This window comes from Lactuca saligna, chromosome 1, assembly GCF_052625555.1.
Source record: "Lactuca saligna cultivar CGN05327 chromosome 1, ASM5262555v1, whole genome shotgun sequence".
NCBI lineage: Eukaryota > Viridiplantae > Streptophyta > Magnoliopsida > Asterales > Asteraceae > Lactuca > Lactuca saligna.
Genome location: NC_136417.1, coordinates 42,835,931 through 42,908,019, shown reverse-complemented (window position 1 = coordinate 42,908,019; position 72,089 = coordinate 42,835,931). Strand labels below are relative to the sequence as shown.

The 72,089-nt window shown below is 38.5% G+C and overlaps 5 protein-coding genes and 1 non-coding gene across 8 annotated transcripts in view; 3 read left to right on the top strand and 3 right to left on the bottom strand.

Moving 5' to 3' along the window:
• LOC145005421 (uncharacterized) overlaps window positions 1-7,297 on the top strand; it is a 17,042-nt gene extending 9,745 nt beyond the window's left edge. Inside the window, exons 3-4 of the mRNA XM_078964507.1 lie at window positions 6,381-6,538; window positions 7,131-7,297. Of these exons, the coding sequence (XP_078820633.1) occupies window positions 6,381-6,538; window positions 7,131-7,297 (325 nt within the window). The remainder of the gene's footprint in view (window positions 1-6,380; window positions 6,539-7,130) is intronic.
• A 21,243-nt stretch (window positions 7,298-28,540) lies between these two features.
• Window positions 28,541-28,647, bottom strand: LOC145027973 (small nucleolar RNA R71). Its single transcript, XR_013675734.1, has one exon. It is a non-coding gene; the product is annotated as a small nucleolar RNA R71 (small nucleolar RNA).
• A 7,483-nt stretch (window positions 28,648-36,130) lies between these two features.
• Window positions 36,131-37,738, top strand: LOC145005407 (uncharacterized). The gene is made up of 2 exons (XM_078964490.1): window positions 36,131-36,455; window positions 37,590-37,738. Exons 1-2 carry the CDS (start codon window positions 36,131-36,133, stop codon window positions 37,736-37,738), a joined length of 474 nt encoding a protein of 157 aa, XP_078820616.1.
• Window positions 37,739-40,865: 3,127 nt separating this feature from the next.
• LOC145034290 (S-adenosylmethionine synthase 2-like) lies at window positions 40,866-43,050 on the top strand. 2 transcript variants are annotated; one of them, XM_078982670.1, is made up of 2 exons: window positions 40,866-41,000; window positions 41,567-43,050. In XM_078982670.1, the coding sequence occupies exon 2, from the start codon at window positions 41,569-41,571 to the stop codon at window positions 42,739-42,741; it is 1,173 nt and encodes a 390-aa protein (XP_078838796.1). In that variant the 5' UTR covers window positions 40,866-41,000; window positions 41,567-41,568; the 3' UTR covers window positions 42,742-43,050. The 2 variants fall into 2 exon arrangements, with proteins under 2 accessions (XP_078838796.1, XP_078838794.1); XM_078982668.1 differs by lacking the exon at window positions 40,866-41,000 and adding an exon at window positions 41,067-41,445.
• A 150-nt stretch (window positions 43,051-43,200) lies between these two features.
• On the bottom strand, window positions 43,201-44,149 carry LOC145034298 (thioredoxin-like 3-3). Its single transcript, XM_078982681.1, has 3 exons — window positions 43,983-44,149; window positions 43,863-43,888; window positions 43,201-43,630 (listed from the first exon to the last, which is right to left on the bottom strand). Exons 1-3 carry the CDS (start codon window positions 44,094-44,096, stop codon window positions 43,411-43,413), a joined length of 360 nt encoding a protein of 119 aa, XP_078838807.1. The 5' UTR covers window positions 44,097-44,149; the 3' UTR covers window positions 43,201-43,410.
• A 343-nt stretch (window positions 44,150-44,492) lies between these two features.
• On the bottom strand, window positions 44,493-47,873 carry LOC145034281 (phosphoadenosine phosphosulfate (PAPS) reductase family protein). Of its 2 annotated transcripts, XM_078982666.1 has the most exons (17): window positions 47,680-47,873; window positions 47,469-47,596; window positions 47,299-47,344; window positions 47,044-47,213; window positions 46,847-46,964; window positions 46,658-46,740; window positions 46,520-46,579; window positions 46,200-46,430; window positions 46,026-46,122; window positions 45,890-45,940; window positions 45,708-45,788; window positions 45,540-45,611; window positions 45,376-45,438; window positions 45,155-45,295; window positions 44,991-45,048; window positions 44,839-44,891; window positions 44,493-44,719 (listed from the first exon to the last, which is right to left on the bottom strand). In XM_078982666.1, exons 2-17 carry the CDS (start codon window positions 47,567-47,569, stop codon window positions 44,660-44,662), a joined length of 1,485 nt encoding a protein of 494 aa, XP_078838792.1. In that variant the 5' UTR covers window positions 47,570-47,596; window positions 47,680-47,873; the 3' UTR covers window positions 44,493-44,659. The 2 variants fall into 2 exon arrangements, with proteins under 2 accessions (XP_078838792.1, XP_078838787.1); XM_078982661.1 differs by having other exon boundaries at window positions 47,469-47,872.
• Window positions 47,874-72,089: the final 24,216 nt, after the last annotated feature.

The following is a 72,089-nucleotide window of genomic DNA, read 5'->3' as shown; positions in this document are numbered from 1 at the left end:
CTTAGTTTCTCGTTATAGTATATTCGTTATGTTTCTCATAATAGTATATTCTCCTAGTTTCTCATCATAGTTTATTCGTTCCGTTTCTCATAATAGTATATTATCTTAGTTTCTCAGCATAGTAAGTTTGTATTGACTCATGAATGAACTGACTCTTGTATGTTTCATTGGACTAGAAATAGTGAGTGGTGACTTCCTAAACTATACCTATTATAGTTTACTTGTAGAGTTGTTTGTATAAATGAACATGTTTGTACACCTTTGCTACCCAAAGGGATTGAACTCAGATAAAAGCTTTTATGTATATACATATATACAAAATATATAACTAAGGATCAAACGACACTCGGACAAACAACAGGGTACTCTAAGTCCACAACCAAACAAGGTACAAGAAATAAAGTGAGTTATTAGTCCTAAGTCTTTCCAACCTTGCTTATATAACTATATGTGCATTAGACATGGTTTTGATAATATATAAGTTTGAAAGAGTTAAAAGAAACGGTTTGGCATATAAGAACAAGTTTGATAAAGAGTTTAGTATGTAAAAGAGTTTGATAAACATTTTGAAGTAGTTTGTTTGATAAAACAGTTAAAAGTATAGTAAATCCATTTGTTTGATAGTTATTAATCACATGTGATTGATATAATATGTATATTGTTTCAACTTGTATCCCCCCCTAAAAGCATTTAAAATCATTTAAAAGGTAGATTATGGGGTATGAACTCACCTGTAGTGAGTGGTTTGGATGAACGAGTGGTATAGGATGCTAAGTGCCAAGTGAAGACTTGAGCACACACACGGATCCTATTTATCATATAATGATACATATATGTATACAATTAGTGTTTAAACAAATAATTATGCAAGGAAAGACACCCTATGTCATAGAAAACACTTAGATTGAATGGTATGAATCACATATGATTTCATACTAAGGGTGTATGGCCACACTAAGGAGTTTACGGACCAAATGGCATGACCAAGGGAGTTCACGGCCATGAGTTTATGGCCTTATAATATTTCGGCCAATGAGTTTACGACCACTAGAGTTTACGACTGTAAACTCATGCTATTTTCTGCATATGGGTGTTTTAAAGGGCTTTCAAGCATTGATGAAAGTTTCTAGGTTCATGTCCAAGCCTTAGGATGACGTTATGGTCCATATGCACCACTAATTAGGGTTTACGGCCAAGAGATATGCTCTTGGCCGTAAACACCTCATGTTCTTGGGAAATGCTTGATTTCAAGGAGTAATTCAAGGGTCTTTACAAGGTAGTAAGTAAAATAGAGGATACTTACAAAGTAGAAGCTTGAAAGAGTAGTTTTCGGCCCAAAGAACTAATGTGTTCTTGATGTTCTTGAGGATCTTGAAGATCTAGACCCAAAAGATGGAATTCATGGATGAATTCAAAGGTGATTCAAGAATAAGGGATGTATTAACACATAGATGGAAGGAATCACTTACATTTTTGAAGAAAAGTGAAGAATCCTTGATGATAGTTGAGAGCAAAACCGAGTTCTTGGCTTGGAAGTGGTAAAAGGGTTGACAAATGGCCAAGAAACACACACACACACACACACACACACACACACACACACATATATATATATATATATATAGCCAAGAGTTTACGGCCAACCATGAGTTTACAGTTGTAAACTCATGTGCCTTGGCCGTAAACTCCTTATTAAGGGGTATATGGCTTGATTTTTGGTTTTGAACTTTAGTTGACACATCCCAACACTCATTCCTTGGATGTACTAGGCTTAGAATGCTCAAACAGACTCTAAACAGTTCTAAAAGTTAGTCGAAACAAGTCTGACTTTGACTGAGTTGAATGGTTGTACAAGATATAAATTTCGGGTTGTCACAAAACCGTTCGTCGGAGTTCAAATCTATCTCGCCGCCATCTTCCTCGACAATCCCTAGTCGCCGCCACCTTCATTTCTCTTCTTCTTTGTCGATTTTTGACCATCATCTTCACGTCACCTTCTCAGGCGAATAGATCTAAACTGAGAACGACGATGAGGGGGAACAAGTCTGAACCCTAGTTGCCGCCACCTTTTTCCCCTTGCTAGATCTCGTCGTGGATTTAAAAAACCATAGCTTCCTCGTGACCTTCGACCCACTGCTAGATCTATGACGTTGCCACTGCCACCTCTATAGAACTCCATTGGTGATAGGGCAATGAAGGTGTTGCTTTTGGGTTGTTTACAGATCTTCAACAGTGATTGTTTCGGTAGTCATAGGGCAGTCAAGGAAGAACAAACCTAAAATCTACAGTAAAGAGAAATGATTTTGTTGATGGGTTCAAAGGGTTTCCATTTTAAGTTCATTGATGTTCCACACACACACAGAGAGAGAGAGAGAGTGTGTGTGTGTGTGTGTGTGTGTGTGTTTTTTCTTTTCTTTTTTGATTTATATAAATAAAAAAACTGAAAAAAGAATACAAATGGAAAAATCATCATTTTATAAAAAATCAAACCATATTGACCAAACTCGCAAAAAAATGAAACTTTTGCATCAGTGCTGCTAATCCAAACCTTTTTGATCCAAACATATAAGTTTTTACATACCACATAGACCATTCTTGCAATTTTGGCTTGTGTTAATTTTGATATTAAATTACAGATTTTTTTCACCTTTGAAAAATATACAAACTATTTTTTTTTTCTCATTTCTTCCGCTTTTATATTTTAATACCTTTGAAGAATCGTATATAATCTTTTATCGCTCTACATTAATCCATTTCATAATTTTTATTTCTTCATAAAATACAATAAAGATAAACGTTTTCTATTTCATTGAATAATAAAACATTCTCAAAATACTTCATTGTACAAAACTTATTATGTAATCAGATTGAAAATCAATCTCAACTTAAGCCTTTTAATTATTATGTTTCATATTTAAAATGTTTACAAAATAGTTTAAAATTCGGTATTATTAACACTCAATAAGCAACCTCAGAATGCATATTTAATTGTTATAGAATTACGTAAATGACCCTATATTACTAGTGGATTGTTTGTTTTTTCGAACCGAAAATTCATTAAGTGTTTGTACCACCTCTACAGTATAAGAGGTAAATTAAATGGCTACAGCCTGTAATAAGAAGCATTTTGTTTTTTAACATTGCAGACTGCTGTAGTAAACTGAAATTTAAATAAACTAATTTTATAAACTGAAAATAATTCTCAAAACCGAAATTTTATTAATTCTAGTCTAAAAACATTGAAATAATACTAAAAAAACATGTTAAAAAACAAAATATAAAAATTATATAAAAATCTAAAAAATGTAAAAGAAGCTATCGGTTTTATTCAAGAAAAAAAAAATTTAAAAACATTAAAAATAAAATAAAAAATAAGAAAATATTGCAAACAATATCTATAAAGTTCGTAAAAGAATTACACATGTTAAAAAGATACCATCGAAACTGAATATTAACAGAAACAGTAAAAATTTTAAAAAATCAAAGTTTTTTTTTTTTTTTTTAAATCAAGTTATAAAAAATTGTAGAAACATATAAAACTTGTATCAAATCCTTAAATCAAACTTTCAAAAAAAAAATCAATCTTTGACAAAAAAAATTTATACCAAATTTCTAAAAAATATCACTTGGAAAAAATGAAAGCTAAAAATGTTTGAAGAGGTAAGTCAAGTGTTGCGTCACGCAGAACACGTACATAGGTTTTGTAGTCTGAAATCTTCCAAAAAATAAATTGATGCGAGAGAGCAAGTGTTACCCGTGTGCTGCATCGCGCAACAAAAAGTGATCTAAGAGATTTTTTTAAACAAACAACACCTAAGATAGGCGAAAGAATTGAAGATAATATATGTGACATCCTCTATTTTTCAAAACCAATTAAAAATTTTATTTATGTTTTTAAAATCATTTATTTATTTTTTAAAAAAAATCTTATGGAAAGGAAGTTAAGATAAAACCATTAAGGTTAGAATCAGATAAAATGCATTTTGGAATCTTGGATTTTGTTCCTATTTTGAAACATAGTTTGGAGATGGATCCTAACCGAACAAAAGAAGTGTCAGACAAAAAAAAAAAAAAAAAACGATAAAACGACGTCGTGCCTTCGTACTTGGACCAATATATACTTAATCATTTTTAATATTGTAACACCCGTTTATTTATTAGATAAATAAATATATTAATGAACGAATAGTAGCCCTAAAATTAATAATTATATACCAAGGTGTTGGTTTTGGGAAGCCAAATGCCTTAAGTTGGATATTTTGGGTGCTAAAGTATAAGTTCGGGATTTATTTTGTAAAGATTTTAGAAGACAGGGGATATTTGGTAGGTACTAGACCTAATATGAAAGGATTTATGAAATCGGGGGCTACATAGTAAATTCTGGACTTCCTTTGAAAATAAATGTAAAGATAGGGGTTAATTGGTAAAATGTTGACTTGATTTGAAAGGGTTTTTCGAGGTCAGAGTTTAAATGGTAATTATGGGGGTTTATTTCAAAATAATTTATTGAAGGAGGGGCTGAACTTGTTGTTATGGAAACAAGTTTGGGGATCGGGGTATATAAACCCGTCACCCCCGGTTCTAAGCCCTAACCCTAACGGGTGAAGACAACCGCCACTTTCCTCTCTACCTTAAGGCACCGGTACTGACTCCGACCACCTAGCACCATCGATAGCTCTTATCATCGGCTACAACGAAGACCGATGGAAACCGGGAATGGGACGCTGCATCAATTGAAGACTGGAAGAGGAGTGGACGTTGTGGGTGCTGCCGATTCGTGATTTTCTAGCCGCCGGTTACCGTCCTGCAGTTGCATCACCGCTACCACTTCAATGGCGGTTCCATCTTCGGCCGTTGTTGGTCATTGTTGTTGCCCGTTCTCTTGTTGTTACGCTCTTGTCTGAGTGTTATCGCCACCATGGACGACCGACCATCGCAGTGAAGTATCTTTCTCCTAACGATGTGCTAAGTGGGCTGTCGGGAGGAATCCGTCAAGATGAAGGAAGGACGCTGCCAAACCCTAGCCGCCACCTCTTCCGCCTTCCCGTGTCGCTACTGCCACTAGTTTCTTTTCTACCACCCTTAACCGTCGTGTATGGGTGGCTGTAGGTGTGTTATAGTGTTTGTGTGTGTGTGTGTTTCACTTGTAAGAGGGGCTACAAGTGCGTTTTTGGCCGCAGTTCACAGAAAAGCCACCACCACCACCGTAAGGTGGTGGCTGCCACCATGCACCACCGTGTGTGTGTGTGTGTTTATTTGAGATTTAGCTATGTAAAATGTAATTAGAAATGGATTAATGAAAAGAAAACTAAAACCACCACCGTCGGGTGGTGGCTGCCGCCACCGGCCGCCATGTCGGGTGGCGGTGTGTTTTGCCTTGTTGTGATCGATTCGTTTGGGGTGCTTAAAACCCTAATGGGCCTAATAGGCCCAATAAAGCCTAATTGACCTAAAAGCCCAACAAATTAATAATGGGCTAGTATTTGAGTTGGAAAATCCTAATGCCAATAAAACCTTAATTTGGGGAATTAATCGGGACACACGGAAATTATTTAATAACTGGAGATATTAAATAATGATCATTGCCAAAAATTAATCTAAGCAATATTGGACTTAATGGATTAAGTCCTTAGTGGATTAAGTCCTTAATGGGTTAAGTGAGAAACACTTAACCCTAATCATCATTTTATGTGAAGCCCTAATTTCACTTGGGCCATAGTTAGGCCTAGATGATTATGAGACATTAGGCCATTAAAATGCCAATTGTTTGGACTAGAATTAATGGTTGGGCCTTAGGGTAAGATCTTTTAAAAGGTTGGGCCCAATTTGAAAATTTTAGCCATATGTTGGGCCTTGATTCCTAGTTTGACTTTAGGCCTATGGATTAGGCCTTGGGCTTAAATAAATCCAAGCAATGGGCAATGTAGTAATTACCCAAAGTATGTACTTATAGCTATGTAGTAGAACCCAATTATTAATTGGGTGTTATTTTGGTGTTGATAGTTCGGGAATCTGTCATCCAACAGCTGGGGTTGAGTCAGCGGGACTTCAGCAGTGTGGGGTTGTGTCTACGGAACTTCAGCAGTGTGAGTTGAGTTACCTTCCAGTATGGGTGGGTCTAAGGTCATAATGTTGGCCCACCAACAGGGGTAGTTGGTAGATAATTGTCTTTGTGATAATTATCTTGGTGTGTTTATGTGATATGCTCATGAGGTATGCTTATGTGATATGCTTATGAGATATGCTTATATGATATGTTATATGTGTTAGTGGTAGTAGCAGGGAATAGTTTTTCCCTGACTCGGTCGTTAGGACCGAAGGGTAGGTCAGTACCCTAGATATGCCAGATTGTATGATTATATCCTATTATTTTATGATAGTGGTAGGGGTGAAATAGTCCCCGGTTACCGTTTGAAAGATACTAATGGCGAATACCGGTTGGAAGATATTGATGGCGGATACCGGTTGGAAGATACCGATGGCAGTTACCGGTTGAAAGATATTGAAGGGGTATACAGAACTCATGCAATGCATATATGTTTGTTTATGATATGTTAGTATGTGATCAGCATGTTTATGATGTTAGTATGTGATCAGTATGTTTATGATATATTATTATGTAATAGTGGTAGGGGTGAAATAGTTACCAGTTATCGGTTGAAAGATACCGATGGCAGTTACCGGTTGAAAGATATCGATGGTATTATGTGGTATGTGGTATGATGGGGGAACTCACTAAGCTTCGTGCTTACGGTTTACATATTTGGTTTCAGGTGCTTTGTTTTCAAAGGAAAAGAGTCGGCTTGATCGCAGCGCATCACACTATGTTTTCTGCGCACGGGATCCTTGGGATTACACTCTGATATGGTTTTATGATATTATGTTTTGATTATTGACACTTTGGTTTTGACATCAGATATTATGATGAAAGTTTTTATATTGATCAGGTTTATACAATAACTTAATCAAAACGAAAATTTTGCCCTTAAATTTTGGGATGTTACAAATATATCATATAAAACTGATAACTCATGCATAAAAACAAAGTTCAGAAAATTTTTGAAATGGGGTTCTTAATAATTTGTAAGTATTGTAAAGAATATTTTGGTTTTTTTATGTTAAACAAATAGACAGAAAAAAGAAGCAAAAGGCACAATTGCAGGAAGCTAGTAGGAACAAAAATATGGAGAGGATAGAGAGAAAGATGGTTGTAGTCGTGAGGGATAGAATCGAGGCTGAAAGACTGGCAATGTTGCAGAAGCTTGAACAAGAGAAAAACAAGGCGGCCCCTACTTGATTTTGTTGGATTTTTTGGACTTTCTTTTTAGGCTCTAAAATGTAGCCTTTCATGTTTGTTAGCCCCCCTCCAACTTCAGTTGTAGCAACTTTCTTTCAAATTCAAACTATCATTTGCAGATTCTTCTCAAAAAATTTCAATTGTTGAAGGCTTTTCTACTCAACAATTTAATAGATATGTTCCAAAGGAGTTAGGTTTTTTCATAATGTTGCTTTTTATAACTTTCAAAGTTTTTTTATAAGGGCATAGTACTTTGTAAGTACTAAGTAGAAATGAATGTATGATGCTATGTAAAACATAACCACTCTCTATGCAGATAATACAAATCAACCCTCCCGACCCATGTGGGGCATGGATATTATCACTAGTTGCTATATAATTAACAAACCAATGATAAACACAACTATATTTCAACAATCCAATTCATGTTTACTTGATGAAAACAAGTGTTGATAGTGTTGGACACATGTTGCCATTCAGTAAAGTGGTCTAAAAGGCAGAGTAATGGGGGATCTTTTTACGTGGATAGAATGATAACATTTTGAACCAACTATTGTAAAAGAGGTGAGGGATTTTAGTTATTCATTTTTATACTTTATTTTACATCTTAAATAAGTTTGGGATTACTTATGCTAAAAGGGTTGGAGGTTTGCATCCTCCCACAGCCCTTATAGTGTTCCGTTATGCACATGCTTAAACTTCTCTAAATATATGTCACTCTAGTTTATCCTTTCTTTTTCTTTTTTTCATAAATTTTAATTTTATCAATAAAATAATTATTTGATAAAAAGCCATAAAATAGCATAGTTGTTTTTTTGCTACAAGAGCACAAAAATGAAAATTTGTAAAATCGATTTTAAATTTGAATTTTAAATCATAGTACGTCGATTCCAAGTGAAAAATGTAATGATCCATGTTATGAAACCAAAATTGTTACAAACCAAATGTCATGCTGAAACACTTGATCCGGTTAAAATGGTATGATAAAAATCTTATGTTTTAAATAATTATGATTAAAAAAATTATGATATGATCCAAAGGGTTATGATAAAATACGCTATGATCTTTAAATGTATCTTATAGGATTTAAAACAAAATATTATGATTCTTAATTTATTATTGTAACAATCATAAAAGTACATGAAATTTTAAACTTTTTCAATAAGCCAAAAATCACAGTTGTTTACATTGTTGTTTTCAAAAAGAGTTTAAACATCAGAGAAATCGCCAAATCACGAAACAAAATATAAGGATGTGCACGATCACGCATTCGCCTTCCCACGATCCTCTGAGGTACTTGAAACATAATCCAAAACTGTAAGCTCAAAGCTTAGTGACTTCCCCCAAAATACCAATACATAGCAAATAGTACAAATATAATAACAGCATGCAGTGGGTCTACAGCTAATAGACTGGATTACCCCTAAGCCCACAATATAAGTCTGGCTTGCCCTTGGCCCACAACTTATGTATGTCTTGCTCCCTGGCCTTATCAGTCCTCGGACTGAATACCACTAAGCCCTCAATACGAGTCTAGCATGCCCTTCCCAGCCTTAAGCTCATATCTGGAATGCTCACAAGACCTCAGTATGAGTCTGGCATGCCCTCCCTGGCCCTCAACTAGTATATGGTATGCTCCATGGTTTGTTGGCTACAGCACGGAGCAGTACAACCTCAACCCAACCCACAAAATATGTCGACATATAACTGATAATATCTTATATAGATAAACAGGCAGCATCACAGGTAGTCCTACAGATCTACCAACTAGCATATCAAAACTAGCATGCATATCTATTCTATTGTAACATCCAAAAAATATAGGTCAAAATTTTCATTTTTAAATACGTTATTATAAAACCAACAGTGTAATAACACATCCATAATATCATGTCATTGATGGGTTTTGGTCATAAGACATCGTATGTGCTCATACAAACCCTAATGCTTGGATCTAGGTTTCTCTATTGTACATGCTTTGAATCCAAGACTATAAACCCTAATTCTAGCATATGAAATCGATATTAACATATGAATGGGTTTAAGAACATACCTTGATTGTTATATAGCAATAACAATCCTAATTCCACCTTGAATTGACTTTGGAATGCTTAGAGTCACAAGTGTCACTCCTCTAATGGCTTACAAACACCAAGAGCAAATGGAGAAGGAATAAAGAGAGAGGAGAGAGGTTAGAATTCGTCCTTAGGACTTCTTGGGAACAAGTACACGAATTCTAAGGCTTTAGGGTCTTTATATAGGTGTAGAGATAGGGTTTCAGTCATTATCCTTATCTAGTTGCTTATCCACAAAGCAACCATAAGATAAGCCTTGAACACCCTTATCCTTTATCCTTTGGACGATTTCAAGAATCCTTATCTCCTTGAATTCGTTCAACCCATATTTAGGATAACCATTACCATATTTTGTAACTATCACATAATTACAATTCAGCCCCTCTAGTTTAATTAATTACACTTGATCACAAAATTAATTCCTAATTAATTATTGACCAATATTAATTAAGAAAATATGATTTCTCCTTTAATATATTATTCTTATAACATATTAATAAATCATAATAACCTCTCTCTTTATTTATTTCTCCAATCAAGTTGCTTTGGTGAAGGCAACCCAAAAGGACCATGCACCATTGGGTAAAGTACATACCAAAATAGTTATGGACTTAGACACTAATCCAACAGTCTCCCACTTGGATAAGTCTAATAACTGTTATGCGTATGACTTCAGATCCTGATCTGCAATCGTAGCTTTCCAAAGCCGCTATCAACTCTGATCCTATCAGATACGCGTGTCCTTAGATAAGGGATCATATATTCCTCCATTCTAGATATCGTATGAGATACGATTTCAAATCATTCTCTTTGTACTACTTCTCGATTTCCGATTTATGACGACAGACTAATTGAACAAATCAAATTAGCCCTAGCCCGGCCTAGCATTTACGTTTGTCATCACTAAACCATCGAGGGGCCCAAAGATATCGCTTTTATCCTTCTTTGGATAAAAGGAACGGATAAACTTTGATACAATGCTTGCTTGCACTCACTAACCAAATCACACACAAAAATATGTTTTATAACACCAGCTAGTGCGTTTTCATATTATCAATGTGCAACCGATTAGCAAGATACAACTCACACATCTCGGTTTCAAGAATATAAGATGTTATCGTCTCACCAATCACTCGTGATACAATTCATGGAGTGATCCAAGTGAGCGTGGGTTTAATCCAATGCTCAAATTCATATTCATAAGCACTCATGAATGTTGCAGCAAACATTTGCTTATGTCTAATACTCTTTTAGACAATCCACACACCAATTCACGACAGTCTTCATTCATATCTACTTCCAACATATGAACGACTGTGGCCCGTTTGAATAATTCGATTATTCTTAATAAACTCAATTATTCTGGAAGTCAAAACATGCAAAGTGAAACACAAGAATTATACTAATACCATATGGCCTCAACCCTTTGAGCATAAATAAAACACATTTTATTTATCACCATATCGATTACTCATTATTTGTCGTTTCGGGTAATCAACTTCTTACTTGAATTATTACACTTGTCCCATGCTCCTAGCATGCACACAATGTTTACCTATGGTTCTTACTTTTGTGAAATAGACAAATTGAACACATTTCCAATCATTCTCATTTTACAACTCCAAATCCATTTTCTTAAGTGTAAGAATATCAAATTCTTGTTACTTATAGAATATACTAGATTCTAACACTTTATGCAACGATCCTTTTGTAATGTCACTGCACCAAAGTCTCAAAGACTATTGCCAATGATATTACAAAGTCCTCTAACGTAGATTGTTACAAGACAATTCCTTAGATATGATGTCTCTCACTCAAAGTACATTCCTTTGAACATCCTTTTGCATAAAAGTTTCTAATCTAGACATAGATTTTCAATATTTACTTCCTAATATGAACACGCTTCCATATTTTCCTCATGACAACTAATTCTTAATAGAATCTTTTCTATTTGTAATGATGTCGATATGGTCCATCCAATATGGAAACATTTCCATAATTTCCAATACTATACTTCCAACTACTCACAAGTGACCAATCCTCGTCAAACTTTGGATTGTCCTTTGATAGTTGTTTAATTATTTTAGTCAAAACCAATTCTAGTCCCTTTTCCATCTAAATGCGCTAGACATTTGGAAAATTTTAGAATGGTCAAACATTAAAGCATTTGCAATCGATCCTATACCCGAAGCGTATGGGACACGATGCACAATGTTTTATTTGCTATGTTCTCAAAATTCGAATTGTGAAAAGGAATTCTGTAATCATAATCAAAACTTTAAGAACACACTATGTACCTTTGACTAAATTTATTAAAGTTTCTCAACCTAAGCCTTTAGATTTGAAATGAAGCATAATCTTCTCTCCCTTAATTATAGCAAAACAACTATACAACCCTTACGACTTTGCAAGGTATAACTCTTGTTTTCTATAATTAATATTTCCAACTTGCAAAACTTTCCATAATAATCATACAATCATAACTTTTATGCTCCCACTATCATGATGATTACTATAAAACATAACACTTATGCTCCCACAAGCTTCGACATGTATTCATAAACATCTTAACTTTCAGAAAGACAATACCTATTGAATTTCTTAAGTCCATGTTTCTAATACTTAGTGCTTTGATAATCTTTTATCAAGGCTTCTTGAACTTGTACACCTTTGCCTTTAGATAGTTCATATGTGTGTCTCAACAATTTAGACTAATTTCCAAACCTCACAATTCAAATTATGGAAAGGGATACCGTAACCATGATCGAATTCGAGAATGCAATTTTACAATCACTATCTTCTTAAAATATTTCTTAGTGAAAGCATTTCCTCACAATCATTTTCATGAAGGAGGAAATCTTATGACACTTAGATTTAAATGGTGTATTTGTTCCTATCCATGTGAATTTGTTAAAACCAAAGTTTACGACAAATTCAAACTCATATGGACCGAGCCTTTTTTAATCTTGATTTCTTGCCTTATGGTAACACAACTGCCCACCACGTCTTCCAAGTAGTTAAGCATCTCACCCTTTTCCTATCAATGTACCTTTCATTGATCAAGGTGCTTTGCCTTTTATGCGTTCAAAATGAGTACTCATAGGACTCACATGCATAATTAACTCAATTGGAACAACACAGAATCAAAATATCGTCAACACGATAAGTTGTAAAACTCAAATCGTGTGCTAGTGATGATCGATAAGGTTTATTTGATTTGTTCTTGAAACTTTTCAAGACCATTAAGACTCCCACTGACTCCTTGACATATAAGATTCTCTTGTCAATAAACATTTGTTGACAACCAAATATTCAAGAGTTAGTGTAGCTTTTATCAAAACACTTCATAAATTGGTCCAAGTTGGTCTTTGTCTTATTCAAGACATCACAAATTTCCACATTTTATGAATGTTATAAACCTTTAATACTTTTCACTCATTGCCACAATCTTAACTTTAAGACTTGTTATTGGAACGAAGTATGATAGACTTCTTGATTTAACCATTTCTTGAATCCTTGATTCCTCTTCTTAAACATACAATTGTACTAAGACTCACTTAGAGGATCAATTGAGATATGGTTCTTAATCATTAAGACCTATCATAAAGCATAAAAGCTACTCTCCCTTCTTCTTAGAATGGAGAAACTTTTATTTTTTCTGCCTACTTGATTCTTCTTATTCGTTCTACTATTGATCTAAACCCTTTAATCAATTCAGAATTACACTTAATCTTGTAAGTATAATCATATTTACTAAGCCTTTAGTAAATCATGACGAATATCTTTGTTACTCTTATGGTGAACTTGATCAACACACAACTTTGTGTACTCGATCTCCTATTCCTTCACTTGACACTTTGTCAACGAATTTGTCTAATTTCCAAATATGAAATTTCTCATTCACCATGCAACCAAGTTGCGTGATTCCAAATTTCAGTCCAATTGAAACTTTGGGCGATGAGAAACTCTCCCTATTTGGTAAATTTTCGACATTTCCATAAATAACATAACTAAGAATCATATCCATTCATTGTAGAAATATACAAACATCAATTTTCATAACGATTTCATTGCAAGGATGTAAACAAATAAATAAATAAGTCAAACAAAATTTATCTTATTTATAAAAGCAGCGGAAAAACATTTGTCCTTGCAATGAAAAATCTATTGAAAACTACGTAAAAGGAAAATTTCTAACAACTCTATCATAACTATCTAAGCTCAAAATCCAATCTTCAAGTCCATGCGATCGAGATCCATCTCTTGTGATTAGATTCATCTTGCTCTCTTATCAAGCTTCCTTTCTTTTCACCGATCATGCAAAACATTCAAATGCAATCTTATCACATCATGTATTTGAATCAATGAATAGGAACTTAATGAAGTTAGATAGTGGATTTTACCTGAAGCGCAGTCATACTCTTTGAGTCTCCCATCTTTGGAATTTTCAGGCTCTTGGGGAAGACTTCTATCTAACGCCCTTTCTCTTGGCAGCAAACGCAGGTCGGTTCTCCTAGAATGTCCTCGGAAGCATGGTTGGTTGACTCTCCCAACAAATACGCTCCATTGCTTCGCCAAATCATTTCTGATTCAGCAGCAATGAGCATGTAGGTTAGGTCAATGAGGTTGTCGTCATGATCCATCATATAATACTTTCTTTTGAACTCATTATATGATTCAGAAACTGACTGCAAAACCCAATTTACAGCCAACTCATTCGGGAATGACACACCCAACATAATCAACCTATCGATGTGTGATTTCATTCCTAGAATGTGGGAACACACGGATTTACCATCTTCATGTTTCATTTCCAATAGGGCCTTAGTGATATTGAACCTTTCAATTCTTTGATCTTGTGGGTTAGGGAGAACAATTGGAGGAGGAGGAGGAAGTGAAGCATGATTTCTTGTTCCTCGATCGAATCGTGGAATATCATCTTCATGTGGAATGCTTGTTCCATGGGATTTGGGAAGACCATGATTGTCGAACTTTGACATCTACAAAATGGGAGAAAACAAATTCAAGTTAGTTGATCGATTGAGTCCTTAGTAAATCACCCAAATGAGATACTAAGGCTAGGACCCAACACAATACGCTACAACCTAGAAAAGGGTTGCCGTAATCTAGTTGCAGAATATTTGAAGGTAAGTGAATGACGATTCACTAATTTCCACCATGAAAAACGGAAAAATAAATTTAAGTTTTAAATCTATGAAAACTCCTACATCCTTTGAGATTCATTGAACATTTCAATGACATGTTTAAATCTCAATATGCCCCTCTCGTTTGTGATTGGGATGCCGCGGATCACAAAGCGGGTGTGAATAACCATGCAAAGTGACATGGTGCCCTCACATGTTACAGTCACCTATTCGATGTGCCGGTAAACCACACACGCTCCACCGAACTATGACAAACATTGAGTCACCCTTTGCTACCTTTGATTAGAACCATTTAGTGTGCCAGTAAACCACGCACGCTCCACTAACGTCTTCGCAAGGGCACAAAGTGTAATTTCATGGAATTGCATCAATTCACTTTTGCCTAAGTAACTAAGATTGGGAATTTGTAAAAACATTTAGTTACTTTTGTATTTCATTATACTTATAATGGAAGGTTTCGTCCTATCCTACCCGTTCGGCTAACGACCCTCCACTAGTCAAAAGTGCGGTGGGTAAGAGTGGATACCCATTCAATCGCCATTTTATAGACAATTTCCTTAAACACCCCTTATAGACCAGCTTCGTGAATGAGGCCTACTAACGGTAAGACTGACTTTTAGTTATACATATATATAATGTTAGACTTTTAATGTTATATATAGTATAGGGTGCATTTTACACTTTTAAAATACTAGGTGGATAAATTTAACAATTATACTTTTAATTCAATTAAATTGTAAACCTAAACTTTTATGGATTTATTAAACCTCTTTTAATTATACACCTTAATTAATTAATAAAACCATAAGGGTGTAAATTGAACTTTTTCAAAACATTACTTGGGTTTTAGAATTTAACATTCCTAATTAACTTTTAATCAACTTTTAAATTCCAAAACTTGAGGGCATGTTTTGAAACATTTCAAAACATTAGGGTTTCAACTATTTAAATTTCAAAACAACAAAACTTTTGGGTTCAAATTTAAACTATAAAACCTAAAGGGGAAAATATGAAACTTTTCATAACAACAAGGATCAAATAACAAATAATTTTAAATTAACATTTTATCACATAATTATCCATATTTGATTTATTTAATGATTTCTTGCAAAACAATTTATCAATTTACTCAAAATAATTAATCAATTATCTTATAAAGAAACAATTATCTTATTAATTGATAAGTATCTTCATTTAGATCAAAAATATAGTCAAATCTATTATATAATCGGATTAATATTGATCTAACATGATAAGGTAACTATCAATATGCAAAAACAGCAAAAATCCCGAGATAAGCATTATCTGACGAGTTGACTCGTCGAGTCTGCATGGACTCGGCGAGTTCAGCTATGGACTCGGTGAGTCCAGCCTCCATAAGCCAAAAAATCGATTTTTTCAAACATATAAAGCATCAATACAATAGAAACCAAGCTAGGCTCTGATACCACTGATGGGTTTTGGTCATAAGACATCCTATGTGCTCATACAAACCCTAATACTTGGATCTAGGTTTCTCTATTGTACATGTTTTGAATCCAAGACTATAAACCCTAATTCTAGCATATGAAATCGATATTAACATATGAATGGGTTTAAGAACATACCTTGATTGTTATATAGCAATAACAATCCTAATTCCACCTTGAATTGACTTTGGAATGCTTAGAGTCACAAGTGTCACTCCTCTAATGGCTTACAAACACCAAGAGCAAATGGAGAAGGTATAAAGAGAGAGGGGAGAGGTTAGAATTCATCCTTAGGACTTCTTGGGAACAAGTACACGAATTCTAAGGCTTTAGGGTCTTTATATAGGTGTAGAGATAGGGTTTCAGTCATTATCCTTATCTAGTTGCTTATCCACAAAGCAACCATAAGATAAGCCTTGAAAACCCTTATCCTTTATCCTTTGGACGATTTCAAGGATACTTATCTCCTTGAATTCGTTCAACCCATATTTAGGATAACCATTACCATATTTTGTAACTATCACATAATTACAATTCAGCCCCTCTAGTTTAATTAATTACACTTAATCACAAAATTAATTCCTAATTAATTATTGACCAATATTAATTAAGCAAATATAATTTCTCATTTAATATATTATTCTTATAACATATTAATAAATTATAATAACCTCTCTCTCTTTATTTATTTCTCCAATCAAGTTGCTTTGGTAAAGGCAACCCGAAAGGACCATGCACCATCGGGTCAAGTACATACCAAAATAGTTATGGACTTAGACACTAATCCAACAGTCATGTCAAAAACCAAAGTAGAAATAATCGAAACATATTATCATAAAACAATATCAGAGTGTAATCCCAAAGATCTCGTGTGCGGAAAACCAAAGTTTGATATGTTGCGATCAACCAAGCTCCTTTCCTTTGAAAACAAGTACCTGAAACCAAAACTGTAAACCGTAAGAACGGAGCTCAGTGAGTTCCCCCATCATACCACACATACAATAACATATATTGTCATGCATATCGAGGTTCCCGACCTACCCCATGCCAGGCATACCAGGGTGCTCGACCTATCCCGCTGAGCATACCGAGGTGCTCAACCTACCCCTGTCAGACATATCGGGGTGTCCGACCTACCCCTGTCAGGCATACCGGGGTGTCTAACCTACCCCTGTCAGGCATATCTGGGTGCCCGCTACCCCTTCGGTCCTGCCAACCGGTAACCGGGGACTATTTCACCCCTACTACTACCACATAAAATCATATCACATATGTCATAATCTTTCTAGCATAGTTGGGTACTAAACTACCCCTTCGACCCTCTCGGCTAGTAACCAGGGACTAATTCACCCCTTACTACCACTATCACATAACATCATATCATTCTAGCACACAAACATAACAGGTAGCAGCCACCTTGATGAATATCACAATATTGTCCGCTTTGGGCCACTCGGCACGTATCACAATATTATCCGCTTTGGGCCACTCGGCACGAGGACTTCCCAGGGGGTCACCCATCCCGGTACTACTCCCGCCCGAGCACGCTTAACTGCAGAGTTCTTATGGGATCTGCTGCCCTCACGGCTTTAAAACGCGTTGTGTCAAGGAAGGTATCCACACCCCTTATAAGTAGATGTTTCGTTCTCCTTCCAAGCCGATGTAGGATCAGGTGCAACCCACCTTCACCCCCCATTATAGGGTTCGACGTCCCTGTCGAACACATCGACCCGTGCCCTAGCTCTGATACCATTTGTAACACCCCCCTCTGGCACGTATCACAATATTGTCCGCTTTGGGCCACTCGGCACGAGGATTTCCTAGGGGGTCACCCATCCCGGTATTACTCCCGCCCGAGCACGCTTAACTGCAGAGTTCTTATGGGATCTGCTGCCCTCACGGCTTTAAAACGCGTTGTGATAGAGAAGGTATCCACACCCCTTATAAGGAATGCTTAGTTCTCCTTCCCAGCCGATGTGGGATCCGATCTAACCCACTTTCACCCCCCATTATAGGGTTCGACGTCCCTGTCGAACACATCGACCCGTGCCCTAGCTCTGATACCATTTGTAACACCCCCCTCTGGCACGTATCACAATATTGTCCGCTTTGGGCCACTCGGCAAGAGGACTTCCCAGGGGGTCACCCAAGCGGACAATATTGTGATACGTGCCAGAGGGGGATGTTACAAATGGTATCAGAGCTAGGGCACGGGTCGATGTGTTCGACAGGGACGTCGAACCCTATAATGGGGGGTGAAGGTGGGTTGCACCTGATCCTACATCGGCTTGGAAGGAGAACGAAACATCTACTTATAAGGGGTGTGGATACCTTCCTTATCACAACGCGTTCTAAAGCCGTGAGGGCAGCAGATCCCATAAGAACTCTGCAGTTAAGCGTGCTCGGGCGGGAGTAGTACCGGGATGGGTGACCCCCTAGGAAGTCCTCGTGCCGAGTGGCCCAAAGCGGACAATATTGTAATACGTGCCAGAGGGGGGTGTTACAAATGGTATCAGAGCTAGGGCACGGGTCGATGTGTTCGACAGGGACGTCGAACCCTCTAATGGGGGGTGAAGGTGGGTTGCACCCGATCCTACATCGGCTTGGAAGGAGAACGAAACATCTACTTATAAGGGGTGTGGATACCTTCCTTGACACAACGCGTTTTAAAGCCGTGAGGGCAGCAGATCCCATAAGAACTCTGCAGTTAAGCGTGCTCGGGCGGGAGTAGTACCGGGATGGGTGACCCCCTGGGAAGTCCTCGTGCCGAGTGGCCCAAAGCGGACAATATTGTGATACGTGCCAGAGGGGGGTGTTACAAATGGTATCAGAGCTAGGGCACGGGTCGATGTGTTCGACAGGGACGTCGAACCCTATAATGGGGGGTGAAGGTGGGTTGCACCTGATCCTACATCGGCTTGGAAGGAGAACGAAACATCTAGTTATAAGGGGTGTGGATACCTTCCTTGTCACAACGCGTTTTAAATCCGTGAGGGCAGCAGATCCGATAAGAACTCTGCAGTTAAGCGTGCTCGGGCGGGAGTAGTACCGGGATGGGTGACCCCCTGGGAAGTCCTCGTGCCGAGTGGCCCAAAGCGAACAATATTGTGATACGTGCCAGAGGGGGATGTTACAAATGGTATCAGAGCTAGGGCACGGGTCGATGTGTTCGACAGGGACGTCGAACCCTATAATGGGGGGTGAAGGTGGGTTGCACCCGATCCTACATCGGCTTGGAAGGAGAACGAAACATCTACTTATAAGGGGTGTGGATACCTTCCTATCACAACGCGTTTTAAAGTCGTGAGGGCAGCAGATCCCATAAGAACTCTGCAGTTAAGCGTGCTCGGACGGGAGTAGTACCGGGATGGGTGACCCCCTGGGAAGTCCTCGTGCCGAGTGGTCCAAAGCGGACAATATTGTGATATGTGTTCGATAGGGACGTCGAACCCTATAATGGGGGGTGAAAGTGGGTTAGATTTGATCCCACATCGGCTTGGAAGGAGAACGAAACATCTACTTATAAGGGGTGTGGATACCTTCCTTGTCACAACGCGTTTTAAAGCCGTGAGGGCAGCAGATCCCATAAGAACTCTGCAGTTAAGCGTGCTCGGGCGGGAGTAGTACCGGGATGGGTGACCCCCTGGGAAGTCCTCGTGCCGAGTGGCCCAAAGCGGACAATATTGTGATACGTGCTAGAGGGGGATGTTACAAATGGTATCAGAGCTAGGGCACGGGTCGATGTGTTCGACAGGGACGTCGAACCCTATAATGGGGGGTGAAGGTGGGTTGCACCCGATCCTACATCGGCTTGGAAGGAGAACGAAACATCTACTTATAAGGGGTGTGGATACCTTCCTTGACACAACGCGTTTTAAAGCCGTGAGGGCAGCAGATCCCATAAGAACTCTGTAGTTAAGCGTGCTCGGGCGGGAGTAGTACCGGGATGGGTGACCCCCTGGGAAGTCCTCGTGCCGAGTGGCCCAAAGCGGACAATATTGTGATACGTGCCAGAGGGGGGGTGTTACAATTTATGCCAATGATTAGTATTTAATATTTCAAGTTATTAAATAATTCCCGTGTGTGTACACAAGGGGGCACATGGAGGCAGCCACCACCTCACGGTGGTGGTGGGGGCTTTTCCGGCTAGACAAAACACTCAAAACCCGTATTAACACCAAACAATTGGTTGAAGCTAAGACACACATGTATTGCACCCACCATGCATCACCTAACAGCGGTGGCTAGCGGCAGCTTGATGGCGGAATTTCAGAGGGCGGCAGACGGTGGTTGTCGTCGACGAACATGGCAGCGGCAGCAGTTACTGGCGGTGGTTGGAACGGCACCAACAACAGTCGGGCATAGTTGTGAACGACGAAAGAAAAGAAAGAAGAATAAGAAATGGTGGCAGCAGCTTCAACCGAGGGCAACGGCTCCTCCATGTCTCATTTCTCCGGCAAGGAAGGTCACGGTGTCTAGTGGTGAGTGCGCAATCCAGCAGCAGCAACCACAGAGGCATGGCGGCTACAACTCGGCCCTCTCCACGGCCGACTACACAAAGCATCCGCTGTCTTCATCTTCACTCGCAATGAAAAAGGCGACGGCGGCACTTGGCTCGGTGGATGGCGACCTCGATACGGTGGTGGCGACACTGGAACATAGGAGGGAAGGCAGCATCTGGGAAAGGGAAGGGAAGATGGCAGCGGTGAAGGAGGTATAAGGTTGGAGGGTGACGTCTGCACTTCTGCTTAGGGTTAGGGTTACGAACCCTTATATACCCATGTACCATAAAATTAATCCCATAATGACATAAACCGTCCCTCCCTTCAGAATTAGTTTCTAAATAGATCCCATAATTTACCCTTTTAACCCCCTTTTCAGAAAACCCTTACAAATTAAGTCCCGATAATTAATATGCAGCCCCTCCTTTACAAATTCTTTTCAGTTGAAGTCCATATGTTACCATTCAGCCCCTAAGCCTCCAAAATCTCTTCAAATTAAGTCCCAGAAATTATCATTTAGTCCCTGCCTTCAGAAATACTTACAAAATCACTCTGAAACTTACACTTTTAACCCCCAACTTCTAAAATAGCCGCAATTAACTCCTCGAGACCCACACCTTGCAATATAATTATTTATTTTAGGGCTATTATTCCTTCAGTAATTTATTTATTTATTTATTAAATAAACAGGATGTTACATCCATACTCAACATATCAACCATATCCGGTTATCAAACCAATGGGTATGCCTTAGTGCCTTCGACCCGAAAGTATAGTGAGGAAAACTCACCTCACAAGTAGTGTAGAACTGATAAGGTCTGACTCCAAATCTCAACTCTCAACTCGAATGCCTACAACCACCATATGACCAATTCCATCAAAATCTCGAAATACCTAAATTTCCCTCAAAAGTCAAACTTTGACAACCATGATCAAAGTCAGAGTCAGCGGTCAAGGATAACAGTCCATGTTGATCCAACTCATCGAGTGCACCAATGAACTCGTCGAGTTTCTATAGTATTCAGAAGGTCGGGAAAACCCTAGCCAGCTAGCTGAGTTTTCCCCAGCTTAACACATTCAATTGATTCTTCGATTCCAGGGACTCTAAGGCTCAGATCTAAACTCAAATGTTGTCTAAAAGGATAAATTTTCCAACTTTATCCTTTGGGGCTACTCCAAGTGCTCAAAAACCCCTCCACAAGGCTTGATAACTCAAGCGCTTAACCATTAATCACAAAATCCTTGAGATCTGAAACCCAACTTTCCCAGAATAGTGTAACATCCATAAAAATCATACAAATTTAAAACTTTTTAAAACATTTAGAAACCAACAGTTATTACATATTTGTTTTCAAAATAGTTCTATATCAGAGTATCCCAGAAACCAAGCCATAAAATGTGAGGAGTTGTGCGATCATGCCTTTGCCTTCCCGCGATCATCTGAGGTACCTGAAACCAAAATTGAAACTGTAAGCCTGAACTTAGTGAGTTTCCCCAAAATATTGATACACATCAAATAGCACATATACAAATAAAAGCATGTAATGGGTCCACAACTTTACAAATTGGATTACCCCTAGGCCCACAGTGTGAGACTGGCTTGCCTTCCAGGCCCACAACCAACATTTGCCTTGCCCCTAAGCCTAAAGTACAACATGCCCTGCCCGGCCCTCAGCTCGTATCTAGAATGCTCCTGAGTCCTCAGTATGAGTCAGGCATGCCCTGCCCGTCCCTCAACTTAGATCTGGCATACTCCAGGGTTTGTTGGCTACCACACGAAATAGTACAACCTCAAACCATCCCACATAACATGTCGACATATAACATAACTAAGGCACATATAGATAATTAGATAGTAATACATGTAGTCCTAAAGATCTACCAAACTGGCATAGCAACTGTAGCACCTGGTTTCCGGTATGTGAATTTTATTTGAGCATTGCCCTAATTTAGCCTTGGACTCGGCGAGTCATAGGGTCCGACTCGTCGAGTAGGGACGAGACTCAGGACACGTTTTAAGTAGGCGACTCAGCGAGTCCACATCCTGGACTCGGCGAGTCACCGCTGCTGGATGAAACCCTAAGTTTCAAGGGTTTGCACCCTATTTAAACTCTCATTCCGCCCCAACTCGTCCCCATTCACCCCCAGAACTCCCCCAACATCGTTTTCCCTTGTTTCCTTGAGAGTTTGAGGTGTTCTTGGTGTGTTCTTGAAGGTTTTGAGGAGTAAGAGGAGTAGATCAAGAAGAGGAGAAGGAGATCAGCCATCTTTGTGTCATTTCAACATTTCCCTTGAGGTATATCTCGTTTTCCCCTGTTTCTATGCTTAGGATGTCATTTGGGACACTCTTGAGCAATTCTCCAAGCTTGTTTGTGCTTAAGGACTCGTAATAAGTGGATTAACCTTTAGATCTAGGCAATATTGAGCTCCAGGAGCTCAGATCTGTGAGCTTTATGGCCCCATGTGGCTTGTTCATCCTAGATCTACCCTTTTGAGGCATTTTGCACCCTAAAATCCACATTAGTGAATATCCACACGTAAAGTTGGAAACTTTACGTGTGATTTGTGTCCTAGAAGTCCAGATCTATGAATGGCATGGACTGAAACCGAGTAAATCTGTGTATTTGGTGAATGCATGGCGACGACTCGGCGAGTTGCATAGGTGACTCGGCGAGTCTGGTCGCGAGTCACCGATTTGGTCCCTTTTTCATGTGTCGAGTTGAGCCATGAGTCACAGGGGGTGACTCGGTGAGTTGGAAGCTGAACTCACCCATGTTAGGACTCGGCGAGTCAATGCCCTGACTCGGCGAGTCCAAGGCAATCTTCATAGATCAAGAACAGACTCGGCGAGTTGTTCATACAACTCGATGAGTCTTAGCATAAAGTGTTCATCGGATGAAGATGAACTCGACGAGTTGTTCATGCAACTCGGCGAGTGGGATGAAGGAGTTGAACGTCAGTTAGAAGGTGAACTCGTCGAGTCATAGCCCGACTCGACGAGTAGAACCAGGGACCCAAGACAATGGTTTGCTAGGGACTCGGCGAGTGGTGATCCACTCGGCGAGTCGGGTCAACTGAAAGTTGACTCTAGCTTTGGCTTAGAGCTAGACCGGGGGTAAAATGGTCATTTTACCTAAAGGTCAGTTAGCAGTGTTTGATTGAGTATGTTGTGGGAATTGCAGCCGGAGGACTCCCGGAGCAGCAGCAGTCAGTTAGTTCCCGATCAGTTCAGCAGCTACTTTGAGGTGAGTTACCTTCCAGTAGCAGGGGGTCTAAGGCCACAATGCCGACCCACCAGTAGGAGATGTATGATAGATGATTGTCTTTGTGATATCATCTAAGTTTGCTATTACCTGATATGTTATATGCTAGCATGATATGTTGTATGTGATAGTAGTAGAGTTTGGTTGTTAGGACCGAAGGGTAGTCAGACACCCCAGATACGTCTGACAGTATGTGATGATATGTTTGCATGCTGACTTGTTATGTTATATGTGATCGTAGTGGTAGGGGGTGAAATAGTCCCCGAGGATCGGTTGTTAGGACCGATGGGTAGTCAGCACCCCAGAATGGCTTGACATGGGTAGTCAGCACCCCAGAATGGCTTGACACGGGTCAGACGGCACCCCAGAATGGCCGTATGGGTAGGTCGGCACCCCAGAATGGCCGTACCGGGTAGTCAGGCACCCCAGAATAGCCTGGCAGTACGTATGTTATGTGTTTGTATGGTATGCGGTACGTTGGGGGAACTCACTAAGCTTTGTGCTTACGTTTACAGTTTTGTTTTCAGGTACCTCTGCATCGAAGGGGAAGGAGCCGGCGCGGTAGCGGCACGTCATACACACACTCTTCGGTTTCCGCATTTATGAGATTTACTGGGATTGTACTCTGATATTTTGATGGGATGTATGGTTTGACTTTTTAGAACATGGTTGTGATGTGTTATGGTGTGAACAAACAATGTTTTTTATTTATTAATGTTTTCTAAAGTAATACCTTAAAAATGAAATTTTTCGGACGTAAAAATTGGGTCGTTACAGCAACTAGCATGCATAACTAATTCATACTCAACATATCACCAACTACTATTTAAACAGATCCAACAGACCGGAATGGTGCTTTCGACCCCTTAGTATAGTGAGGATAACTCACCTCACAAGTAGTGCTGAACTGGATTGAACGTCTCTGATCACTCTCTCACCGAAAATCCCGAACTATCCAAAATAATCAATCACTAAGTCAACACATGGGATATCAATCTTGATTAAAGGACCACATAGTCCATTTTGCCTTTTCTCTAAATTGGGCCAAGGCCTAATTATCAAATCCACTGTCCAGAAGTCCATATACTTAAGGCCCATTATCAGCCCACTTTTCCTAATTGGGCCTTAATTTAAGATCCAAATCCAAATCTAGCCCAAAACACAACTATTCAGAAAGTCCATCAAGGCCTATGTCAAACTGGCCCAAAAAGGAGCCCAATCCCAAAGCCCAAATCGTCAAAAGCCCAACAAAGGGCGTACGTTGGGCGTATTCCTCTAGTACGTTGGGCGTACTTCAGTTTTTCGTTGACCACCATTGGGGTGGTTAACTCAATACGCTGGGCGTACAAAAATTATGCAGGGTGTATGCGAGGTTTTGCCAAAACCCTAATAAGTACTTAATGACTTAAGCACTTAAATCCAAACTCCAGATCCATCGACCAAGAGTGCCTTAGAACCATAAAGTCTTAAACTTTAAGACTTTGGACGTCCAAAAAGTTCCTAATACATGGTCTTAACCCATTAAGATCTTTCTACTACATGCATGAGACACATTTAGCTTTTGGGACATCATTTTTATCACTTAGGACCCTTTCTAGGGTTTGGAAGGACATTTTATCTCGTACAAATCATAACATGCACTATCTTGGGACTTTTAGACTTTTGGGACAAGAAATGGTCCCATAAAGCTAGCATGGCAAGATCTACATCATATAAGCATAAAGTTTCGAGCTTTTTACCTTCTGGAGCTTCTAGAGCACAATAAACTTCAGATCTACAAGCTTGTCCTCCTTCTCCAACTTCTTGATGCAACACCTTCTTCTCCAACTACTCAAAACACACTCTTTTAGCTCACACACTCAAGAAAGAGGTTAGCGTTTGGGGAGAATGTCTTAGATCTATGGAGGTTGAGGTAAGGAAGGGTTATGAACTCATAAGAACGTTTATATAGCACTCAAACCCTAAATATTAGGGTTTGCATATGACGTGAGTACGCTTAGCATACATATGTGTATGCCCACCGTACTAGGGCACACCTAGTACGTTTAGCGTATCTTATGTATGCTTAGCGTACTAGTCTTGTTCTCGAAGTTGAAACTTTATCCCTTAGGCTCCTCAAGGGTCGACTCTTCTAACCCCTGAGACTACAAACGGCAAAATAATAATAGAAGAGTGGATTTGGAAATACCTACAAAATATCGAGATGTTACAAATAATCACATCTAAAGAGAGAAGAAACACTAGAGATAATTGAAATAACACATCAATCAATAACAATGAACATCCTAATGATCAGTTGAAACAAGATCCTATCCTTGATTGAGACTGAACGACATCCACCACTACGCAACTGGCTCAAGAAGACTTCCAAGGTGATCTCGAAGGTTATAATATGTGCATATTTAGTTAAATATTTTGTGTAGAATCTTAATACTTTTTGGCTATTTTTTTCAATTAATGAACAAAAGGTACTTAATTATGTTTAAATTATATTTTTAGCCTAAAAGACATGCTCAGAAGCAAAAGGAAGCGGGAAATGCAATTGGAAGCTTGGGAATTGAAGAAAGAAGAAAAAGAGTCAAAAAAACCAGATGTACTCGGCGAGTCGGACACCTACTCGACGAGTAGGCACGAATCTTCGCGAACAAATGGATGCCTTACCTTTCACTGATTTTAAGTAAGGGACTCGGCGAGTCGGCCTATGGACTCGGCGAGTCACCACTATTTTCAAAAATATATATATTGGGCATAAACCCACGAAACAAGAACTTTTTCTGGAACCCTTGGGGATTGAATTGCGATTGAAAGTGCAGCTGGAGCTCTGGAACTCATGGATCAACATTAGCCTTCAATTTTGAGGAGATCGAAAGGCACAGTTATATTCTCTTTTCTTAATCTAGTGTTTACATCATGTTTGAATCATTAGGTTTAGTTTATGAATCGTTTTCTGCTATGAATATTAGCTAAAAACTTGTTTCTTCTTTTTAGGGTAGACAAATTTATGACTATGGTTTGATTTTGTGGTTGGATTAATTTAAATTGGTGAATTTTGTTTTGTTAAGCTTGTTAAAGACCCCCATTTGTTGTCAATAACTATTTTATGTTAATTATCAAGTATACTAAGTTGCATGAACATCTTTTGATTGTTTGTCTCATATAATTTATGTGAAAACAATGTTATATGCCAAGGAATAGTGAGCATGAAACAATGGTTAATTAGAAAATAGGTAAATCAATGTGTGAGCTTATGTGACGAATAACCATACATGAAGTTAATTGAATTCACAATTTAATTAGCTAACTACAAGTCTTACTTTACCCGAATCAATAAACTAGTAAACTCATTAATTTAACCAATTGGTCACTGTTTGAATTGATTTGTTTTCTAAGGATTAGTAATAGTGAACTTGAACCTAATCACATTAATCGGTAGTCAATAACAAATTAATCCATTGCACTTGCCATAAAATCAACCATAGGAATAAATAACTTGAACCTAAAAAGAAGTCTCCTTTAATATTGAATTTAGTTGATTTTTAATTGTTTTAGTTGCTAATTGTTTTGTTTGATTGTTAGTTAAGTACATAAGTTTCTAGTCTTGCAAAACTAGATAACCCTCTTTTCTTTTATTATTTACTTTTTTTTTTATAATTCTAGTAGTTAGTTTAATTATCGTTCCCTGTGTTCGATACCCTGCTTGCTAAACTATACCACCAATTGATAGGTACACTGCCTTTTATGTATCTAAATTATATTTAAAAGTGGGATTAAAACTAGTGCATTTTACACACATCAAGTTTTTTGCATTGTTGTTGGGGAACGGTTATAAAACTTAATTTTAATTGCTAGTATTATCGATCCTTTGTGTGAGATCTATCTTGCACAAAGTTACTACTTTAGTAAATTAGTTATTAGGTTTAAGTATTAAGTTTTTCTGTTTTTGATTTTTTATTAAACTTTTTTATGCTTTAGGTTTGAATCGTTGAATCCAGTTGCAGTTACTCGACGAGTCCAAGGCAAAATTTTCAATTTCGTTTTTTATTTCATTTTTGTTCTTTTTACGCCCGTTTCTTGTTTTTTCTTGCAGGTATTATATGACTCGAGGTTAAAAATACCTTTGGTACCTCCATTCGAAGACCCAGAATCCGTTCTTAGGAAGAACACGGATAAAGCCGTTGAAGACTCAAACCCACCAAGGAAACCACCTTTCAAGGACCTTAAATCAGTCTTTGGGAAGAAGAAAAGCAAGAAAGCAGGTGAGTCTAGCAGTCAAAAGAGCGAGGAAAGCAAGTTTGAGAGTTTTGAAGAAAATATGATCCCAAAATTAACTAAATACAAGTCTAAATACAAAAAAGAAAGTGAGCAAGAAGGCGAACCCGACAACACCTTGGCAGACATTGTCGACCTCTCGATGGAGGCATAAAAAAGAGGATTCGAGACGACACCGGTCCGGGGATTGTGCAACCCGCCATACTCGCCACTACTACATTTGAACTTAAGGGGCACATCCTCTCTGCATTGAATGAGATTCCTTTCACCGGAAAGGATCATGAAGATGCTTATAAGCATCTCGATGAAGTTAACAACATCGTTGACTACATTAACATTTCGAATGTACCAAGAGAAACGATGTTGTTAAGGATGCTCCCTGCCACCTTTAAAGGAGCTGCAAAGGATTGGTTGAAAGAACCACCACCGGACGCGATTACTACAAGGGAAAAATGTGTGAGGAATTTTTAGAACAATTTTGTCCACCATCTAAACTTGCTAAACTCAAAAAGTCCATTGAAAATTTTGAACAACAAATGGGTGAGTCGTTATACGAAGCATGGGAGCGCTACAAGGCTCTAATTAGGAATTGCCCACAAAATGACCTCAATGTGCAACAAGAAGTATCGATCTTTTATGATGGGGTAAACGTCACTACTAGACAACTCATTGACTCTCAAGGCCCATTAACAAAGAAAAATCCAGCTGAACTTAGGGAAATTATTTAATTCTCTAAGCACTCTAGAGAATACCATAACCCAAGGAATGACTCATCTCGAGGGGTGGTGAATGCTAGAACCGATTATATGATAGCGTTGATGGAAAATATGGAGAGCATGGATCGAAGAATGACTAAGATGGACCAATCCATCCATTCCATTAGAGTGGGATGTGATAACTGTAGAGGACCTCATCTTACTAAGGATTGTGATCTTGATGAGAACGGGAACCGGAAAGCTCAGGTGTGTTACTCAAGCAGTGATAGCTATGATGATGATTGGCGAAAACCCAAGAAAGAATGGCTACACTATGATGAGTACAAGAAGGCGAAGGAGGAAAACTTTAAGCAAAAAGCAAGAGGTTTTTATTAAAAGGAGGAGTAGGTGCAAGAAAAGAAGTTAGACTTTGAAGATATGCTTACAAGATTTGCAGCTGCATCCAAAAAAAGGCACAACGATATCGATGTTGCAATAAAAGATCAACAAAATATGTTGAGGGATCAACAAAGCATGATTAAAGAGCACCAAATTATGATGAAAGATCATCAAGCTTTATTTAGGAATCATCAAGCCTCCATTCTCAACATTGAAAAATAGCTAGGCCAACTTGCACCTCAAATAAATGAGAGACGATCGGGTGGACTTCCTATTAATACCGAAAATAATCCGAAAGGCACACATATAAACGTCATGACAACTAGGAGTGGGAAGATTATTACTCCTCTGGCCCGTATTCAGAAAGAAGATCCTAAATTGGCGCAAGGGGAAGAAGTAAAAACTCAAAAACCAAAAAATCCCGATCCGACTCACCGAGTCACAGACATGGACTCGACGAGTCCCCCACCTGAACAGAAAAATAAACCACCTATTAAGCCATATCAGCCTCCACTACCATTTCCAGGTCAAGCCAAACAAGATAAGCACGATATTGATTATCAAAAGTTCCTTGAACACATAAAAGTCCTTCAAGTTAATATGCCATTCATCGAGGCGGTTGCACAAATGCCTAAGTATGCTAAAATTTTAAAGGAGCTTCTTACAAATAGAAAGAAGATGGAAGAAGTGAAGAAGGTGGTTCTAAATGAAAATTGTTCAGCCGACATGTTGAACAAATTACCTAAGAAGAAGGGTGACCCGGGTAGTTTGACCTTGCCTTGTCAATTTGAAAATTTAGCAATTATCCATGTGTTGGCTGATTTGGGGGCAAGTTTGAACCTCATGCCATATTCATTCTTTAAGAAGTTAAACCTTCCGGAGCCAAGGCCAATTCGAATGGCAATTCAATTAGCAAATAAAACGGTGAAATTTCTAAGGGGAATATGCGAAGATCTATTGGTAAAAGTTGATAAGTTTGTGTTCCCCACGAACTTCATAGTACTAGATATGAAAGAAGATCCTCAATTTCCCATCATCCTTGGAAAACCTTTCCTAAATACCACGATTGCTATAGTAGACATTCGAGATTCTAAACTTACCCTTTGGGTGGGAGACGAATCAGTTACATTTGGAGTTGATCAAGCCATGAAGCATGCAAGATATAGTGATGACACGGCATTTTCGGTTGATATGTTGGAAGAATTAATGGAAGAATGGGAAGAAGACAAGCCTAGAAATTATTCCACAGCCTTGGATGATGATTTTGATGCTGAAAGAGACCTGATGGAGATAGAGAGACTGCTCGAAGAAGTTGAATATAATGAATTAATCAGAGGTGCAGAAATCCCGACTCGTCGAGTCGCAGTCACTGACTCGACAAGTCTAAGTGAGAATTCGCTTCCTGGACTCGACGAGTCCCCTCACTGGACTCGACGTGTTCAGTATACAAAACACGAAATCAGAGCTGAAAACTCTACCTGATCATTTAGAGTATGCATTTCTTGAAGATGGTGAACAAAAACCTATAATTATAACTTCTGACCTCACCAAAACTGAAAAGGAATAGCTAGTCCGAGTTTTAAAGAAGATAAAGAATGCCATTGCATGGAAAATCACTGATATTAAAGCGATAAGTCCTTCGTGTTGTTCTCACAATATCAATCGGGAAGAAGGAGCAAAGCCGATAGTGAAACATCAAAGGCGGCTGAACCCAAACATGCAAGAAGTGGTCAAGAAGGAGGTGGTCAAGCTTTTAGATGCGGTGATCATATACTCCATTTCCGGTACTCCATGGGTGAGTCCTGTTCAATTGGTGCCTAAAAAAGGAGGGATGGCAGTAGTAACAAACGAGAAGAACGAGCTCATACCAACTCGAACGGTAACCGATTGGCGAGTATGCATTGATTACCGAAAGCTAAACGATGTCACTTGTAAAGACCACTTTCTCATTCCTTTTATTGATCAAATGCTTGAACATTTATCTGGTCATAGCTATTATTGTTTCTTAGATGGGTTTTCAGGTAACTTCCAAATACCCATTGATCTAACTAACCAAGAAAAGATGGCGTTCACTTTCCCAAGTGGGACTTTTGTCTGTCGATGCACGCCTTTTGGGTTATGCAATGCACATGCAACTTTTTAAAGATGCATGATGGCTATATTCCACGATATGGTGGAAAACTTTATATAAGTTTTTATGGATGATTTTTCGGTTTTTGGCTCTTCTTTTCATAATTGTCTTACTAACCTTGACTTGATGCTTTCTAGGTGTGAATAGACCGATCTAGTCTTAAATTGGGAAAAATGTCACTTTATGGTTAAAGAGGGAATAGTCCTACGTCACAAGGTATCCAAGGCGGTGATTGAAATGGATCGGTCCAAAATTGAAACTATTACCAAATAACCTCCACCGACTAATGTAAAGGGCGTTAGGAGTTTTTTAGGGCACGTGGGTTTCTACCGCCATTTTATAAAAGATTTTTCTAAAATAACTAGACCTCTTACTCAATTACTTTTAAAAGATGCACCTTTTAACTTTTCTAAAGAGTGTCTAGCGGCTTTTGAGATTTTAAAAGAAAAATTAACTATTTCCCCAATCATTATCGCCCCGAATTGGAACCTACCCTTCGAAATAATGTGTGACACAAGCGAGCTTAGCTAAAGGGTTGATAAGCACTTTCGACCCATTTACTACGCAAGCAGTACTTTAAAGCTGGCCCAAGAAAACTACACCACAACCGAAAAAGAACTATTATCCGTGGTGTATGCCTTTGACAAATTACGCCCTTATCTAATTTTATCTAAAAAAAAATTGTTTTTACTGACTATTCTGGTATTAAATATGTCACAACTAACATTTTTGCTAGGAAATTATGTGCTCTTGTAAACATCATCTATTGTGAAACTTGTAACCCTAATTTGGTGACATGAATTATGAGTATTCAATGACAACAAACTTCCATCTAAAAATCCAAATGAAATATCAAAGTTCAATGCAAAGTTCTTCAAATAGTCAACTTCAGATTGGAAACCCTAAAAATCCCGATTTAAGTCGATTTTGGACTAGGATTTTCTTATTGGGCCTAATGGACCCATAAGCCTCCAATTTGACTATTTTGGGTTAGAACTCTTAAATGGGCTCTAATTGGACCCATTTTCATGAAACTTAACATTTTGGGCCATAATGGGCTTAAAATGGAGTAGCTTACCTTCAATGGGCCTTGTTGGGCCATAACAAATCTAATTAGCTCTAATGGACCATAAACCCATTCTTTTATTCTTTTTGGGTCGTGAATGCTTCTAAGGTCCCAATGGGCCGAAAAATTCTATGTTTAGGATCCGAATATCCTAGCTAAGGTAAATGGACCAAATCTACTTTATCCTTTCTTCTTGGCCTAAAATCTCGGCCCATCATCCAATAAAAAAAATGAGAAATGAAATGGAAATAGAGGAGAAGAGTTGACTTGGAGATGCCAACTCCATTTTATACACCATGTATCCTTGCAAGATCCTTCATGTATCCATGTTAGTCATTTCACCACCTCTCTCTTCCCTCTCTTCTTCTACTCGGCTGAGAGCCCCAAACACACACACACACACATTACACCAAACTCTCTCCAAACACCTCTAAATCATCCTCCTTCTTCCTCCAAAAATTATCAAGGATTTGCTTGTGTCTTAAGAGGATTTTTACAAGATAATCATCACTTTTGGTATGTCTTTACACATCCAAGCTTCATAACTTCCCTCTCTTGTTAGATCATTCTTTTAAACAAATTTTTTTGTGTTTATACTCTTAGAAATCTCCCTAAACTCAAGATCTACGTCAAAGGTGTGCTAAGACCAAAAATCCTTCCACTTCTTCTGCAAAACCAAAACAATAAAGAAAAGGTGAGTTCATACCCCTTGTTTTTTGGTTTTTTACATGATTTTTGGGGGAGAATACAAGTCTTATGTGTTGAGCTATGTGTGTATGCTTGTTATATGTGATTTCTTTGGGTTATGTTGTGAAAATATGATATCGTTTGCTAAATCTCGAAATCTATGGTTAAAATGTGAAGAATACATGAACAAATAACATAGTAAACAACACACTTCAATGATCTAAGAGTATTTAGGCTTAAGAAGTGAAAACAAGTCTAAAATCCTCATAAGTGTCATTTTTTGAAAAAAATAACAAAAATTTGGGAAGAATATGATATTTTCGGTTTTTTTATAAGGGTCAAAAGGGTCAAATCAGTTAAAATATGAGTTATTATGAAAATCATGGTTTTTAAAGGACTAAAAGTGTAAATTTTAGCCTAATGGGCTAAAGTTTGGGCTTATAGGCTTTTAGGCCCAATTTGCGAAAATATGAAACTTAAGGGACTGAAATTGTAAGTTTATCAAAATATGAGTTAAAAACATAAATAAACAAATTTTAGGGGCTGAAAATGTCTTTCTTACCAAATAGGACTAAAAATGCAAAGTTTTTGGATTTTGGGCTAAAATTGTAAAAATTGCGAAAATTTGGACTACAAGTGTAAATCTTTTTAATTAAAGGGCTGAAACTGTCCAAAACCTTATTTTGGGCTGAAAACATGATTTAAATGAGTGTTTGGGCCGAAAATGTCAAGAAACATAATCTAAGGACCTAAAATGTCATTTTTCATAAAAAAGGGGTAAAAATTGTCATTTTTACTAGAAAATGGGCTGAATTGGTCAAGCAATTATTTCTGGGTCAATTATGTTAATATTAAAATAATTGGGTCAAAAATACAAAATTTTAATAACATGTGGATTTAAATAGAAAAATATATATTTTTTATATAAATCTAAATATCGTTATAAAACAATTTGGTGAATGTGGTGACCTTTCAATTAAACCATTTGTGTGAAACAAACCTTACGACATTAATACCATACAAAAAAAAGTAAATATTATATTAGCTGGGCTTTAATACTTCTAATCATGCTTATTGGGTCTTGATGACCCATTAACATGACTATTGGGCGCAACATAAATGATACATGCTTATTGGGCTTCCGGTGGCCCAATTACATGTCTAATGGACCCTCAATAGCTTTAAATGGTATTGGACCTTAGTGGCCAATTGGCATTGCTAGTATGGTCCAAATCAATTATATGCTTAACGGGCTAACGTATCCGTCGCATACTCGACAGTCTGTAATAACATACATGATTAGTGGGTCATAGTTGTCCTTTTTCGTGTTTTTTAGGCTTTATTCATATTCATGTAAACATCAAACGGTTTGTAATCAATGTTATTCAAATTCATGGGGGTAATAATAGGGATTTAGTGAGAATTATCGATTGGTACCAATAAGTGTCGGTCGTAGCCTGTAGTTATAGCCAGAGTCTCCTGGAGGGAGGGCGAGAGTTTGTGTATAGATCTATACGAGGGTGACTCCCCTACACCTGAGTTATTCGCTACAGTTAGACTCGGCTAGTATAGGGTGACAAAATCTTAATTCAAAACCGGCATTTGTAAAAATGCCAAGACAAGCGAAATAGTCATTATTATGCATGGTTATAACGACTCACATAGAGATCCATTACCATATCAACATTCATGGGAAATCATATTCATAAACGGTGACGATGAAAAGTGATTTATACAATAATACAAAACTATCATGCTATTTAAATCGGAAAACATCGAGTTTTCCGAGGAACGACATTATTCACTTCTACGTACAACAACTACAATACAATGAACAATTATGAAAGTCATTCACTCTTACATGTTTTGAAATCACATACATATACACTTACGGGATCATCACATCTTTTCGTAAACAACTTTTGTTACAGAAAATATCGGATTTTCTCGGTTTTACAAACAATACAAACCAGTTTATGTCAAACATGCTTATGAACTCACCAACATTATATATGTTGACCGTTTTCAAAATAACTTGTATTCTCAGGTAACCTTTAGAATGAAGAATCATCAAGCGTGTTTCCGAAACTTCTTTTGTGCAATGTTAGTCGTTAACCAATTTATGTTATGTGATGTGGTAATGTAAAACAATGTACTTGATGTAAACAATGTTGGTTGTCATATGTAATGCATGGGGATGTCTATGCTGTGATTCATTTATATTCATTGTGATCATATTTCAATTGATAGTCACATTAGCCCTCGGACGTTTCCGTCGTTCATTTCGAAGGTGTGACAAAGTATTTGCTTGCCAAGCAGGATGCAAAGCCAAGATTGATCCAATGGGTGCTATTACTACAAGAATTTGACATCGAGATCAAGGATAAGAAAGGAATGGAGAATGTAGCTACTAACCATCTTTCTAGACTAGAAAATCCATAAAGGGAGGAGATAGACAGCATGGGTATTGAAAATAGCTTCCCAGAGGAGTATTTGATGGTAATTGTGGGGGAAGCCATATCTTTTTAGGAGCTGCACGGATGAAATCATAAGAAGATGTGTTTTGGAAAGGAAATTCGAGATATATTAGAGCATTGCCATAATGGACCGGCGGGAGGACATCATGGGGTCCAATACACTCCTAAAAATTGTTTGATGTTGGTTTCTATTAGCCTAGTATCTTCAAAGATGATGCTACTCACGTAAGGGAGTGTGATGCTTGCCAAAGAACGGGTAATATATTGGCAAGAAATCAAATGCCCCAAAGAAATATTCAAGTTTGTGAAATCTTTGATGTATGGGGTGTGGATTTTATGGGACCATTTCCTTCATCCAAGGGCAACAAATACATTCTAGTGGCGGTGGATTATGTGTCAAAGTAGGCAGAAGCACAAGCATTAAACACCAATGATGCTAGGGTTGTGGTAAAATTTTTGAAGAAATTATTTTCTAGATTTGGAGTGCCAAAGGCGTTAATTAGTAATAGGGGTACCCATTTTTCTAATGATCAACTAGCAAAGGTGTTACAAAAATATGGGGTACACCATAGATTTTCAACACCTTATCATCCACAAACAAATAGGCAAACCGAAATTACAAATAGGGCACTAAAATGATATTGGAGAAATCGGTGGGCAATAATCGAAAAGATTGGGCGGAAAAATTGGATGATGCACTTTGGGCATTTAGGACCGCATTTAAGACACCCATTGGAACCACACCCTATAGGCTAGTGTATGGGAAAAATTGTCATTTGCCCGTGGAGCTTGAACACAAAGCCTATTGGGCTTTGAAAAGATGTAATTTTGAGTCGAATGAGTTGCGTGCAAGTCGACTTTTGCAAATGAATGCCTTGGACAAATTAAAGAATGAGTATTACACTACCTCATTGATTTATAAAGATAACACCAAGAGATGGCATGATGCAAGGTTGAAGGGTAATAAAGAGTTTGAGGAAGGATAAAAAGTTCTCTAGTACAATTCGAGGTTAAAGCTCTTTCCGGGAAAATTACGCACTCGTTGGACCGGGCCTTTTACAATAAAACATGTATTTCCACGCGGGGTGATTGAGCTATGGAGTAAAAATAGGTCAAGCTTCAAAGTCAATAAGCATCAGGTTAAGCGATATGAAGAAGGAATGCAAGAGGAAGAAGGGCTTAAAGAAGGGTTAGACTTGGAGGAATCTGCTGAAACGTAGAGCGGTAGGGTTAGACGGGAAGCAACCCAATATTAGAGTTTGCTTTCTTTTTACCTTTCTTTTTCGTTTTATTTTTTCATCTTTTATTGTTTTTCTTAGTCTATCTGAATCTTCTTATTTGTCTAAAATGATTGCTTGAGGACAAGCAAAGCTGAAGTATGGGGTGTGGTGGAATAAATTTGAATATAACAAAAAAATTCAAACAAAGTCGTTGACTCGCCGAGTCCACTCACATACTCGGCGAGTAAGTTGAGAATTCACGATTTTTCTTTAAAATCAAAATCTACTCGTCGAGTCGAGTCGAGTCGTACCCTCTACTCGACGAGTCGACTTTTTAACCGGAAAAAATATATTAGTTTTACACTCTATTAGTTAGGGTTGTAACCCTAAAAGTTCAATTATATTCATTCAGTAGCCTCCACAACCACACTCGTCGTGCCAAGCTTCCTTCAAGAAATTTTCTCAAATTCTTCTAACTTCTTCCAATTTCTTCCAAAAAGGTAACATTTTCTGTCTAATTTCTGTTAAAGATTCAATCTTTAGTGTTTTGAAGGCTTTAATTGGTCGATTGTGAAAAAACCGGGTTTTGAAATTTACTCCATTTCTAGGGTTTCAATTTTGGCCAAATTAGGTTGTTATGGTTAAAAAAATTTGTGAATTAACACTTGATATGCATCCCTAAACAAACCCCTAGAATAATTTTTGGGTTTTCATGGCTGAATAGTTACGAATTAGTATGACGACTCGGACAGTTCTTCCGACTTGTCGAGTCCGTTCATGGACTTGACGAGTCCATGCTGCAGTTGCCTAAATTTTATTTGTTTTAACATTTCTGTGGTATTTTGGTGTTGTTTTGTCTTGTGTTATTTTACAGAAAATGTCAATGAGGGGCCAAAGTTCGGGAGGCAGCCACGAAGACATTCCTTAGTTGAGTTTTTCACAAATAACCTCAAAATCGTCGGTTGTTCGGGCAAAGAAGAAGCTGGAAATACTAAAGAAGAAGAAGATATATGTCCCAAATGAAATAAATTGGGAATGGATGGGGTAAGTTAGATTGGTAGAAGACATGACCCCATATTTGGTCAAGACGTTTATGCACAACAGGACTTCCATTACTTGTGATGGGTGGATCCGGCTATTTAGGATACAAGAACTGGTGTACCAAGAACTTTGTTGGGAATTTTTCTCTAATATGACTTTCCATGGGGGTAATGACTTTTACAACCCGAACATTTTACCTTGGTGGGGAAGTCCGCCATTGTAGCATTGTAGAGCTTGGGTGAAGGATGGACATTTATGACCAAATGTGGTCATGACTGGGCCCTTTAGCGCTTTCCTTGATCACTGCCATAAGGATTTACCGGAAAGTACGGTTGCTTCCACATGGTGGAATACTATAGCAAATCGGGTCTATATTCTCTCGGCGGCTCAAGAGGGAAGAATTTGTTCTCCCATTCACCATTTGATTCATCGATTGATCGCGGGCACCATCAATATGCACAAAGATGATGACAAAGTTCCGACTCTTGACAAAAAATGTCATCCTCCAGGAATCCAACCAACGAAAAAACACCCGCCAAAAAACCCACATCTCCAAGACCTTCACTCAATGAACCGATTTATTCACCTCCTTTCTACCACTATGGGGGTATGGTTCTCTATTTTCCACAACATATCCAACAACCACGTCCTACACAACCATTTCCACGAACACAACCACAATTTGACTAAGATTTTGATCATTTTGATTTTGGTTCCTAACCAAAGTCTATTACAGAAACACAATCACAACCACAAACACCCATTTCAGAATTTGAACCAGAATTTATTCCACAAACTCAACCCTCTCAACCAGGAAATAAAGGAAAATAGAAATCGGAAGCTAAAGCGTGGTCACCTCAAAAAGAGTTAGTATTAGCCAAGGTTCTAAATAACGTAAGGTGTGACTTGACGGCAATGTAAAGCCTCAAGTTTTTTCGAGCATTGGCGAGCCACATCATTTGTAAGGCGTGACTTGAGGTGGCAATTTTGTATATAATTAATATTTTTATATGTAATTTCAACTATTATTCTATTTTATACACATATATAAGTTAAGACGACCTTTTGGTAAAGCTTGGCGTCAGTCACAAGCTTTGGCGCCATGGCGAGCTTTTTAGAACATTGGTATTAGCAAAATCATGGATTAACATTTCAAATGACGCGAAGACGGGAGAAAACCAAAAATATGATCGTTTTTGGATGCGTGTTAGAACTCGATTCCATAAAGGAATGAACTTGGAACCATATCGTTTTTTCAACTTACATAAAGGAACCAAAAACATCATGTGTACTCAAAATGGGGAAAGATGAACAAAGATGTGATGTTGTTTAATGATTTATATAACATGAAACGGCAATGGAAAAGTGATGAAAGTGACGAAGTGGTTTTGGAGAAAGCTTTTAACATTTATCAAAAAGAGAAAAAGAAAACTTTCAAGTTTTTTGAAGTTTGGAATCTACTAAAACGCAACAAACAATGGAAAACCCTGAAAACAAGCGACGAGCACATCGATAGCGGATCAAAACGGTCAAGAACTTCCGACTCGGAACACACTTCATCGGATGCTCGTGTTGGTTTCGACCTCAACGAAGATGAGCTCGTTCAAGTTCCACCACCCCGACCAATGGGAATGGACAAAACAAAAAACAAAGGCAATGACAAATCGTCGGAATCGAATGACTTGAAAGAAATAGGCGATAATGTGCAAGACATAAAAGATAGAATGGATTAATTTTTGCAACTTGCTTCGAATAGAGAGAGCTGGAAACAAAGGAATAGCGACCTGAGATTGTTATCGATGGACACGTCAAATTTGATCGGGGATGCGCTTCAAGTTGTTTTGCAAATGAAGGAAGACGTGAAAAAACGTTACACTAATCATGGTCAATTTGTAGTTGTTTTCCAAGTTTTAATTATTTGATTTTTTTAAGTTGTACGTTTAAGCTTTCTAGTTTTTTAATTTCTAATTTCCTAGGATTTTGTTAAGTAGTGTAACGGTTTTTAAATTTAATTAATGAAATATTTTGTGTTTATTTAAAACTAAAAATTTTATTTATTTAAAAAAATAAAAATAATTTAAAGGAGTGTGGCACCACTCCTTGGGTATGGCATGAAACCATACTTTTGTGGTAATGGGTGAGGTGGCGCCTACATATCACTACGGTTTTATAAGGTAGCGCCACACCTAATGTTTTCTTTAAGTGACAATATCCGATTTTCAAGATCTCCAAAAACAAGATTATGTTTTTAAAGCCTAATAAAACAAGGCCCATGTATCAGACCAGAAACCAATACCCACTCGTTTTTTTTTTTGACGTTTTTGATTTTTTTTTATCGTCGTGAAACTGACATCGAAGCTTCCTAGCACCTTCTTAAGCACGTTTCCACCTTCAAATGTTCCTACACACCAGCTCAAACCATACAAATGGCCTAATTCTACCGAAAACCACAAACATCACATCTTTATCGAAAATGCATGACTTCAAATCTAACATGCATAACAAAAACACCAAATATACGTTCTAAAAGATGCATAAAGTGCATCTAACAAAATCTCACCATGATGAATCTTTATATTGAAGATGTTATCATATCCTCTAATAAAAACCATAAAATAAATAAACATGGAACTCTACAAACAGAGATTCAATTGTAAGAAGTCATGATGCAAACCATAGAGACGATTAGCATGTACGTCAAAGAATTTATTTCCTACACTAACATTGTGGTGATTAAGATGATTAGTATCGAAGTTGGAGAGCTCAAAAGGATGATTAGGGATGGTTTGATCAAACCCTAAGAGCATCACGTATGAGGATTGAGGAGTTAACATGATAGAGAATCCGATGGTTAGTCTAATGGACAACGAAATTGGGACCTACATAGAACAACCGATCTAATTTTGCTCCAAGGTGAGATTTTAATGTAACCATGTAAATATGATTGTTAGGGAAGGGAAAACGAAGGTGGTAAGGGTTGGTGAAAGGGCCCCACGAAGAGGTTGAGGGGTTGGTGAGGGTTCCACCATAGGGATGTGGTAGGTTTCGCCATGTACAAACTTTTATCCATCATGTACAACCTCATAAACCACCTTCGCCCCGAGTTACAGAGCGAGTCACTCGCGCATCTCCTACACATCCGCACCTATAAATTCACACAACTTCCCCACTCACTTCAAACCATCCATCTCTCATTCTCTCTCTCGTTTTTCCCCATATCTCTACAGATCCCGATCAAAGAAAGGTACGTTCGATTTGCTGCTATTGTTCGATTCAGTTGCGTTTTTATATTCTGAATTTGATTTTTGATCCGTATAATCAACTTTCTATTTCCTGAATTTGCGGTTTGTTAGTGTCGATTGTGGAAATCTCTCGTAGGTTTTTGTCTATGGATTTAAAATTAATAAGTGGTCAATCACGTTGATAAACTGTTCTTTCTGATGCTTTAGAAATTGTTGAAGTTTGATTCGAAGAGCGAGATCTCTGTACATTATGAGCATTCTGTTCGATCATTTTTCAGGAATTTTGAAGTACGATTATGTTAAATAGTCTCTTTTCGGAGTAGATCTATGTGTTTCATATACTTTCTTCTACTAAATTTGTTAATCGAACGTCGTAGCTGTTGTATTTCGTGGTATAGCGCTTAAACCACAGCAAAACCACAGATGATTTAATGAATTCTGTGATAGGTAAACTGTCCGATTAGTTTCTCACTTCGATAATGATCCTAATGTGATACATTCGTTCAAAATTCATGTGAAGAGATTGCCTGGGTTTCATTCGTTGCTAATTGAACTCTTATTATCACAGAGATGGAAACCTTCCTATTCACATCGGAATCCGTGAACGAAGGCCACCCAGACAAGCTCTGTGATCAAGTCTCAGACGCCATTCTAGACGCATGTCTAGAACAAGACCCCGAAAGCAAAGTCGCCTGTGAAACCTGCACCAAAACCAACATGGTCATGGTCTTCGGTGAAATCACAACCAAAGCCAAAGTCGACTACGAGAAAATCGTCCGTAAAACCTGCAAAGAAATCGGATTCACATCTCCCGAAGTCGGACTCGATGCTGACAACTGCAAAGTCCTAGTGAACATCGAGCAACAAAGCCCCGACATAGCTCAAGGCGTCCATGGTCACCTCAGCAAGAAACCAGAAGAAATCGGTGCAGGTGATCAAGGACACATGTTTGGGTACGCCACCGATGAAACCCCTGAGCTGATGCCACTCACCCATGTCCTCGCAACCAAACTAGGAGCTAAATTAACCGAAGTCAGAAAGAACAAAACCTGTTCATGGCTACGCCCCGATGGAAAAACACAGGTAACAGTTGAATATAAAAACGATAATGGCGCCATGGTTCCAATTAGGGTTCATACAGTGCTTATATCCACCCAACATGACGAAACTGTAACAAACGACCAAATCGCTAAAGATCTTAAAGAACACGTGATTAAACCGGTGATCCCATCTAAATACCTTGACGAAAAAACCATCTTTCATCTGAATCCGTCTGGGCGGTTTGTGATTGGTGGTCCCCACGGTGATGCAGGGCTCACTGGCCGGAAAATTATCATTGATACTTACGGTGGGTGGGGAGCCCACGGTGGTGGTGCTTTCTCCGGGAAGGATCCGACGAAGGTTGACCGGAGTGGGGCTTATATTGTGAGGCAAGCGGCCAAGAGTGTGGTGGCTTCGGGACTTGCACGGCGGTGTATTGTTCAGGTTTCTTATGCGATTGGGGTGGCTGAGCCGTTGTCTGTGTTTGTTGACACGTATAAAACTGGGAAGATTCCGGATAAAGATATTCTTGTTTTGATTAAGGAGAATTTTGATTTTAGGCCAGGGATGATGTCGATTAATCTTGATTTGAAGAGAGGTGGTAATTTTAGGTATCAAAAGACTGCGGCTTATGGCCATTTTGGTCGTGAAGATCCTGATTTTACCTGGGAGACTCCGAAGGTTCTTAAGCCCAAGGCGTGAATGGTGAGTAAATGATGAGTATACTGGGAGATGGATGGAATGACACTTTTGCCCTTGGAGTGGAAATGGGGAATAAAGATATAGAGTTTGAAGTTGGAGGAGGGCAGTGGAATATTACAAAACTTCGATTGCTTTTGTCAAATGTTGTGTTTCTTCATTACAATTCGTTGTCTTTTGTTATGTTTTTACTTGTGTTTTTTTTTTTTTTTTTTTTTTTTTTTTTTTTTTTTTTTTTTTTTTGTGATATATACTTGTCATTGGAATAGAAAATTTCTAAAAAAATTTATGAAGTTATGTTCTTGTTGTGTATTATGAATTTAGCTTCAAAAACCTGTAATAATATCACTAAACACACCCAAAAACAATAATTATGTTTCTTTTCTAAACTGAATAATCAATCTTAATTAGATTTAATGTTGTTTGATAGTTATTGACTTAATCAAATCCAACATATCAAAGAGTCCCTAATGACCATCTTCCCAAACCTTCCAAAGTAAAATGTTAGTGTCTTAATACATTAAGTTTGGTTTTTTTTGGTTTAACCTTTGAGTATTTTGTCCAAGATTAAATAAAAAATGAACATACATATATAGCTGTCCAAATTAAGTGATAACCTATTAAGCTATTAAGCCATTAAGAAACATCCCTTAAAGTTTAATTTATTTAAAATTAGGAGTGTAACCAGAGACGGTCGTGTAACCTCTCTTGACCGGCGCCATACATGGCGTCGACTCTTTCACCATCTCGATAGAAGTGGAAAGTGGGTGTGTATCGAATATGTTGAGTTGTTTCTGGGCATTCATCGATATCTGCATACACAAATGAAAGTTTTGGGAACTTGTTGCTTAATTGGTTAAACGAAGGGAGTATCTCTGCACAAACACGACACCTGTAAAAGAAACAACAAAATATATTGGTCTATTTTTCATTTGAGCATTTCATCGAACACCTTGTCTTCAAGTTTTGTTTCTATTTTTCATTTGAGCATTTCATCGAACACCTTGTCTTCAAGTTTGGTTTCGTAATCAAAATACAAAAATGAAAAGTTTAAAAGTGTGATTGTAGCGATCTATTGTTGAATTGTACGAATATATCTAATAGATTGGATTTCAAAGAATTACCATGATGCACCGAAGTTGATCACCGCCTGCGATAAACAAATCAAGAAAGAGATTGTTTAACTAGTGAAGAGGATGAATTGAATTTATCTTTGAAAGAAAATTAGGAGTGAAGATCCATACAGGGGATTTGGAAGTTCTGATTCGGTGAAAAATGTTTGTTAGATTTTCATCGTTGGATGCAGTGATGAGGTTGCCATGGAGATTGATTTGCTTTGCTGCTTCTGTATTGTCCATGTTCAATGTACTCTAATTTCTTTCTTGCCTTCTATCCGTGGTAGGCTATTTTAACCTTTGCCTAAATAATTAGAAGATCCCGATAAAAAGTTAAAAACCAAATATTTGTTGATGTTTTGACTTGTATTTTTTTTGGTAATTTTTATTCAATTAATTTGGGATAACTTATATTATTCAATACATGTTTTCTTAAAATTGAATTATATTATCAATTAAGAGAAAAAACAGATTTAGTTATACCATCTTGTTATAAAGTAATAAATATAATGCCGTAATATTTATCTATATTTTGAAAAATACATTGTTTTTTCTCAAATTAACCTCATTGTAGATTAGTTATACATGGATTAATCATTAACCAACATAACAAAATACAAACCAAAAACAATAACAACATGAACACGTAATTCAAATTTTTCCCAAAAAAAATGATGTATTTTTCATCCTAACATGTTTGCAAATTCTAATGAAGTATAATAGCTTTGTTAATTATCCATATACACTTGTTTTCTCTCTTTCACCCATCACTTATTCTTTTTCCTTCAAACATTTTCTGATCAAAATTATTGTGATGATAATCTTGTTGAAACTGCTTCCATGGCTGCTTCTACCATCTTTTCATCCTATAAACAAAGTAAAACATGAAATTGAAATTAATAACTTGTGTCACATTCATTATTCAATCAAATTTATTAAAAAAAAAGTTGTTCAAACTCATTAGTCATTAGTCATTGGTCATTACCTTCCCTTCCAAAGTTATTGTGAGTGGCCCTGTTCTTGATTTGCGATAACATCCTTCATTTTTTTAAAACAAAATATCAGAAAAAATAATCAAGAAACAAAGATAATGATATGATTTTTGAAAGATAATTAAAAAGGATTCTTAAATCCTACCAATGTTGACATTTGGAAATTCAAAACAAAGCTTGGAAAGAGGCTGAGCAACTTCTATCTACAAAGTCAAACACAATTTGGAGTTATGAATATGATTTTTTTTTTAAAAAGACCAAAAGTTTGACTTTTGTAAAGTTGACTAATGAAACACATTCATATCATACATCTGAGAGGAAGGTTGTGAAATGTTTAGATACAAATGATCCTGTTGTTGCTAACAATCTTGAATTGGTCAAAGCATCCCATTGTTGGTCAAACTCATTCACATTTGTTGCAGAAAAAACAATTACATTCCCACACTTTATCTGTAAAACACACACACACACATTATTATAACCTTTTGAAGCATCAAATTTGAATTTTTATTAAAAATAAACTTAATTACCAATGGAAGAGGAAGCTTTTCATGTAGCAACAATTCTGTTACACCTTCTGGCAACTTAGCCATCTGCAAAATATATAAAATCCAAAAACAAATTGTATTATTATGTTATTACTACATTTTTTAAAAAAATTAAAATTAAAATTTCAATATTCCAGTTATTATACCTCATTAGAGTCCCCACTCCACTTTTCACCATATAAATTCCTAAGATGTTCTTCAAATTCTTCATTGGGAGCCTGTATTATTATTATTATTATATTACATTTCCAAAATTAAAATCCTAAATTACACATTTCATAAAATAAAAAGAAAATAAAATGTAAATGACTCACCAAACAAACACCAAGAGCTTTGGCAACTCCAGCAATGGAAACATCTAAAGGTAATGGACCAACTCCTCCATATAAGAAAACCTGTATTATTATTATTATTATTATTTATTAACATTTCATTTCACCAATTTCATATAATAAAAAATAAAAATTTACACATTTACATGTAATAAATGGCATACCATGTCACTTGTAGACTTTTGGTTTTCAACTTCTTGAGCTACAGAATCTACCTATATAGAACAAATAAACTGTCAACTCAGGGGTAATTCAGTAATTCTTTACGTCACTATTTCAAGATTTCCATATGCAACTTACATCACTTGATACAACAGCAACATGGGAAACATTCCAACCAATAGAATGAAGCTTCCTACACAACAAATGTCTTAATTCATCCTCCACCCTTCCAGACCTGAGCTATGTCAAATCATAAACATCAGTCAACAACACATAACAAATTATAAGAATAATAATAATCAAGAAACTTACAGAATTTCATCACCAACTGCTATGATTGAGGCTGAAGGGGTGTTTTCTTGATGTGATTCCAAACCTTTGACTCCATCTTTGACTTTTTGAGGTAACTTTTTGGCTCTTCCAGCTCTTTCTAATCTTCCATCTGAAAGCATATATGCAGGCTTGAACTTTTCCTTACCAGAATCTTTAATGCATAACAATGCATTTGGACTTGTGTCATTAACACTTCCTATTGATGTATACCTGTAAACACATATAAAAAAGTTTTTTTTTTTTTTTTTTTTTTTTTAATCTCATAAAGCGAATTCTTGAAAATATAAGATATGAATTACCCTTGGTCGTATAGACTACAGTATGGAACCTTGCAAGTCAAAAGAAAAGCCCACACGTCTCTGCCATAGAAAATCAAGGAAATTACGAAAATGCCATTCTTCATAATTTGGCATGTTTATGAATTGTGATTGAAATACCTGTAAGACCAATCCAAGATTGGATTAACTCTCATGAAAGGTGGCCATCCAGGTGAGCTTGGAGAGAATTGTTCTTGACCCACCTTCAAAAAGTCAACATTTTCTTTTTCAGTTTTTATGAACATATTCGAAAAATATCAAGTTTTTTATTATCTTTAGAAGAATAACATGATAAGAAGTATGGCTTACAGCAGTGGGATCACCGATTCTAACACCAAGGAAAATGGCTCTTGTTGGTTTGGATTTTAGTAACGCCTCTAAACCTGACTTGAAATCTTGGCGTATGATATCTAATTGGACACCATAACTACACGAAAAGAATGAATTACATATATAATTGATTGATTACATTAAGATAATTGAATTGATTGTAGATAATGTCTTGCCTAGAGGCTGTTTCGTAAGTGAAGGAATTGATTTCAGGGAAGGCAGAAGGGCTCTCAAAATAGATTGTTCTTATTGGAAATGTGGATGCGTGAGTAGATAGATCGCCATTTGAATGACCATTATCGACTTGATGTAAAAAAAATCCTGCCCTTAGAAGGTGGAGTAGAACCTAGGAGGAAAGATGATTGTTGGGAATTATTGAAGAAATGGGGTTTTTTAGATGATTATGATCGCGGATAATAACAAAAACTTACCGTTGAATCTTTTCCGCCATTGAAGCTAAATGCAACCTCTTCAATACTGATAAGTGAAACAATGTCAACGAGAATCAAATCTCTAGAAAACCCAAATCGTTTCACTAAAACGAAACCCTAAAACGTCAAAATATAATCTTAGTAATCGAACATGTAAAAGTGAAACTTACGGGTAAAGAGCAAGAGCTCTTTGAATAACATTGACGGCTTTATTATACTTGGTTTTCAGCTTTTGATCATTGCTCTCTCTGATTGCTTTATCGATCTCCATTTACGTGTCTGGCTATTCAAATCTTTCCTGTAAAAGGAATGAAAATTGGAGTTGAAAAAAACAAATCAAGAACGTGGGTTTTGATGGAACCTTGAAAGAAAGATTCAAACCGGTCAAAAAGGGTTTTCTTTCCAAATTCCGTGTTGATTTTTCTGATGAAATTGAAATCGGGACACGGAATTTGGAATTGGGGGAAAGAAATTTGGGATATTTTTGATGAAGGTTGAAGGGTTTTTATGGATGGATGTCGCTGATGATTTATCTAAATCTAAACGAAAACAGAATTTTGTTGTGGGTCGTTCGTTGGGCGTCATGTGTTTGTTATATGTCTTTACTGAGAAATTGTTATTCAAGTTTTTGGTCGTAAAATTTATTTTATTTTTTTCATTTTGATTTTTCGAGATACAAGGACTTGAAATAAGTAAATTTAAGTTTTAAATATTATTTTTTCTTCAAATAGTATTTCATTTGTGGGATTTTATAAGATTTGGATAAAATTAAAATTTAATTCCGAACAATTATAATTATAAATACAATTGATAGAATAGAAATTAAATTCTCATAAAATTTCTGAAATAAGACACTCGAAGCCAACGATTCAACAATAGTTCTTAAACATGTGAAATTCAATTTTAAATTCAATTTTTCTGCAACGATTCAACAATTATCAAAGTTCCTATTCTCTTCAAAAATATTGAAGTTAACGATCTCCCCCATCAAATTCCAATGATAAAGTTCAATTGTAGACATTTTGGTTTTTGCTGCTGCAAAAAAAAGTTTATCCAAAAGTATGAAACTTGAATTTGGAGAGTCATCATCTCCCATATCTAGAACATAAAAATCAACTCGGAAAACAAGTTCATTGACTTGAACTAACACATCTTCAAGTACACCTTTTGGGTGTACTATCGACCGGTCAGCAAGTTGAATGATTACACCGGTTTTACTCAATATTCCTACACCAATTGATTTGTAAACAGAGTATGGTATGACATTTATAAATGCACCCAAGTCAAGCAAGCATAGCTCGAGGTATATGAAGAATCCCCGATTTGCAAGGCACAGTAAAAATGTTAGGATCCTTGCACTTCGAGGGCATCCTCTTTTGCAAAACCGCTGAAATGTTCTCACTAACTTTTACTGTTTCATTACCTTTAAGTTTCTTTTTAGATATGCAAAGTTCTTTTATGAACTTAGCATATCTAGGTACCTGTTTGATGGCATCAAGGAGTGGTATATTTACATGAACTTTCCGAAACATTTGCATGATCTCACTCTCCTCTTGTTCTTTCTTTATGCTCACCAATCTTTCGGGAAATGGAGCGACTGGAGTATATTTGCATGATGGCATTAAGGAGTGGTATTTGACTTCGGTGGTGACAGGTTTCTTTAAGTTGGAGTTTTCTTTATTTTCCTCCTCATTACTCGACTTCTTCACCACTAACATATCTTCTTCTTTTTGTTGATCAACCAATATTGATTGGCCATCATAGCTCTTTCTGCCTCTCCATGTGATAGCACATACGTTGTGCCTTGGGTTTGTCTCAATTTGGGCAGGTAACTTTCCTTGAGATTCCAACCTACTAACCGAAGTGGCAAGTTGTGAAATTTGTTGCTTTAGGTTCTTGATGCTTGCTTTTGTCTCTTTTTGAAAGGTTTGAGTGCTAGTAGCCATACTCTTCACTATGTCCTCTAAGGACATACTTTATGAACCTACTTGTTGAGGTGGATGTTGTGGCTGCCTTGGATGGAAATTCTGAGGTTGAAATGATGGCATTTGTTGGTATGAAGATGGTTGTCTTGGTTGATAACGCATGCCTTGATTATGGGTCCACCCTTGATTGTCTCGGGGTTGATCATAAGCTCTTTGATTATTCCTAGAGTAGCCTCCCATTACATTTGCTTCTTCATATCTTCTTCTTGCAATTGAGGACACATATCGGTCGGGTGTCCCACTTGAGTGCAAATACCACAAGGACGGGGTGTGGATTGTACACCTTTGTCTTTAGCAAGCATCATTACCACCTTTGTTAGCTCGGATAGTTGAGCTTCGATTTGAGGAGTGTGCACCTTTTTTATACCTCGAGGTGGATCCATGTACCAATTATCTTCATGAGGAGTATGCTTGGAATCTTCAGCCATGTTTTTGATTAACACCCGAATTTTTGTTGGAGTTTTGTCAACAATTGACTCTCCACTTGAAGCATTGAGTCGTCTCTCCCATGGTAACATGCCTTCACAGAAGTATTGAAGAAGGTTATACTCGGATATACCATGCTTCGGACATCGAGTGCACAACTTCTTGAATCTTTCCCAATATGTGTGCAATGCTTCATTCTTGTTTTGCTTGATTCCAATGATCTCCCTTCTCAAGGCTGAAGCTTTCATCTCAGGAAAGTACTTTTCCAAAAATAATCGTGCAAGATCTACTCATGTGGTGACCGTCCTCGGTGGAAGGTCATAAAGCCAATCTTTTGATGCATCTTGCACTGCGAAGGGGAATGCCCTAAGCTTGATTTGGTCCTCTATGACATTGTGTGGTTTCATGCCAACACACAACATGAAACTCGGTGAGGAACTTGTGAGGATCTTCATTTTCAAGACCACTAAAGGTTGGAAGTAGGTGAATTAGTCCAGATTTTAGTTCAAGATTTGTGGTTGCCGGATAGGTGATGCAAAGAGGTTGTTGAGTAACCTCTTGCCTCGCCCATTGATGAAGGGTTTGTTCGGGTGGTGGGTTTGGAGGTGGATTCCCTCCATGGTATGAGTAGTGGTTGAAGTTTCTGTGGTTGTAGTGTTTGGGATATTATGAGTTGGTGAAGTGGGTGGAGTGATACTTCTAGGTAAGGATGGTTGAGATGATGATGATGAGTTTTCTGTTTCAGTTTCTGACACACTTGAGAGGGGTATGTGCTCCCAATTGTTGATAACCGAAGGTGTAGATGATGAAGAAGTCCTGGAACCTGGTTGCCTTTTACGAAGCTTGGCTTGCTTCCATAACCTCTTTGCAGTCTTCTTTATATCTATGTTAATTGGTAATGGTGCACATGTACGAAGAGATATTAGCATGCACAATTAGTAACATCGTGTCCCCGGCAACGGCGCCAATTTGTTAGGCGTGTCAAACCCAACAAATAATAGGGGTACAACAGACTCCAAATATACTGCTTTAATGCACTAAAAAGTAGTACAAGGCAAGTAGGGTCGAACCACAGAGACACGAGATAAAAGTCTATACCTCTTTGCACAAGGTACTTTAGTCGCAAAGGAGGGGTTTTGTTTGCGAAAGTAAATAACTAAATAACAACCTACTTTAAAAGCATGCACAAAATAAAATAGATTCGTAAACAAATTGTAAAAGTACTTCCAGTTCTAGTTCTCAATGTTACTGTTCAACTTGATTATGACTTGATGTAATTCATGATTGCTATTCTAAGTTGGTACTAAAAGATATTAACACTCTCTAATACCTCTCGCTTTCCAAATTATCTAACCAAAACATGCTCTTTTACTAGACCTAGCTTTACTAATTCAACCTAAACACACTCTTAGATTGCATTGAAAAACTGCATTAAGTGTTATACAAGCTTCCCAACAATGTTCATTTCTTCTCATATGCTCGGAAGTGTGAAAACATGTGATATATGTTTTACAATAAGAAAATTTATTGCTTGTTACCAATTATTAACTTAATAGAACGATTAGGTGCCCTAAAAGTTAATTAACTACACAAAAATTCAATTCATGAAAGTGGCCAATCAAACACAAATCAAATTCAAGGATTCTAGTTTAAACAAAAACATAATCACTAGAATAGAATCACAAATCAAACATCAAATCATATGCTTCAAGTCAAGCAATCAACATGTTTTGAACAAGAACTAGAAACGATGGTTTATTAGCCACACATAGGTAAGAACAAATCAAACAAGAATAAATATGAAATTGAAATGTTTAATGCTTACTAAAATGAAATCAAAAGTGTTTTCAATGATTAGGTCTTCTCAAAAGCTCCAAGAAATCTCTTAGAATCGCCCCAAACTGGTCCCAAAACTGTTCTCTCATAAAAATGACGTCTTCTCCTCTTTTAATTAATGTTCACGTGCTTCCCATAAGGCCATGCGTTTTTGGCATGGTCATGCCTTTTGCCCATGTGTTTTTGGCATGGCCATTTGTCTTGACCATGTGTTTTTGGCATGGCCCATGCTTTTTGCTAAAAATCAAATAAGTCTTCAGGGTTCGATCCATCTTCAATCTAGCTTCACCACGAGTCATGTTGCTTAATATGAGATGATAAAGGACAAACACGACCCGTGTCAATGTGAAAAGAACCGCGTTTCAAACGTAGTCATTGGCTATGATGACAATGCAACAATGACTCGGGTTATGTCTTCATGTTTTCTACCATGGAATGACCGGTTCATCTTTTCTTCATGCTCCATGCATCCAAGCTTCACGCTCCATAATGCTTGCAAAATAAATCAAAAATATTGAAGTACTAGACATTCTTGATGAAATATGAAATTGCCCGAATAATCAACTAAATGCAAGAATTATGAAGTAGAATGCTGAGAAAGGACGGAAATAAACTTGCAAAATAGGTGCATAAAATGCACTTATCAACGAGAAACAAATAGCTAAAATAATTGGATGTGTAATCTTCAAACAATCATATATTTTATCCCAAGTGAAGCTATGGAAGTCAAGGAACGAATGTGTGCCTATGTCATGTGATTTTATGTATATCGTTGATCATAAGTGCAAGATACTCACAATCATATCATGTATTGTTATAATTGATGTCGAGCTCGGAAGTCATTGATTAGACAATTTATTGGCATTAAAAACATAATGATAATCGATAACTTAATAAAATTATAAACTAATAATGATTCTTGATTGAGTAATCAACCCTACCCTAAAACCTTCACCCTTGTTCCCCCGTTCACGTAGGTCACTTTGATCGAAGCACATTAAATATTATCGTTAATTTTTGTTTTTAAAATTTGTAGTTTTATTTACACGTGTTTTACTGAAATCGTTTATCATTGTCTGAACTTGTTTAAATTGTTTTATTGAACTCCCAACAAAACATGTATAGTGTAAAACCAAGAACTGATAACCAATCCGACAATATAAAATTGGTAATGGTCTGGTGTCGATCCAAGTCTGGTATGTTTCATCCATCGGTCCAAATGCACACCCGTAAATAGGAATGGAACACAGGTCAAAAGTGGGGAAAAATCACACCATCCCAACCAGATATTCTGTTACAATCTTAATAATCTAAAATAGAATCATACATAATCAGATTAGTGTCGGACTTTTTTTTTTCCTAAGGTCCCATATTATTGCACATCATAAACAAGTTTTTATCCATAATAGGGTTATAGACAAAACTATTTCTCATTCAAGTATATATTCAAAAATATTTACCTTATTAGTATTATTCTAAATTTAAAACTAATATTATTGTTAAAAAATAAAAATAAAGTAAAAATAAAATAAAACTAGGGCTTCAATCGTCGTTCTTTAGCCAACGTCCTCCTCCGCCCATTGTCGGCCACCTGCAGCCTCCTCCCCCGGTCGCCGACCTCTCCATAACATGTCGTCGGTTTCAAGGTATGCAACCTCTTTTCCTACTCATTCTTTTTAGTTTTTTCTGTTTAATTTGTTCCATCCTGATTCTTTCTTGATTCTAATCCCTCTCCACCGAATTGAGGATCAATTTTTGCTTCTATTTGATTTTTTTTGTAGATGGATTTTTTTCACTGCTTGTTTTTTTTTATGTTTTTTAGATGGAATTGGTTGCAATTTTTGCTTCTTTCTTGATTCTGATTCTTTCATTATGTTTCTTTTTCTTGTTGACATAGATGATATGATCAGTTTTTGTTTCTTTTTGCTTGTTTTCATAGATGGTATTATCAGTTTTTGATTAGTTTTTGTTTGTTTTTATTTGTTTTGTAGATGAATTCTATTATAAACATGATTGACAATGATGATTTTTCTATAATCTCTCAAGCTGCTATTGTAACTAATATGATGAATATAGACAATGAACTTGATTTAAATGAAAATTTGGAAGATGCAATTGGAGATGAAAATGATGAAGAAGCACCTTTTGACAACAATGTTCAAGTACCTTCAAGTTTTACTAATATGGATGGAACAAATTTGAATATTTATCTCAATTGGATTGTGTCACAATCAACGGGTAAGAATGATTTTACGTGAGAGTTGGAAAAGGATTCTTTCAAGGATAAAGAGGAACTTATTAGAGCAATCAAGATCCATTGCATTAGGACACATAGACAATTTGAGGTCATTGACTCATGCCCAACTATTTGGACTCTAAGATGCAAGTTATACTTACAATCTGGTTGCAAATGGAAACTTCATGCAAGTAAGCATAAACGTAGTGGATATTTTGAAATCATAACTTATACTGGAAACTTCATGCAAGTAAGCGTAAACACAATGGAAACTTCAAGATCGTCCGAACCTAGATGCAAGCTTAATTGCTATGGAAACTAGGAACCTTATAAAAGGACAACCTTCTATCAGTATTCCTACTTTGAGAGCTAAAATAGTTGAAACGCTAGGTTATGCTCCTTCATATAAGAAGGTTTGGGTTAGAAAGCAAAAAACAATTAGACATGTGTTTAGAAATTGGGAAGAGTCTTATGTCACTTTACCAAAATATCTAGGCTCACTTCAAAAGTTCAATCCAGGAACTATAGTTGACTGGTGTGTTTCAAGATCAACCGATATGGGTGAACTTGAATTTAGGCATGTTTTTTGGGCTTTTGCTCCCTCTATCGGTGGGTTTCACTATTTTCGACCAATGATTAGCATTGATGGCACACACTTGTATGGTAAGGACACGGGTAAGATGTTGATTGCAATGGGAGTTGAAGGTAATAATTAGCTTTTACCACTTGCATTTGCTATTATGGAAAAATAAATCTTATGATACTTGGAATTGGTTTCTTTCTCATGTCAATAATCATGTGGTGAAATACCATGAAGGCATATGTTTAATATTTGATTGTCCTGGTGGAATCCTTAAGGCTATCAATGAGCATGGATCTCCATGATTAGAGCCACGTGGTTTTCAAAGGTATTGTTATATTTCTTAAGTATTCTTTTATAACATTTCAATAACTTACTTCATTAACTTACAATTTTTTTAAAGGTATTGTTTACGACATTTTATCAATAACTTTTATGACAATTTTCGTAATTCATAATTGAAAGCTTTAGCTTATCGTGTTGGGAGTCAGAATCAAATTCAAAAGTTCAACTCCATCATGGAAGAAATTAGAAAGCTAAATCCACATGCTCGAAATTGGTTGGAGAGTCATCCACTTAATAGATGGACACTTGCATATGATGTTGGAAGGAGATTGTAACATCCTGATGGTGAGGTATTTCTAATATTAACCGTATGATTTATTTATGTTGAATATTGGTCCCTAAGTTCAAGATTGTATGCAAAAGGGGCCCTAGTGGCAGTTTCGTAAATTTGGATTTGGGGAGTACACCATGCGTATGCATGTATGCAGAGCGTACTAGGTCGAGCCCTAGTACGCAGGGTGTACATCATTGTACGAGGGGCTTACTTGCCAGTTATGGAAAACCTAATTTCTATGGTTTGGCTCATATTTAAACACTCTTATGGCCTCATTTCTTTCACCTTATCTGCCTCCATCCCTCTTATACGTTTTTTGCAACCCTTTTTTCAGCTTGAGAAGTCATTTCCAAGCTTAGAGTGTGTATTTTGGTGCCTTAGAAGAAGAAGGAAGGAAGCAAGCTCATCTACCCCGATGGTACTAGGTTTGGGGGTTGTTAGGGCCACACTTATGGGAAGTTCGGCAAGGTTCATGAAGGTGCTTACCAATTGTCACACCCCTAAACCGGAGCGGCTAAAACATCTGGGGGTGGATGACTTCATATTAAGTATCACAACACATGCCTTATAGTAATCAAAGTACAAAAATCATTGTATTATAAAGTAAAAGTTTTACATGTGTGTTCAATCATTGTATATTGACACTAAAATAGATATATACAAAAGATAGAAAAACATGACTTAGCACAGCTGATGTCTTCTCAAAAATCCTGGGAAAGTACCTATCTACTGGTTACCTGAGAATACAAGTATTTTGAAATGAGAGTATCAACATTTAATTTGGTGAGTTCATTTGTTTTCTTTAAAATAGTAATCATGTTTATTGTTCCAGAAATTTCAATATTTTCTAATATTACTGAAAAGTAGTTTTAATACCATAAAATTGTTCTGTGTAAGTATTGTTGTACTATGAAATAGTGTAACATAGTTTTAGTTCATAATAAAACTATAAGAAGACTGTTTTCCAATTTCTATAATTGTACTCTTTAAAAACCTTGTAAGTGTAAGTGTGCCTGGCTCCATCAGTTGTAATTGCAAATTGCAATGTAATCCTATAAATCGTATTATTGTAAAACCAATACTTTGTATTCATACTCCTTGGTTTAATTATTTATACACTAAACATATTATTTAATATCTTTTTGTAAGTTATTATAACCATACTAAGACTAGATGGCCTGATATGACGCTTTGATCCCATCGGAACTATAACGACATTTGTCACTCGTAGGCATATCGGCCTAACTGTAGCGAACAGTCTGAGTGCGGGATTCTCAATCCCATATAGATCTATACACATATGTCTCGCTCTCTATCTGTAGATTTTGGTTATAATATCAGGACTTTAATAGTATTGTTTAAATGACAAGCAACTGAACAATGTTTTACAAAAACCATATTAATGCTTACGTGTATAATAATGAAAAGTTACTTTGTAATAGATAACCTATAAGCTTTTCTCATAAACTATATATATATTATAGTTTATATGTTTGTTTTCTGTAATGAAATATCAACTTTGTAAAATAAAGTGTTTGAATCATAAACTATACATATTATAGTTTATATATTTGTCTCTGTATTGTAAGCTGAACTTCTAAAATAGTATGCTTGAATCATAAACTATACCCATTAAAGTTTATATGTTTGTTTCTATATTGAAATCGTCAACTAAAAACTATTGATTTTTAATACATGAATTTATACTTATATAAATATTATATATATATATATATATATATATATATATATATATATATATATATATATATATATAATTTTTGATTAAACAGACAGTCAAATAAATAATTCTACTCCAAGCCCACAACCTAACAAGGAACAATAAATGTAGTTAAATTATCAATTCTAAGTTGTTAAACCCTAATTATATCATTTATACATACATAAATATATAATTTCATTTATAGTAATAATTAAATAAATTTTGAAAACATTTATATTTAATCACACAAATATTTTTGTGTTTTAAACTTGTATTTCTCTCCCTAACACAATGAAAATCTATGAAAAAGTTGGCGTAGAACTCACTTGATGGGTGGTGATTCGGGCAACATTTCGTTTCTAGGAAAGATTTTTCTTGACGAAACTAAGAGTTTTTGATGAAAAGTCGGGCTTCACGCGGGTAGAGTTTCGACTGGAAAAGCTTATTTTCTCGAGCGATTCAGGACTCCTGGCTTTCTTCGGGTGTTAGGGGTGTATTCTAGGCTTCAGGGGTTTAAAAGTGGCTTGAAAGGGTGTTTGAGAGGAGAGAGGTTTTGAAAATGTTAAACCAAACCCGGAGGCCTCGCATCCTATTTATATGAGGCTGAGGTCCAATATTACAATGGGCGTAATATTCTTGTATGTTGGGCGTACTAATGAAAACCTCAGTACGTTGGGCATACTTCTCGTATGCAGGGCGTACTAGTTTGGGTCTTATCCGAACTTCAGATGTGGCGAGGCTACGAGCTACGCGTCAAGGCTAGTGTGATTACGATGGGCGTAATCTTCTTGTACGTTGGACGTACTAATGTGAGCAACAATATGTTGGGCGTAATCCCTTTGATCAATATCCGATGTCCCGGACGTATCTTACACGTGTTGCATGTGAGGGTAAGGGCGACATGGGCAATCCGAGACCTAGCTTTCGAGTACGTTGGGCGTACTCCTTGTACGCGGGGGGTACTTGAATTTTTGAAAATTCAAATATTCGTAACTTTCACATACTAGCTCCTTTTTTGATGTTTTTTATATTCACACGTAGGTGAGACCATGCTCTACAACTTTTGTTTAGACCCCGTCGTCTAATTTTGAATTTATTTTTAAAGTTATATTTTTAACAGGACGGGACAGGAAAAATACGTTAAACTTTCATAACTTCTTTATCCGACATCCGTTTTAATCTGTATTTTTATCATTGTACTACTATTGACGAGACCTTCGATTCTCGTTTAGGTTGTGTTGGCTAAAAATCTTTCGATCTTTATTTCGAATTTCGGGCTATGTATTGTTATGTCGAATCTTAGAAAAATCATAACTTCATGGTACAAAGTCAGATTTAAACGTTCTTTTTATGGACACTCTTGGTTTAACGTATACTAAAACTTTCATTTAGAGAGTTAAGGCTAAAAAGCATGTTATTGAAAACACACTTTTTACGCTAAACAGCGTTTTGCCGATTTTGTCGTGGGTCTTCGATTGATCATAACTTCTTCGTTATAACTCGGATTTCGGTGTTCTTTATATTTTCAGAATCCTTGTCACGACTACTACGACTTTCCTCATAGGTATCATGTTTATTTAATAATTTGTTTTTGAGGATCAAATAAGTAAATGCACATAGTGTTAAAAAAAATTATCTTTATTACTTTAAAAACTAGCTACAAGTTAATCTAAACTATTGCATTGATTTGAACTAACGGGTCGTTACACCAATCATCATCTGGGTGCCACAATTGTGTCTGACATGTCCATATGGTGAGGGATTTCCACCAGCAGGCCCCAACACTCAGCTCCAAGATTTGTTACCAATGCGACCAGGTTAGCCATTTGAAAGCCAACCATCCCTCGCTTGCTGCTAGGCCGATGCAGGCTCCAATGCCAACTACTCTGAGAATCACGGATGGGAGTCAAGGTAGGGCAGAACCCACGAGGGCACGAGGTCGCGCTTTCCAGCTCATGGCAGAGGAGTCCAGGTCGACACCAGACGTCGTGACCGATATGTTTCTATTAATCATTCTGTTTTTTATGTTTTATGTTATGCTCATGTATATGCTCCTAATAGGTACATTCTTAGTGAAATTCATGCCTGCTCTTATGTTATTTGACTCGGGCGTGATCCGGTCCTTTGTATTCTGATCATTCAATATGGAGTTTGATATGACTATTGGGGAGTTAATGTGTTCGTTGCGAGTTTCCATCGCCAATGAACACGAGGTTTCTGCATCTGCAGTGTATCAGGGTTGTGTATTGGAGATCTTCAGGATACCTTATCCGATTGATTTAATCCTTATCCCCATAGGGGATGTATGCGTGATGGTGGGAATGGACTCGCTGAGCAAGTTTGGTGCCATGATTGATTGTGAGGGCCATTCAGTGGTAGTTCGAACCCCAAGTAGGGGAGAACTAGTTATCTATGGAGAGGGCACCGAGGTCAGATTAGGATTTTGTTTTCCAGCCAGGGCTCGTCAGTATATTCAGCATGGGTGTTAAGGTCATTTGGCTTATGTGGTTGATACTCGCGTTGGGGATCGGATTTTAGTTTTAGAGGTTCTATGTAACATCTGGATTTCCAGAAGGTGTTTCCAGTAAGAGAAGGTCAAGGGAATTACGATTCTGTGGTTTTCAAGATTGGTTCTTCATTGTTGAGGTAGTAAATCGATCCCTCATTCTGTTTTGTACAAGATTCTTGAATTTAGGGTTTTCTCTACCCCTTTATTTGCTTGAATTTATGCATATGTTGTCCCTTTGAGTGTTAGACTCTGGATCTGGAAATTTAGAGGTCCAAAGATCATTATCCATCCTGCTTTATGTGGTTCCATGGAGGAAATGAACCTAAGATGCCATTTAAGAAGCCATTTCACCAAAAGAAGCCTTGGATACATTGCATGAGTGTCAAGATTTGACCTTTACGTGATTATTGGACATGGGGAAGTCAGATCTATAGGTTAGAGAAGCAGATCTGACCTCAGAAGGTCGATTGGGTGATGGTCATGGAAGAAACTCGTCGAGTCCATAAGGGGACTCGACGAGTCGAGTCGGGTTACCCCGTGACTCGTGACCGATTATAGCTCATCGAGTGGAAGGTTTACTCGACGAGTCGAGTGAGGTTTAGAAAGATTCAGAGGACACGCTTGGACTCGCCGAGTCACCTATGTGCACTCGATGAGTCTGGTCAAAGCTTAACTGTTGACTTTCATTGACTTTTAGGGTTGGGTCAACACTTTGACTTTTGGACCATTAGAAGGGTAAAATAGTCTTTTAGCCTTCTGAGAGAACATTGGAACGGACTAATCTAGCCCGGTGAGCCATTATTGATTTGAGATGATTGTTTATGTGTTTAGGCGAGGCTAGATCATTGTTACGAGGTTCAGGGATACCGAGCACGTGAGTTACTAGACAGTATACGAGGTGAGTCTTCTCACTATACTTTACCTAGAGTGGTGACTATGTGTGATCGAAAGGTCTTATATGCTATGCAAAGTATGTGATATGTTTTGCTATGTGATTTTTATGTGTTATGCTATGTTATGAGTACCATGATATGGACCAGAAGGTCAACAGTATATGGACTGGAAGGTCAAGATGATGAGGACCGGAAGGTCATACGGGTAGGGCTGGAAGATCTACCAGAGTTGGGACAAAAGTCCCCTGAGACACATGGATCAGAAGATCCCATAGAGTTATGGCCTTGAGTGGCGTAGGTGTTGTATGTGGTATTTTGGGGAACTCACTAAGCATTTATGCTTACAGTGTTATGTGTTATGTGTTTCAAGTACTAGCGATGATCGCGGGAAGGCACCGACATGATCCGTACACACTGGTAGGAAATTTATTTTATGTGTAACACCGTAAATTTCAAGGCAAAATTTTCATTTAAAATAATCATTTTAATATTTAAAACACTTGTTAAAAATCTCGTTCATAATTGAATTACAAAGCATAGTTTCATTTTCACTTGTATAGGAAACCAGGATCCTCCAAAATTTGACTCTTTCTCTGGTGTGTACAATCGAGCCGGTGCCATCCCGTGTTACTGAAAGAACCTGAAAACAACATAACACAAAACACTGTAAGCACGAAGCTTAGTGAGTTCCCCAATATACAACTTACGCATATACGCCTTTCCAGGCCCTGACCTTCCGGTCCACAACACAACCCGCCTTCTGGCCCTTAACATAATCGCCTTCCGGCCCGTAACATATTCGCCTTCCGGCCCATAACATATTTCCTTCCGGCCCATAAACATACACAGCACATAATACATTTATCCTAACACGTATAGCACATATATTATACATCATATTCGACCTTTCGGTCACATAACATATTGCCTTCCGGCCCACATAAACATACATAGCACGCATAGCAATTACCTTTCCATTTATAGCACTTATAACACATATCATATCCGACCTTCCGGTCACACAGTCAAACCCTTCCGGGTACAGTATAGTGAGAAGACTCACCTCGCGGATACTGAAAGTTAGCAACTCCTGAAATCCCTCGTACTTGATCCGTCGAGCTACAAGCTCCCTATAACATCATATATCTCTTATTAATATTTTTATCTTCCACGTTAACTGACCCTAAGAAATCACACATGGGTCAACTCTGGTCAACGGTCCACGGTCAACTCGACCGGACTCGGCGAGTACTCTGGCGACTCGGCGAGTCTAGTCGTCCTCCAATCCTCTTAGGTTTCCCTTCTACTCGTCGAGTATCCTCCTTGACCCGACGAGTTACTCCTGGAAGAATCGCGGGGCCACCCCGACTCCACTCGCCGAGTCTGAGGAACAGCTCGACGAGTCCCAGTTATTCTTCAAGCTACTCGCCGAGTCTGCTCATCTGACTCGGCGAGTCCATGCCATGCAGCCGCTCAAACTGCTCCCTAAGGTCGGAACTGCTCCGACCATTCATAGATCTAGCCTTCCTAAACTGATCCATTATGTATGGTCCTCATTTCGGTGCTCATGCTACACCCCAAGACTTATAATTCACATGTTGACCTAAGGCATAAGGATTTCAATCCAAAACCTTCACCAATTCCCGAAATGCACAGACATGGGATATTCTGGACCTCCAAGGGTCCTAATACAGGGTTACAATCGTTTGGGGAACAAGGGTAACATTCAATCTATCCATAAAAGGGTTCCATAAACCCTAATCCTCTAAATACATCACCATAGCAGAGTATACACGAATTCTTACCTGGATAATGTGTTCTCTGTGTCCCCAATCCTCAGAATGTGACCCCCTTGCTGTTCCTTTAGCCAAGCCCTTCTCTTCTTTGCACAACAACTCCTTCAAAATCACCAATGGCCTTTAATATTGCTCTAGATGCACACAATCGATTTAGGGTTCTTCTCAGAAGGCTAAAACGAACAATGACGGCCAATAAGTCCCCTTTATACGTCCCAAACCTAAACGGCTAGGGTTTTCGCTAAACAGCGCAGACTCGCCGAGTCCCTATCTGACTCGTCGAGTCCAGTCGCGAACCCGCGACCAGGTCTGCGATCCTACTCGGCGAGTCTGGCTCCAACTCGCCGAGTCCCCCCTTAAAACACCCCATAAATATAATTTCAACAATACTTGAGATTCCGGGTTGTTACATTATGATATTGGGATATGTTTTTATCATGATGACATTTGTTAAACTTGAGAATTTGAGTATATTGAATGAGTTTTATGTTAATTGAAAAATGAAATTTTTTTTTTGAAAATTCACATTGTTTCAAGTTGGTATCAGAGCCTTGGTTTGAGGGATTTGGATGCACCTTCGGGCGTATCTAAACTCAAACTGAGAATTTGAGAAAGTTTTCATACAAGAAACAATTTTTCTAAAAAGTAAAAGAATTTGAGAAGGCAGAAAGAAGCAGTGTGTACGATCAGTCATCGCCCGAACGGTGATTTCCCAAAATACCCTTATGTTATGTGTTATGAGATATGATATGATATGCTATGTATGCTAGAGTAGGCTAGGTATTCATATTAGGACTAGAGTGGCCTGATCTGTGATGCCTTAGCCTAGGAGATTACTGCTGCTATGAGATGCTTGAGAGTGAGTGGGTAGCAGTGAGGAGCTTATGAGGGGTCCACCGAAGGGTAGCTGGTGCTTAGCGAGAAGTAGAGTACTTGTGATCTAAGATACTAGGAGGAGGACTTGGAATGAATACTGATGCAGTGGGGAAGGTAGTATAGGGCCTGTACTACTTGAAGCACCTGATCTGTGCGCAGTCCAAGTAAGAATCCTTAGAAGGAACAAGTAGGGTTGAGTTGTCGAGTGTGAGTACACTCGATCAAGTCTCTGATATTTTTATTTTGTATTTCAAGGACATCATGGTTGCGACATACCACAGACCAAAGACCAGTGGCGTGAGTGACGAGGAGCTTCGTCAGATGATCCACGAGGAGGTGGTTGCGGCTATCCATGCAGAGATACCGGAGATGTTTGGGTCTATTAATACCACTTTGATTGAGATGTTTGACAAGAGATACACAGCGGTTACTGAGGCTGCGGCTGCTGCAGCTACTGCAGTTGTGGCTGCTGCTAGACCTCAGAGGGGTGACTCGATGTTGTTCCGGGAGTTCAGCAACACGAAGCCACCAGAGTTTGATGGGATGCAGGTTCCGATTGTTGCGATGAGATGGATTTATGATATCGATGGATGCTTCTACACCTGTTCATGTCCGGAGCATTTGAGGGTTCGGTTTGCACTGAACCAGCTTCGCTTAGGAGCGAAGGACTGGTGGAAGTTTGTGATGGCAAACTTCACGCTTGCAGAGATTTCGGAGGTGACATGGGAAAGGTTCACCACCATGTTCCGAGATGATTACGTTCCCCCAGTAGAGAGGGAACGATTGGCACATGAGTTATTGTCCCTTAAGCAGGGGACAAAGTCAGTGACTGTGATTACACGGATGTTCCATGAGAGGGTGTTATTTTGCCCTGAGCACGTGTCGTCTGAGCAGGCACGCATGAGTCGGTATTTGAGCATTCTGAGGAGGGACATCCGGGAGTTCGTGGCGAACTCGACTTACCAGACATTTGTCAAGCTCCAAGCAAATGCCCAAAAAAGGGAGATTGAGTTGGAGACTCAGACCAGGGAGGAGGTCGAGTCTCAGGGGAAGGATAGGCGGCCGGTACAGTCTCAGCTGGCAGCCAAGCGGGCTAAGCCCGCTAATTCGAGATCTGGAGGGAAGAAGGGCTGAATCTGTAGGAAGTACGACAAGGGACATGATGGAGTTTGTCGGTTGGGTGCTTGCTACAAATGTGGCAAGGAGGGGCATATAGCCAAGGACTGCCCCAAGGGATTTATGGTTTTCTTTCATTGCAACCAAACAGGTTATCGGAAGGCCGAATGTCCGCAACTGTTATAGGGATCAGCGCAGAGATCTACCCCTGCTACTGCACGAGCTACTGAGGGTCGGCCAGTGAAGGACGAGGCACCGAAGGCTCGCGGGAGAGCCTTCCATTTGACAGCGGAGGAGGTCCACGCAGTGCCCGACGTTGTGGCTGGTATGTATTCCTTCATTTATTTATGATGAGTTGAGATATGTGCTTATTTTATGATATGCGTAGGTACTTTTATTGTGAATTATGTACCTGCTTTGGTGTTGTTTGACTCGGGTGCGAGTCGATCATTTGTGTCGTTAGCATTTAGTCAGCACATCAGCATTCGACGAGAGGCATTGAGTCGACCAGAATGGGGTATTGGTCGATTCGGCCAAGATTGAGGTGGTTATGAGGTGGGAGGTGCCGAAATCCCCCACCGAGATCAGGAGTTTTCTGGGGTTGGCCGGCTACTATCGGAGATTTATCAAGGATTTCTCCAAGATTGGCGTTCCTCTCACCAGGTTGACTCGGAAGGGTGTGACTTTTAGTTGGGGTCCAGAGCTGCAGGTCTCATTCGAGACGCTTCATCAGAGGTATTGCGAAGCCCCGGTATTAGCTCTCCCGGAAGGGATGCAGGATTTTGTGGTGTATTGTGACACATCGACTTCGGGGTTGGGCGCGGTGATTATGCAGAGAGGGCATGTGATAGCGTACGCATCAAGACAGTTGAAGTCTCACGAAGTGAGATATCCCACCCACGATTTGGAGTTGGGGGTCGTGGTGTTCGCCCTCAAGATATGGCGTCATTATTTGTATGGAGTGCGGTGTATCATATACACGGACCACAAGAGTTTGAAGTACTTGATGGATCAGCCCAACCTGAATATGCGCCAGAGGAGATGGTTGGATGTGGTAAAGGATTATGATTGTGAGATTCTCTACCACCCGGGCAAGGCTAACGTTGTAGCCGATGCCCTGAGTCGTAGGGCGAAGAGTGCCCTATATGAGATATTTGTATGAGGATGACGGTGATGACTCCGATGTTGGATTCCATTCGGGAGGCCCAGGCAGAGGCCATGAGACCAGAGAACCGCATGAGAGAGTGAGTGATTGGGCAGGTATCGGAGTTCGTTACCGATAGTCGAGGGCTTATAAGCTTTCAAGGTCGGATTTGGGTGCCGTTTACAGGCAGGGCACGTACCACCTTGATGGAGGAGGCGCACAGATCGAGGTTCTCGATCCACCCCGGGGCCACTAAGATGTATTTGGACCCGAAGAAAGATTATTGGTGGTCGTGTATGAAGAGGGATGTTGCATGTTTTGTTGAGAGGTGCTTGACCTATCGTAGGGTTAAGGCTGAGCACCAGCGTCCGCATGGAAAGTTGCAGCCACTTGAGGTTCCCCAGTGGAAGTGGGAACAAATTTCTATGGATTTCATCACCAAATTGCCGAGGACTACAAGGGGTGTTGACTCAATTTGGGTGATCGTTGACCGGTTGACGAAGAGCGCTCACTTCCTTGCCATCAGTGAGAGCTCTTCCACGGAGAGGCTGGCAGAGATGTATGTGAGAGAGGTGGTATTATGGCAGATCAAGATGTACGTTTCACTTCCAGGTTTTGGAAGAAGTTCCATGAGGAGTTGGGTACGAGATTGCATTTCAGTATCTCATACCACCCACAGACGGACGAACAGAGTGAGCGGTTGATTCAGACTCTCGAGGACATGCTTCGAGTATGTGTGTTGGACTTCAGAGGAATTTGGGACACGTACCTACCATTGGCTGAGTTATCTTATAATAACAACCACCATTCGAGCATTGGTATGCCTCCCTTCGAGTTGTTGTATGGGAGAGAGGTGCCGGACTCCCATCTGCCGGGGAAAGGTAGGACAACGAGTAATGGGTAACACTGAGATAGTGCTTTAGATGACTGAGCAGATACAACAGGTCAGGCAGAGATTGCTAACAACCCAGAGTCGCCAGAAGAGTTATGCGGATAGGCGACGATCCAAGCTTGAGTTTCAGGTTGGAGACTTCATACTCCTGAAGGCGTCTCCTTGGAAAGGAGTGATCCGATTCAGGAAGAGGGGCAAGCTGGGGCCTCGGTACATAGGTCCTTTCAGGGTAACCGCGAGGGTGGGTAGGGTAGCATATCGTTTAGAGATACCTGCAAAGTTGGGCCAGATACATGATACCTTCCACATGTCTTAGTTGAGGAAGTGTATAGCCGATGAGTCGGCAGTGGTACCATTGGAGGATATGTAGGTGGATGCTAGACTGAATTATGTTGAGAGGCTAATCGCGGTGGTCGATCGGAAGATCAAGGTTCTGAGGAACAAGGAGGTGCCCCTGGTTCAGGTCCAGTGGCAACATTGAAGAGGGTCCGAGTTGACTTGGGAGTCGGAGGCGGAGATGCGGGAGCACCACCCAGAGTTGTTTGCAGAATGAGACTTCGAGGGCGAATTCTGATTCTAGTGGGGGAGAAATCAAACATCTAGATTTACAGAAGGTGTTTCCAGCAAGAGAAGGTCAATGGGATTGTGATTATGTGGTTTTCAAGCGTGGGTCTTCATTGTTGAGGTAGTAAATCGATCTCTCCTTCTGTTTTGTACAAGAATCTTGAATTTAGGATTTTCTCTACCCCTTTATTGGCTTGAATTTATGCATATGTTGTCCCTTTGAGTGTTAGACTCTGGATCTGGACCTTTAGAGGTCCAGGGAGCATTTTCCATCCTGCTTTATGAGGTTTCATGGAGGAAATTAACCTACGATGCCATTTAAGAAGCCATTTCACCAAAAGAAGCCTTGGATGCATTACACGAGTGTCAATATTTGACCTTTACGCGATTATTGGACATGGGGAAGTCAGATCTATAGGTTAGAGAAGCAGATCTGACCTCAGAAGGTCGATTGGGTGATTGTTATGGAAGAAACTCACCGAGTCCATAAGGTGACTCGACGAGTCGAGTCGGGTTGCCCCGTGACTCGTGACTGGTTGTAGCCCATCGAGTGGAAGGTTTACTCGACGAGTCGAGTAAGGTTTACAAAGATTCATAAGACATGGTTGGACTCGCCGAGTCACCTATGTGCACTCGATGAGTCTGGTCAAAGTTTGAACGTTGACTTTTAGGGTTGGGTCATCACTTGGACTTTTGGACCATTAGAAGGGTAAAATGGTCTTTTAACCTTCTGAGAGAACATTGGAACGGGCTAGTCTAGCCCGGTGAGCCATTATTGATTTGAGATGATTGTTTATGTGTTTAGGTGGGGCTAGATCATTGTTACGAGGTTCAGGAATACTGAGCACGTGACTTAGTAGATAGTATACAAGGTGAGTCTTCTCACTATACTTTACCTAGAGTGGTAACTATGTGTGACCGAAAGGTCTTATATGCTATGTGAAGTATGTGATATATGTTGCTATGTGATTTTTATGTGTTATGTTATGTTATGAGTACCATGATATGGACCGGAAGGTTAACAGTGTATGGACCAGAAGGTCAAGATGATGAGGACCAGAAGGTCATACGGGTAGGGCCGAAAGGTCTACCAAAGTTGGGACGGAAGTCCCCTGAGACACATGGATCGGAAGATCCCATAGAGTTATGACCTTGAGTGGCGTATGTTTTGTATGTGGTATTTTGGGGAACTCACTAAGCATTTATGCTTAGAGTGTTATGTGTTATGTGTTTCAGGTACTAACGATAATCGAGGGAAGGATTTGGCATGATCCGTACATACTGGCAGGAGATTTATTTTATGATATTGGGATATGTTTTTTATCATGATGACATTTGTTAAACTTGAGAATTTGAGAATATTGAATGAGTTTTATGTTAATTGAAAAATGAAAAATTGTTTTGAAAATTCACGTTGTTACATTTTAGTTGTCAGGGAGTTTGCTTATGTATTCCTGGAGGACTTATCGGATGTTCTTCCTGGGAGGCAAGTTGAGTTTAGAATTGATCACGTGCCAGGTGTGCCCCCGATTTCCAAGGCATCGTACCACTTGGCACCACCTAAGATGCAAGAGTTGTCATCTCAGTTGTAGTGTAACACTCGGTTTTGAAAGTACTCGGTTGTGGCTTCGGAGGCCAAGGGTATAGGCGTATTGTGGTGATTGGGTATTTTATGAGCTCGGGTCTTATTTGGAAGATTTTAGGCTTGGGGTGTAGCTAGGAGCGTAGGGCTTCCCTCCACCTTTTCATGGATATAAAGTTCATCAGAAACAGACCTAGAACGAAGAATTTATAGCACTTTGAAGTTATTGGCAATATTGGTCCCTAGTGGAGAAAAGTGGCAAGAAGGTACCATGCATGCAACGTGGCCAGCGCAGGAGTATGCCTAGCGTAAATTGGGGGTATGCCCAACATAGAGGAGTAAGTGGCTGCAGGTGTTGGAGGCGTACGCCTAACGTATGATAAGTACGCTTGGCGTACGCTCAGAGTTCCTAAACCCTAGTTTTGGGGCTAAGAACTATATAATGAACATAATGCCCTAGATATCAGCCTCCGTTTCACCCTTAGACAGCCACCACGAAACCCTAATCCTTCTTTGAGTGTTCTTGGAGCTTAGAAGGCCATTAGAGAGCATTTTGGTGTTGTGAATCCATTTTCCAAGAAAGTGAAGAGCAAAGCAAGGTAGTGGATCAAAGGAGAAGCTGTAGATCTGAGATTGTTGCTTCATTTTAGATCATCTTGAGGTATAAAGTCTTGAACTTTCCTCAAGTATGCTTAGATATAGTGTAGTGATGTTTTGGACCTTTTTAATCCCAAGAATGGATCTTTATGACTCAAGTTCGTTTATAGGCCAAGTAGTACCACCCTCAGTGATATACAAGTCCCATAAGCAGTATTGTTTCGATCTTTAGGGCCCATTTGTGACCATGCATGAGATCTAGCGATTTCCATGGAAATTAGTTGTTATAATCCATGTTTGGGTTATGTGGTGGGTTTCAAGCCACCAAGTAGTCGACTTTATGAATTAAGACATGTTAAGGGACTCAGATTTGTAATATGGGCTTAAGGTCTTAATGGAATAAGCATTTTTGAGGTTGATGGGTTAACAGGGTAGTACGTTGGGCATACACGCCAGTACGCACAATGTACAAGCCGTGCAAGCTGTACGCATAGTGTACAGAGGAGTATGCTCAGTGTACTCTCAGGTTTTGGGCTTTGCAATGTTGGGCCTCGGTTTGGGCCAATCTTTGGGCCTAGCAGTTATTGGGCCGAAATGGGCCATCAGAAGTCAGATATTTGGACTAAGAATATGTTTGGGCTTTATTGTAAGGCCCATTAGAGGGATTAGGCCCAATTTATCAAATTAGGCCATTAGTGGGCTTGGGAAGTCTACCAAGTATTGCACCTTTCCTATTATGGTTTTGGGCCTTAGGTATGGAATAAGTTGGACTATAGGTAAAATGGTCATTTTACCCTAAGGAGGATTATTGGTTTGGACTAATAGTTATTTTGGTAATGGTAGCTCGGGAAGTCGAGAGATCAGCAGTTTGGGGATCTTCCCGTTAGCAGCCAGAGATTCATTCGCAGGATTCTACAGTCATCTTGTGAGGGGAGTTTTCCTCCAGTAGGAATGGGTCGAAGGCACCAATGTCGCCCCGTTTATGTATGTTAGCATATGTCAGACATAGGTCCGATGCTAGGGTTAGCCTGATGTAGGTTATATGTTTTTGGACTTCGGTCCGATGTCGGGGCAAGCCCGAGGAATGTTTATATGTTTCCAGATTTCGATCTTATGCTGGGCGGGGCCCGAGGAAGGGCATATGTATGTTCTAAGCTATGGCTTGATGTCGGGCGGCACCGGATGAAGAAATGCATGTTTATTTATACTTGTTGTCCTTGTGATACTTGTATGAGCCTGGTAGGGAGGTGAGTATGGGCAGGGTCCCATATCTCATCACTAGCTGAGAGTGGACAGGGTTCCATATCTCACCATTAACAGAGTAGGGGAGGGTCCCATGATAGGTGAGGCCTTAAGACTAGAAGACATAGTTGTGTATGATTATTTATGTGCTAGTATGATTATATGTTATTGTTTGTATGTGTATAGCGGGCGGGGCCCAAATACAGGCGAGGCCTGATAGAAACATATATGTATACCGAGCAGGGCTCGATGTTAGGTGGGGCTTGATGTCGGATTCGTCCGATGCCGGGCGAGGCCTAATGTAGTGGGCTAGGCCCAATGTATGTGATTATGTGTATGGTATGTGGTAATTTGCGGAGACTCACTAAGCTTCGTGCTTACAATTTTCAGTTTTGGTTTCACGTACTTCCAGTAGCAAGGGAAAGAGTTCAGGATGATTGCAATGCACACACAATTTATTTAGCTTGGGATGGTTTTACTCTGATATATTTGACAGATGAGTATGATGTTTTGAGAATAACGACTTGTGACTTGATGTAATATTTTTATAAGTATGGTTTTATTAATGATTTAAAATGAAATTTTTGGACTGTATTTTTGGGATGTTTCATGCAGGAGCTGCTAGCCAAGAAATTCATCAGACCGAACAGTTCTCCTTGGTGAGAGTCGATACTATTCGCCAAGAAGAATGATGGTTCACACCGGATATGCATTGATTACCGGGAGTTGAACAAGTTAATGGTGAAGAACCGTTATCCCCTTCTGCGGATTGATGACCTCTTTGATCAATTGTATAGTGCATCTTGGTTCTCCAAGATAGATACGAGGTCCGGGCATCATCAGGTGAGAGTGGGAGAGGAGGACGTGGAAAAGCCTACATTCTGAACTCGATATGGGCTTACGAGTTTATGCGGATGCCATTTAGGCTTACTAATACGCCTGCTGTGTTTATGGATTTGATGAATCGGGTATGCAGGCCGATGCTCGACCATTCCGTTATTGTGTTCGTTGATGATATCTTCGTGTATTCCAAGACCATAGAGCAGCATGAGGAGCACCTTCAAGAGCTCTTAGGGGTTTTGAGGCGAGAACAAATTTATGTTAAGTTCTCGAAGTGTGCATTTTGGTTACGAGAGGTCCAGTTTCTGAGGCACCTCATTAACTAGGATGGGATTTTGGTCGATCCGGCCAAGATCAAGGTTGTAATGCGGTGGGAGGTTCTGAAATCTTCCTCAGATATTAGGAGTTTCTTGGTTTTGGCTGGGTACTATTAGATATTTATTCGGAACTTCTCCAAGATTGCAGTAACCCTCACTCATCTGAAGAGGAAGGGGTGGATTTCCAATGGAGCCCTAAGTAGTAGTCAACATTTGAGACTCTTCGAAAGAGGTTATGTGATGCCCTAGTATTAACCCTGTAGGAGGGAGTTAAGGATTTTGTGGTATTATGTGATGCATCAGTCACCGGTTTTGGGGCGGTCCTCATGCGGAGAGGATGGGTGATTGCTTATGCTTCGCATCAGCTAAAGTTGCATAAGACGTGATATCCCACACATGACCTAGAGTTGGGGGCATTCGTTTTCGCCCTCAAGATTTGGAGGCATTATCTTTATGGGTACGGGAATCTAGGAAAGCCTAGGATATGTTTCAGTGGGTTAGTAGTGAGGTTTAGTGAAACTTGGGTGCACCAGTTTGAGGAAGTGACTTGGAGGATTCAAGAGGATTGCTGAGGAAAGAATAGATAGGTGTGGAAGGTAGTATTGATCCCATACTACTGAAAGCACAAGATCCATACTCGAATCGGTGAGAGTCTTGGAGAATCTGAGAAGTTTCGGGGAGAAGTGAAGGGTTTTGAGCATTCTAACACTCCTATGGTGTACATGCAACCCTATATACCTTGGATCTATGTTTTCTCTAGTATACATGCAAACTTTCAATTTTCCAATGCATCATCCTAACTAGCATATTATGGAGTATATATAATACAAAAATCTAGTTGAATGGAATACCTTTTCTTGTAGTTTGATTCCTTGGACCTTTAAGAGCCTAGCACCCCAAGTGTGATGCCTCAAATGCTTCACACAACACCACCAACAATGGAGGACTTGAGAGAGGGTTCCTTGCTTCACAAAATCGGCTATCCCTCTTCTAAGCTTACTTAGGTGCCGATTTTGAT

Bases quoted from the DNA above. Each gene is read 5' to 3' on its own strand.
- LOC145005407 (XM_078964490.1), top strand. From the start codon at position 36,131: ATGATATTGGAGAAATCGGTGGGCAATAATCGAAAAGATTGGGCGGAA. The intron at 36,456-37,589 runs GTAATAAAGAGT...GTTATTTTACAG, and splicing joins GCATGATGCAAGGTTGAAGG to AAAATGTCAATGAGGGGCCA.
- LOC145034298 (XM_078982681.1), bottom strand. From the start codon at position 44,096: ATGGACAATACAGAAGCAGCAAAGCAAATCAATCTCCATGGCAACCTC. The intron at 43,889-43,982 runs GTATGGATCTTC...TGTTTATCGCAG, and splicing joins TCAGAACTTCCAAATCCCCT to GCGGTGATCAACTTCGGTGC. The intron at 43,631-43,862 runs GTAATTCTTTGA...TTTCTTTTACAG, and splicing joins ATCAACTTCGGTGCATCATG to GTGTCGTGTTTGTGCAGAGA.
- LOC145034281 (XM_078982666.1), bottom strand. From the start codon at position 47,569: ATGGAGATCGATAAAGCAATCAGAGAGAGCAATGATCAAAAGCTGAAA. The intron at 46,741-46,846 runs GTAAGCCATACT...GACTTTTTGAAG, and splicing joins GAATCGGTGATCCCACTGCT to GTGGGTCAAGAACAATTCTC. The intron at 45,439-45,539 runs GTATAATAACTG...TATATTTTGCAG, and splicing joins GGAGTGGGGACTCTAATGAG to ATGGCTAAGTTGCCAGAAGG.